This window comes from Arachis hypogaea, chromosome 18 (genome assembly GCF_003086295.3).
Source record: "Arachis hypogaea cultivar Tifrunner chromosome 18, arahy.Tifrunner.gnm2.J5K5, whole genome shotgun sequence".
In the NCBI taxonomy this organism is placed as follows: Eukaryota; Viridiplantae; Streptophyta; class Magnoliopsida; order Fabales; family Fabaceae; genus Arachis; species Arachis hypogaea.
Window position 1 is genome coordinate 93,384,058 of NC_092053.1, and position 72,089 is coordinate 93,456,146.

A 72,089-nucleotide genomic window follows, 5' to 3' on the forward strand; every position below is an offset into this window, starting at 1 on the left:
TAAACGCCCAGAAGCTGCTTCTTTCTGGCGTTTAACGCCCAGATGGCTATCTCTACTGGCGTTAAACGCCCAGTAGATGCTCCTTTTGGGCGTTTAACGCCCAATTGTGCCTCTTACTGGCGTTTTCTTGCCAGTGAGCTCCTTTTTCCTGTTTTGTGCTCTGAATCCCTCTGTAGCCCTGTAAACTTGTGCAATTGATTCTTTACCTTGTTAATATTGAACTTATATGCTTTAAAAATAAATAAAATAAAGAATAGAATAAAATAAAATAACAGAAAGAGTTTTGCTAATGGCTGGGTTGCCTCCCAGCAAGCACTTCTTTATTGTCTTTAGTTGGACCTTGCTGAGCTTTTTAATCTAGCCTCAGCTTTGAGCATTCTTGCTCAATATTGCCTTCAAGATAATGTTTGATTCTCTGTCCATTAACAATGAACTTCTTATTAGAATCAATGTCTTGAAGCTCCACATAGCCATATGGTGACACACTTGTAATCACATATGGTCCCCTCTATCGGGATTTCAGTTTCCCGGAGAATAGCCTGAGCCTAGAGTTAAATAGCAGAACCTTCTGTCCTGGTTCAAAGACTCTAGATGACAGCTTTCTGTCATGCCACCTTTTTGCTTTCTCTTTGTAAAGCTTGGCATTTTCGAAAGCAGTGAGTCTGAATTCCTCTAGCTCATTCAGCTGGAGCAATCTTTTTTCTCCAGCTAATTTGGCATCAAAGTTTAGGAATCTGGTTGCCCAGTAGGCTTTGTATTCCAGTTCCATGGGCAGATGACAGACCTTACCATACATAAGCTGGTATGGAGAGGTCCCTATAGGAGTCTTGAATGCTGTTTTGTAAGCCCACAGAGCATCATCCAAGCTTCTTGCCCAATCCTTTCTACGGGTACTTATAGTCCGTTCCAGGATTCTTTTTAGTTCTCTGTTAGAGACTTCAGCTTGCCCATTTGTTTGTGGATGATATGGAGTTGCCACTTTTTGGCTAATTCCATACCGGACCATGGCAGAGTAAAGCTGTTTGTTGCAGAAGTGAGTGCCCCCATCACTGATTAGTACTCTAGGGACACCAAACCTGCTGAAGATATTTTTCTGGAGGAACTTCAGCACTGTCTTAGTATCATTAGTGGGTGTGGCAATGGCCTCTACCCATTTAGATACATAGTCGACTGCAACCAGAATATAAGTGTTTGAGTATGATGGTGGGAAGGGCCCCATGAAGTCAATACCCCATACATCAAATAACTCTATCTCCAAGATTCCTTGTTGAATCATGGCATAACCATGAGGCAGATTACCAGCTCTCTGGCAACTATCACAGTTACGTACAAACTCTCGAGAATCTCTATAGAGGGTAGGCCAGTAGAAGCCACATTGGAGGACCTTGGTGGCTGTTCGCTCACCTCTGAAATGTCCTCCATATTGTGACCCATGGCAATGCCATAAGATCTTTTGTGCTTCTTCTCTAGGCACACACCTTCTGATTATTCCGTCTGCACACCTCTTAAAGAGATAGGGTTCATCCCACAAGTAATACTTTGCATCAGTAATTAATTTTTTCTTTTGTTGCCTGCTGTACTCCTTGGGTATGAACCTTGCAGCTTTATAGTTTGTAATGTCTGCAAACCATGGTGTTTCCTGAATGGCAAACAAATGCTCATCCGGAAAGGTTTCAGAGATTTCAATAGAGGGAAAGGGCGCCCCTTCTACTGGCTCTATCCGAGACAGATGATCAGCCACTTGGTTTTCTGTCCCTTTTCTGTCTCTTATTTCTATATCAAACTCTTGCAGAAGTAACACCCATCTTATGAGCCTGGGTTTTGAATCCTGCTTTGTAAGTAGATATTTAAGAGCAGCATGGTCAATGTACACAATCACTTTTGATCCTACTAAGTAAGATCTAAACTTGTCAATGGCATAAACCACTGCAAGCAGTTCCTTTTCTGTGGTTGTGTAATTTTTTTGGGCATCATTTAAAACACGGCTAGCATAATAAATGACATGCAGGAGCTTGTCGTGCCTCTGCCCCAATACTGCACCAATGGCTTGGTCACTGGCATCACACATTAATTCGAAAGGTAATGTCCAGTCTGGTGCGGAAATAACTGGTGCTGTGACCAGCTTAGCTTTCAGGGTTTCAAACGCCTGCAGACACTCTGTGTCAAACACAAATGGTGTGTCAGCAGCTAGCAGGTTGCTCAGAGGTTTTGCGATTTTTGAAAAATCCTTTATAAACCTCCTATAGAATCCTGCATGCCCCAGAAAGCTTCTGATTGCCTTAACATTGGCAGGTGGTGGTAATTTTTCAATTACTTCCACTTTAGCTTGATCCTCCTCTATTCCCTTGTTTGGAATTTTATGCCTAAGGACAATCCCTTCAGTCACCATAAAGTGACATTTTTCCCAGTTTAAAACCAGGTTAGTCTCTTGGCATCTTTTCAGAACTAGTGTCAGGTGATCAAGACAGGAGTTGAATGAGTCTCCATATACTGAGAAGTTATCCATGAAGACTTTCAGAAATTTTTCCACCATATCAGAGAAAATAGAGAGCATGCATCTCTGAAAGGTTGCAGGTGCATTACACAGCCCAAATGGCATCCTTCTGTAGGCAAATACTCCAGATAGACATGTAAATGCAATTTTCTCTTGATCTTGGGGATCTACTGGAATTTGGTTGTAACCTGAATAGCCATCCAAAAAGCAGTAAAAATCATGACCTACTGATGCCAAGGCATCATAGGCTAGTTTCACTAGCATTTTTCTGTTAGTTTTAGTTGTTTTATGCATTTTCTTGAGCTTAAAGTAACCAAAAATGGTTAAATGAAGAACAAAGCAATGAACCATCCAAACAATATGATTTTGATGCAAATTCCATGAGTTTTAGTTATATTACTTAAATGCTATGAATGGAAGATTTCTCATGAAATTTTGCAAGACTTTGATGCAATTGTTTGGATGATTTCAGGGAAGAAGAGGCTAAGCAAGGAAGCAACAAAATCAATAAAGGAAGCTTGAATATCACATGTGGAGTTTAAGTTCCAGTTTAAGCCTAAACTGGAGCTTAAACGCCAAAATCATGAAGGATAAGAAATGCTGGAATTGAAGTTTAACCTCCAGTTTGACCTTAAACTGGAGGTTAAACGCCAGAATGAAAAGCCTCACTAAAGAAGCATTCCACGTTTAACCTCCAGTTTGACCTAAAACTGGAGGTTAAACGCCAGAATGACAATGCCACTCAGGAAGGAGTTCCACGTTTAACCTCCAGTTTGACCTCAAACTGGAGGTTAAACGCCAGAAGTAGGAAGAGTACCAGGGAGCCATTCCACGTTTAAGCTCCAGTTTGACCTCAAACTGGAGCTTAAACGTGTTCGACAGCTTTTCTCCTCCAGGGTTGCTCTCTCCATTTCCACATTTAACCTCCAGTTTGACCTCAAACTGGAGGTTAAACGTGTTCGACACCTCCAGGGCTACCATTCTAAGCTTCCACGTTTAACCTCCAGTTTGACCTTAAACTGGAGGTTAAACGTGTTCGACCTCCAGGGCTGCCCTTCCTATTTCCACGTTTAAGCTTCAGTTTAACCTTAAACTGAAGCTTAAACGTGTTTGACTACATGACTCTCCAGGGCTACCTTCTTCCATTTCCACGTTTAAGCTTCAGTTTAACCTTAAACTGAAGCTTAAACGTGCTTCTACAAAAGGCCTCACTGGAAGTATCTGGCGTTTAAGCTGCAGTTTAAGCTTAAACTGCAACTTAAACGCCACTCTTGGAAAAAGGTTTCTGGGCCAATAATCTTGCGGTTTAAGTTACTCTTTGAGCACAAACAATAACTTAAACTTACTCTAGTATGAAACCCAATTGAATATCATGGTTTATGGGATTGGGCCTGAAGGATTGATGAGTTTGAAATCTCAATTTATTGAGTCATGTGTCATTATTTGATTAGCACTAAGTTGGCTCAATGAATGTTACAGAATTTGGATCAACAGCCTCATCAAGATTATGGATCATAAACCCAAGGCAAAAGGAAAGCAAGGAGAGGCCTCAAAGCCCAAGAAGCACAACTGAAGCTCAATATAGAAAGTGTATAAATAGGATAGAAGTTAAGTTAGAGAGGACTTTTACTTTCACTTTTAGCTAGTTTTCCTTTTCTTTGTAATTGAATTCAGAGCTATGATTCACTAAACCCCCTTTCATTGGGTTAGGGAGCTCTATTGTAATTCAATGAATCAATAATAGTTTATCTTCTTCTTCAATCTTTTCTCTTGAATTTTGTTAGAAAGCTTCTCGATCTAATTCCATTGAGTAGTTGTCTTGGGAAAGAAACTACCCATACTTGGAATCCTTCGGAACCTTGGGAAAGGAATGGAGGATTCATGCTAGAGAAGCTTTCTCACAGTGAATTGGATTGGGGTTTGGATGGATATTGTGACATGTAATCCTACCAAATTGTGGTTCATGAAACTGTGTGGTATAATCAGTGATCAAGCATCATCTCTTCTTATGAACATTTAAACCAAGGGATTGGGAATTTGTTTGTTTTTAGAGAGAATTGGTGAGCCAAGGGATTGGGATCCAATCATATAAGATTGCCAAGCAAAATTCAATGAACGCATTGCTTGAGGAAGAGATAAACGTGTTTTGATTCGGAGATCTCAATATCTCCTATAACCCAATGAATCCCCCATTTCTGATTTCCATCTTCTCTTTACATTCTGCAACTCAATTCATGCAATCACCCCCATTCCCTTTTAATTTCAGCAATTTAGTTTCTGCTCTTTAATTCATTGCAATTTAAGATTCCGCCATTTCAATTTCTTGTCATTTACTTTTCCCGCCAATTTTACATTCCGCAATTCTCATCTCAATCTTGATTCCGCTCAACTAGAACACACTTCTAATCCGAATTGCTCACTCAACCAATCCTTGTGGGATTTGACCTCACTCTATTGTGAGTTTTTACTTGACGATAACCGGTGCACTTGCCGGAAGGAATTTTGCCGATCGTGCAATTTCCTAAATCGTAGCATAACTAGTTTATGTGCATCACCTACTAGTCTCTCTAGCATCTGGTCTATAAATGGTAAAGAAAAATGATCCTTTCTGGTGGCTGTATTGAGCCTTCTATAGTCAATACACATGCGCCACCCTGTAACTGTTCTTGTAGGAACCAGTTCATTTTTTTCATTATGAACCACTGTCATGCCTCCCTTTTTGGGGACAACTTGAATAGGGCTCACCCAGGGGCTATCAGAAATAGGATAAATAATCCCAGCCTCCAGTAACTTGGTGACCTCTTTCTGCACTACTTCCTTCATGGCTGGATTTAACCGCCTCTGTGGTTGAACCACTGGCTTAGCATCATCCTCCAATAGGATCTTGTGCATGCATCTAGCTGGGCTTATGCCCTTAAGGTCACTTATGGACCACCCAAGAGCTGTCTTGTGTGTCCTTAGCACTTGAAGTAGTGCTTCCTCTTCCTGTGAATTTAAAGCAGAGCTTATGATCACTGGAAAAGTGTCACTTTCTCCCAGAAATGCATATTTCAGGGATGGTGGTAATTGTTTGAGCTCGGGTTTAGGAGGTTATTCCTCTTCCTGAGGAGTTTCCAAAGGCTTTTTCAATTCCTCTGAATCCTCCAGATCAGGCTGAACATCTTTAAAGATGTCTTCCAGCTCTGATTCGAGACTCGCAGCCATGTTGATCTCCTCTACTAAAGAGTCAATAAGATCAACTTTCATACAGTCTTTTGGTGTGTCTGGATACTGCATGGCTTTGACAGCATTCAACTTAAACTCATCCTCATTGACTCTCAGGGTTACTTCCCCCTTTTGGACATCAATGAGAGTTTGTCTAGTTGCTAGGAAAGGTCTTCCTAGAATGAGAGTAGCACTCTTGTGCTCCTCTATTTCCAGCACTACAAAGTCAGTGGGGAAGGTGAATGGCCCAACCCTGATAATCATGTCTTCAATCATGCCTGATGGGTATTTAATGGAGCCATCAGCAAGTTGGAGACATATCCGGGTTGGTTTGACTTCTTCAGTTAAACCAAGCTTTCTGATATTGGATGTAGGTATTAGATTGATACTTGCTCTAAGATCACATAAAGCTGTCTTGGTGCAATTACCCTCTAATGTGCATGGTATCATGAAGCTCCTGGGATCTTTAAGCTTTTCTGGGAAGCTTTTCAGAATGACTGCACTGCATTCTTCAGTGAGGAGAACCCTTTCAGTTTCTCTCCAATCCTTCTTATGACTCAAGATCTCTTTCATGAACTTGGCATAAGAAGGTATTTGCTCAAGTGCCTCTGCAAATAAAATCTTTATTTCAAGAGTCCTAAGATAGTCTGCAAAGCGAGCAAATTACTTATCCTGCTCCTCTTGGTGGAGTTTTTGAGGATAAGGCATTTTGGCTTTGTATTCTTCAACCTTGGTTGCTGCAGGTTTATTTCTTATAGAGGTGGTTGGAGAAGCCTTTTTAGAGGGGTTGTTATCAGTACTTGTGTGTGTCTGATCCCTCACTGACGTTTGAATGCCAGGGGTGGAAGCTGGATTGGCATTGGACACCAACTCCTTACCTGTTCCTGGCATTTGAACGCCAAAACTGAACTTCCTTTGGGCGTTTAACGCCAACTCCTTACTTGTTTGTGGTGTTTGAACGCCAGAACTGAGCATGGGTTGGGCGTTTAACACCAGCTCTCCATCCTTTTTTGGCGTTTGAGCGCCAGAATCATTCTTCTCTGGGCTCTTACTGTCCTCAGAGGGATTTTGGATGATATTTTGCTCATCCTCTGTCAGTTGTTCTTTCCTTGGCTTTTTGCTGCTCTGAAGCGAGGTATTTAATGTTTTTCCACTTCTTAATTGAACTGCCTGGCACTCTTCTGTTATCTGCTTTGATAACTGCTGTTTTGTCTGATTCAATTGTGCCTCCATATTTTTATTAGAATTTTTAGTGTCTTGTAGCATCTCCTTGAATTCTGCTAGCTGTTTTGTTAGAAAGCACAATTGTTGATTGAGTTCAGCAACTTGTTCTGGAGGACCAAGTTCAGTAGATACTGCTTTGGCTTCTTCTTTTATGGGGGACCCATTACTTATGTACAGATGCTGGTTTCTGGCAACTATATCAATAAGCTCTTGAGCCTCTTCAATAGTTTTCCTCATGTGTATAGATCCACCAGCTGAGTGGTCTAGGGACATCTGAGCTCCTTTTGTAAGCCCATAGTAGAAGATGTCTAACTGCACCCACTCTTAAAACATTTCAGAGGGGCATTTCCTTAGCATCCCTCTGTACCTTTCCCAGGCATTATAAAGGGATTCATCATCCTCTTGTTTGAAACCTTGGATATCCAGCCTTAGCTGTGTCATCCTTTTTGGAGGGAAATATTGATTCAGGAATTTGTCTGATAACTGTTTCCATGTCCTTATGCTTGCTGTGGGTTAGTTATTTAACCACCTTTTAGTTTGATCTTTTACAGCAAACAAAAATAGTAACAGTCTGTATACATCCTGATCTACCTCCTTGTCACGTACTGTGTAAGCAATTTGCAAGAATTGTGCCAGAAACTCAGTAAATTCTTCCTGTGGAAGACCGGAATACTGGCAGTTTTGCTGCACCATGACAATGAGCTGAGGATTTAGCTCAAAACTGCCTACTTTGATGGAGGGTATACAGATACTACTCCCATATGCAGCAGTAGTGGGGTTAGCATATGACCCCAGAGTCCTTCTGGATTGTTCATTTTCACTTAGATCTATGACGGAGAAAGGGAGATGATGTGAATTGCAAGTAAAATATATTTTTATTTTTTTTAATTAAAAATAACCGAAAAAATGAAATAAAATAAAGTAAAATAATTAGAAAATAAAATATAGATTTTGAAAATTAAAAGAAAAAGAAAATAAAAAGAAATTTGAATGTTGAATTGACTAATTAATTGAAAAGATTTGAAAATTTTTGAATATGATTTTTGAATAAGATTTTGAATTTGGAAAAGATTTGATTTTTAAAATAAAAATCTGAATTTTTAAAGGTAATTTTCGAAAAATCAGTTAAAATAAAGGGAAAAGATATTTTTGAATTCAATGAGGAAAGAGAAAAACAATAAAAAGACACAAAACTTAAAATTTTTAAATCCAATGCTCCTTATTTTCGAAAATTTTGGAGGGAAAACACCAAGGAACACCAAACTTAAAAATTTTAAGATCAAAATACAAAGAAGACTCAAGAACACCTTGAAGACTCACAAGAACAACAAGAACAAGATTCAAAGATTCAAGAACATAAAAGGGAACACCAAACTTAAAACTTTTAGAAAACTAAGAATAACTTTTCGAAAATTAAAGAAAAATAACAAGAGAACACCAAACTTAAAAGTTTGGCACCAGATTTAATCAAAGAAAAATTATTTTTGAAAAATTTTTAAAAGGAAAATTCCTAATTACCAGGAACATAAACACAACATTCTAGCCAATTGAGTTATAAATTTAAAGTGTTTTAATAAGGTATTTAATGTATAATTTTTTTTTTGAAAACTAATATTTTGAAAAAAGTACAAGAAAAACAAGAAAAATCACAAAACAAGAAAAACTAAAGATCAAACAAGGAAAATAAACAAGAACAACTTGAAGATTAAGAAAGAACAATGAATATAAATTCGAAAATTTAAAAGAAAATAAAAACATGCAATTGACACCAAACTTAAAATATGAAACTAAACTCAAACAGGAAAACTCAATTATTAGTTTGTAAAAATTTTCAAAAAATTTAAAGAGAAAATAAGAATTAAAAAAACATTCAACCAAAAACAATGATAGAAGACTCTAAACCAAAAAAAAAGAAAAATTTTTCCTATTCTAAGCAACAAAATAAACCGTCAGTTGTGCAAACACAAACAATCCTCGGCAACGGCACCAAAAACTTGGTGCACGAATTGTAAATCACACTTTTCACAACTCGTACCACTAACCAGCAAGTGCACTGGGTCGTCCAAGTAATACCTTACGTGAGTAAGGGTCGAATCCCACGGAGATTGTTGGCTTGAAGCAATCTATGGTTATTTTGTAATTTTTAGTCAGGATATCAATTATAATTATCAGTTTGGATTGCAAAAAATAAAAGAGCATGAATTAAATACTTGTTATACAATAATGGAGAAGATGTTGGAGTTTTGGAGATGCTTTGTCTTCTGAATCTCTGCTTTCTCCCCGCCTTCTTCTTCACGCACGCAAGGTTCCTCCTATGGCAAGCTGTATGTTGGTGGATCAGCGTTGTCAATGGCTACCATCCGTCCTCTCAGTGAAAATGGTCCAGGTGCGCTGTCACCGCACTGCTAATCATTGTCGGTTCTCACTCATGTTGGAGTAGGATCCATTGATCCTTTTTGCGTCTGTCACTACGCCCAACCTTTGTGAATTTGAAGCTTGTCATAGTCATCCAATCCCTGAATCCTACTCGGAATACCACAGACAAGGTTTAGACTTTTCGGATTCTCAAGGATGCTGCCAATGGATTCTAGCTTATACCACAAAGACTCTGATTAAGGAATCCAAGAGATACTCATTCAATCGAAGGTAGAACAGAGGTGGTTGTCAGGAATACCTTCATAGGTTGAGAATGGTGATGAGTGTCACGGATCATCACATCCATCATATTGAAGTGCGAATGAACATCTTAGATAGAAACAAGCGTGTTTGAATAGAAAACATAAATAATTGCATTAATTCATCGAGACACAGTAGAGCTCCTCACCCCCAACAATGGAGTTTAGAGACTCATGCCGTCAAAGAGTACAAAGTTCAGATCTAAATTGTCATGAGGTATAAAATAAATCTCTAAAAGTTGTTTAAATACTAAACTAGTAACCTTGGTTTACGAAAAATGAGTAAACTAAGATAGATAGTGCAGAAATCCACTTCTGGGGCCTACTTGGTGTGTGCTGGGGCTGAGACTTGAGCTTTACACGTGCCTAGGCTGTTTCCAGAGTTAAACGCCAACTTGTAACCTGTTTCTGGCGTTTAACGCCAGAATGCAACATAGAATTGGCGTTGAACGCCAGTTTACGTCGTTTATCCTTGAGCAAAGTATAGACTATTATATATTGCTGAAAAGCCCTGGATGTCGACTTTCCAACACAATTGAGAGCGCGCCATTTGGACTTCTGTAGCTCCAGAAAATCCATTTCGAGTGCAGGGAGGTCAGAATCGAACAGCATCTGCAGTCCTTTTTCAGCCTGAATCAGATTTTTGCTCAGCTTCCTCAATTTCAGCTAGAAAATACCTGAAATCACAGAAAAACACAAAAACTCATAGTAAAGTCCAGAAATATGAATTTTTCCTAGAAACTAATAAAAATATACTAAAAACTAACTAAAACATGCTAAAAACTACATGAAATTACCCCCAAAAAGCGTATAAAATATCTGCTCATCATACTTTCTTCTTAGTACCTTTGTTTTCAGTGTTTGTTAATGGTTTCCCAACACCAAACTTAGAATTGATGTTTGGGAGCTTAGTAAAGCTCTGCACTGAAAGAGATGGTTGGAATACTAAGTGTTGCACCATTGTCTCTTTCTTTTCAGAGGGAGAATTGAGATTTGACATCTTGAATAAGAAGTAGTCCTCTCCTAGTTGGAAAACCATTTCTCCCTTGGCCACATTAATCATGGCTTTTGCAGTAGCTAGGAAAGGTCTTCCGAGGATGATAGAATCATTCTCATCGTCTCCTATGTCCAAGACTATGAAGTTTGCAGGGATGTAGCAGTCTTCAACCTTCAATAAGACATCCCTCTACTAAGCCATATGGCTTCTTTATTGATTTGTCTGCCATCTCTAGTAAGATGTTTGCAGCTTGTACCTCAAAGACTCCCAGCTTTTCCATTACAGAGAGTGGAATGAGGTTATGCTTGACCCTAGGTCACATAGAGCCTTCTCAAAGGTCATGGTGCCTATGGTGCAAGGAATCAGGAAGCGTCCAAGATCTAGAAGCTTCTGAGGTAGCTTCTGCTGAACCAAAGCATTGAGTTCTTTGAAAAGCACTGGAGGTTCTTCCTCCAAAAGCTTTGTACCAAATAGCTTGGCATTCAACTTTATAAGAGCTCCTAGGTACCGAGCAATTTGCTCTTCCCTAGTATCTTCTTCCTCATCAGAGGATGAGTGTTTCTTAGAACTCATGCACTGCAGAAGTGCATTCAATGGAACCTTTACGGTCTCTATATGAGCCTTAGCTTCTTTTAGTTCTTGGATAGGGATTTATTAAGTAGGTATTGAGCACTCAGATGGTGTGCCTTTACTGGCGTTCAACGTCAGCTCTGATGGATCTTTGGGCATTGAACGCCCATGATGTATACCCTTAATAGCGTTAAACACCAGTTCCCTTACCATTTTGGGCATTGAATGCCCCGTAGGATGTCTTGGCTAGCATTCAATGCCAGCCTCCTTGCCTGTTGGGGCGTTGAACGCCCAGTGAGGGCTTCCTCACTGGCGTTCAGCGCTAGGCTTTTAGCCATTTGGGCGTTGAATGCCCAGTGAGATCTTCCTCACTGGCGTTCAATGCCTTTCCATTCTCTCCAGATTCGGCCTCAGTCTCAGTGGTGATGGCCTTGCACTCTTCTCTTGGCTTCACTTCAGTGTTACTAGGAAGAGTGTCAGGAGGAGTCTCAGGGATTCTCTTGCCCAGTTGACCAATCTGTACCTCCAAATTTCTTATGGAGGATCTTGTTTCAGTTATAAAACTATGAGTGGTCTTAGAGAGGCTGGAGACTAAAATGGCTAAGTCAGAAAGGCTCTACTTAAGAGTCTCCATATTTCCTTGAGAAGATGGGAATGGTAGCCTGCTGTTGAACCTATTCTGGTTCCTTCCACCTTGATTATTATTAAAGCCTTGTTGAGGCTTCTGTTGATCCTTCCATGAAAGGTTAGGATGACTTCTCCATGAAGGATTATAGGTATTTCTATAGGGCTTTCCCATGTAATTCACCTCCTTCATGGTGGGTTGATCATGAACATAAGCTTCTACTTCAGAAGAAACTTCCTAAGTGCTGCCAGTTACAGCTTGCATTCTAGTCAAATGCTGAGAGATCATATTGACCTGCTGGGTCAAGATCTTGTTCTGAGCTAATATGGCATTCAGAGTATCAACTTCAAGAACTCTTTCCTTCTAAGGGATCCCATTGTTTACAGGATTTCTCTTAGAGGTGTACATGAATTGGTTGTTTGTAACCATCTCAATGAGTTCTCTTGTTCTGCAGGCATTTTCTTTAAGTGGAGTGATCACCTGTAGAGCTGTCCAATGATATTTTGGACATCTCAGAAAGACCATCATAGAAGACACCTATGATTGACCATTTTGAGAGCATGTCAGGAGGACACCTCCTGATCAGTTGCTTGTATCTTTTCCAAGCTTCATAAAGGGATTCACCTTCTTTTTTTTGAAGGTTTAAACTTCCACTCTGATTTTGGTCATCCTTCGAGGAGGAAAGAATTTAGCCAAGAAAGCATTGACCAGCTTTTCCCAAGAGTTTAGGCTCTCTTTTGGTTGAGAATCCAACCATATTTTAGCTCTATCTCTTACAGTAAAGGGAAAGAGCATAAGTCTGTAAATCTCAAGATTCACTCCATTGGTCTTAACAGTATCACAGATTTGCAAGAATTCAGCTATGAACTGATGTGGATCTTCCAGTGGAAGTCCATGGAACTTGCAATTCTGTTGCAGAAGAGAGACTAGCTGAGGCTTAAGCTTAAAGTTGTTAACTCCAATCATAGGTACAGAGATACTTCTGCCATAAAAGTCAGAGGTAGGCATGGTGAAGTCACCAAGAACCTTTCTTGCCTCTCCTTCATGATTAGGCTCGACCATGTCTTCAGCTTTTTGTTCAAAATTTTCTGAGAGGTTTCTTCTGGAGTGTTGTATTTTAACTTATTGTAAGTTCCTCCTTAAAGTCCTCTCAGGTTCAGGATCAAGAATAAAGAGAGGTTCTTTATCCCTGTTCCTGGTCATAAACAAGAAAAGAAGAAACCAAGGAAAGAGGAGATTGGGAGTTCTATGTTCAAGAACAGAGGACTCCCTGTGAGATGTAAAGAAAGAAGAGAAAGAAGAATGAAGATAGAAGAAGGAGAAGAAGAATTCGAATAAAGAGAGGAGAAGAATTATAAGTAAATAAGATAAACAAGAATTAAAATATTTTTGTTTTTGTTTTATTTATTTATGTAATTCAAAAATAAAGGTTAATGAATTAAAAAGATTTGAAAATTAAATGATGAATTTTTCGAAAATAGAAGAGAGAGATAGAAGAGAATTTTCGAAAATAGGAGAGAGAAGAATTAGTTAGGAAGTTTTGAAAAAGAAGAGAGAGTAAACAAGTAACTAGTTAAAAAAGATTTGAAATTAAGATAAGATAGAAGATTAGAAAAGATTTGAATTTAAAAATAATTGAAAAATTCAACAAGATAAGATAAGAATTAAAAAGATTTGAAAAAGATTTAATTTTAAAATTTAAAAGAAGATAAGATAGAAAAGATAAGATAAGTTAAGTAAGAAAGATAGGATAAGAAAGTTAAGAGAAGATAAGTTTTTAAATTAAAAAGATTTGAGTTTTAAATTTTGAATTTTTGAATTTGAAACAAGATAAGATAAAGATTTGAAAAAGATTTGAATTTTGAAAAGGTTTAATTTTTAAAATTTGAAATTTGAAATTGAAATAAGATAAGATAAGATTTTTGAATTTTGAAGAAAGATAAAAAGATAAGATAAGATTTTGAAAAAGATATGATTTTTGAAAGGATTTGATTTTGAAATTTGAAAACTAAGATAAGATAAGATAATAATTTAAAATTAAATTCTAAATCTTTATTTTAATTTTTGAAAATTTAATTAAAAAAAGATAGAAAATATATTTTTTTATTTTTGAATTTAATGAAGAAAGAGCAAAACAACAAAATGAAACCAAACTTAAAATTTTTAGATCTAATGACACCTAGTGTGCGAAAATTAAGAAGAAAAACACAAAGAGACACTAAACTTAAAAATTTTAAGATCAAAACAAAAAGAAAAACAAGAACACTTTGAAGATCAAGAAGAACCCCAAGAACAAAACTCAAAGAATTCAAAGAACACAAGAACATATAAAAGACACCAAACTTAAAATTTTTGAAAACCAAGAACACTATTTTCAAAAATTTAAAGAAAATATACAAGAAGACATCAAACTTAAAGATTGACACAAGACTCAAACAAAAAACACTAATTTTGAAAATTTTTTTAAAAGAAACTCAAAGAATTCAAAAATTTCAACAAGAACAAAAATAAAAGACTCAAACCAAAAACAAAGATTAAAAAAAGAAAAGAAAATAATTATTTTTTAAAAAGTTTTTGATTTTTCGAAAAACAAAGAAAAATAAAATAAAAGACTCTAACAAAATTAAAGACAATACCTAATCTAAGGATCAAGATAATCCGTCAATTGTCTAAACTCGAACAATCCCCGACAACAACGCCAAAAACTTGGTGGGTAGAATCCCACACTTCCACACAACTGTACCAACAAGTGCACTAGGTCATCCAAGTAATACCTGAGCTAGTTAGGGTCAATCCCATGAGAATTTTGGTTTGAAGCAAGCTATGGTTATCTTGCAGATCTTAGTCAGGCGGATAGAAGAATTCTTAGTTTTGGTAAAAAGCATAAAAGGAATAAAAGTGTATAAAATACTTTGTGAATTCGAATGAAACCAGTGATAAGAAGATGGTTAAGGCTTGAAGATGCTTTGTCCTTCTGGATTAACTCTGGTCTTACTGTATTCTTCAATTGTGAATGATTTCTTCTATGGCAGACTGTATGTGATTGACGCTGGTTTGAGCAGCCGCCAATACTCCTCCAGATATGAACCCCAGGGTTAGTGCGGATCCATTCTGATTGAGGGTGAAGCTCCTGCAGTCCATTCTCCTTTGTGATCCTACTCAAAACGACATAGACAAGGTCGGGTCTTCCGAATCAGAGGATGTTGCGCCTTTGGATTCTAGACTCTACCACAGAGACCCTAATCTCCCCATACCTCGGCTGAACTGGTGTCTCGAGAAGTCCCCAATGAAGTCGTGGATTAGCCGTCTACGAGATGTATAATCAAGTTAGTAGTTCTTCATTGTTCGATGAAAGACTCACTCTGAACCCATGTAGAATGTGATAACCTTATGCCAGTTCAACGCATTCATATTGATGAAGAACGAAGATACATCTTAGAATAGAGAATCAAACACGAATTGAGAAAGAACAGTAGTACTTTTATTAATCCATAAAACTTAGTAGGGCTCCTCCCCTCAACCTAGGAGGTTTAGAAACTCATACTGATAGCAAATAAAATCATCAAAATGAAATATGGCAGATCTCTCCGTATGATTATGTAAAATATCCCTTAAATACTAAACTAATGACTAAGGATTACATAAGAAGGGTAAAACAATCTTTTTGTGCTAAAATCTACTTTTGGGGCCCACTTAGTGAGTGTTTGGGCTGAGCTTTGATGAGATCCACATGCTAGGAGGCCTCTAGGGCGTTGAACGCAGACTAGGGGATTCTCTTTGGGCCTTTGGACGCTGGTCTCCTCCTTTGGGTGCTGGATGCTTGGAGTGGAGCAGGAGGCTGGCGTTGGATGCCCGTTTTGGGCCTTTTATTTTGAAGCAAACTATAGATTATTAAATATTTATGGAAAGATCTGGAATTCAGCTTTCCATAGTTGTTAAAAACGCTCCATTTGGACTTTTGTAGCTCTAGAAAAGCTCTGTTGAGTGCAAGGAGGTCAGATCCGGACAACATTTGCAGTGCTTTCTCTGTCTCTGTATCAGACTTTTTCTCTAGCTCTTCAATTTCAGCCGAAAAATATCTGAAATTGCATAAAAACACACAAACTCAAAGTAGAATCCAAAAATGTGAATTTTACACTAAAACCTATGAAAACTTAATAAAAATTAAACAAAACATGCTAAAAACTATATGAAAATGATGCCAAAAAGTGTATAAAATATTCGCGCATCACCGCTCAAACTACCATCCCAAGAATCAAGGTCCTTATCAACAAGGAAATAATTATAACCAATGATGAAGGGATAACTTTAACCAAAGTTGGAACAACAACCCACACAACCAAATATACAACCCACAACCATATCGCAATCAAACACAAAACCAATAATTTCCTCAAAATTTACCATTCCAAACACCACACCAAAACCAAAGATATCAACCTCCTCACTAAAGACAATAATCTCAAATTACCCACCCCTCTTCTTCAACCTAATCACCTATGGATGATACTCTCTGATCTCTTCTTCAACATCATAAGAAGGCGAGAAGGGAACAACAAGAATCAACCAAGCGTCAAGAAACTATCTTGGCAACCTTAGCCGATGTCATATCTCGGTTGTCCATGGGATCATCCAATAACAATTCCAACTCATCCCAACCCTCAAGCTCAAGTGGGATCCCATTTCAACCACTATCAAACCCCAAGGGTGGCCTTAATGCCATTATCTTGAGGACCGCTACCACACTAGAAGAGATGGTTCCCAAGGACTCAAGTGCTATGGAGGATGCTCATAAAGAAAAAATTGTTGAGGTAGAGGATATCGATGAAGACAAAGTGATAAACCACAATTTTATGGTTTATCTTGTGTTGAATTTGGTGGATTTTATCAACTTTTTCCATATTTATTCACTAAAATAGCATGGTTTTGTGAATTCTTCTTAATTGTTCTTAATGATTAAAAACATGCTTTCTAGGCCTTAAAATTGCTAAATTTAATTCACTTTAATTCCATTCGATGCCTTGATATGTTTGTTGAGTGATTCCAGGTTTATAAGGCAAGAATTGAATTGAGAAAATGGAAGAAAAAGCATGCAGGATGGAGAATTGATGAAGAAATGAAATTTTGAAAATCTGCCATGCGAGGCGTACGCTTGACCCACGCATACGTGTGACTTCGAAAATTGCAATATGACGCATACGCATGACCGACGCATACGCGTGACAAGCAGCACATGACCTCATTAATGAAACATGCTGGGGGCGATTTCTGGGGCTGCAGAAGCCCAATCCATCTCATTTCTAAAGCTATTTGATGCAAAATTCAAGAGGAAATAAAGGGAGAGTAATTAGGAATAGATTAGTAACATGCCTTAGGTCATATTCTAGAGAGAGAAGCTCTCTCTTCTCTCTAGAATTAGGTTAGATTAGGATAGATTCCTCTTAGATTTAGGTTTAATTGCTTGTTTTGATTTAGTTCCTTTACTTTTCCTTGTTCCATTGATTTAATCTTCTTAGTCTTCTTGTTAATTTTCCTTTTATGTCACTTTTATGTTTATGAACTCTTTGTTGAATTTAATTTCCATTTATGCAATTTGATGTTTCTTTGTTTATTGTTGCTTAATCTAGTTGTTATTATTGTTTTCTTGCATTTGGTAGCCATAGATTTTATATTCTTGCAATTTTACCATGCTTTCCTTTTATGCCTTCCAAGTATTTGATAAAATGCTTGGTTGGGTTTTAGAGTAGATTTTTGTGTTCTTGGCTTGGGTTGGTGACCTGGGTAACCTTGAGTTACTAATTGATGCCAGGGCATTTTGGCCAGTTTCACTGACCTTTTCTTTACTGTTTTTAAGGTAGTTTCATGCATTTTCTTAGAAAATAAGCTAGTTTTGGGTAGATATTCACTTACATCTTGATTCAAGCATACATTGTGCACTTTACATGATTTCATGAGAATTTTGCATGAATTATATGACAAATTGGATGATGCATGACTCATGACTTGGACTAGAACTTTGATGCACTTTGTTGCTTGATTTCAGGACAAAGGAAGCAAAGAAGAACCACGTTAGCAGTCACGTTAGTCCCACTAACGTGACCTCTAACGTGGAATGGGTGCTAACTTGCAAAGTTAATGAGAAACGTAATCGCCAATAACGCCCTCGAAGCCATCATAAGCCCACATTAAGAGTCACGTTAACTAAGTTAACATGAACTCTAACATGGAAGAAGACAACAAGGCCAACGTTAGTGACACTCTCCTTTGTCACTAACGTTGGACCAAGCTCATAATTGGCCACGTTAGTTGCCACGTTAACTTATTTAACGTGGACTCTAACGTTAAGAAGCAAAAGAGAAGCCAACGTTAGTGACATTCACCTTTGTCACTAACGTTGGCCAAGCCTCCATAAGCCACGTTAACTCCCACGTTAACTTAGTTAACGTGGAAGCTAATATGGAGAGAGTAATTGATAGCCAACGTTAGTGACACTTATCTTTGTCACTAACGTTGGGGTGCACCACCAAGAGCCACCATGAGCAACGTTAACTCCCACGTTAACTTAGTTAACGTGGAAGCTAACGTGGATAAAGAGATGATGAGCCAATGTTAGTGACACTCACCTTTGTCACTAACGTTGGAGATGGCTAGCATGACTATGTTAGAAGCCACGTTAACTTAGTTAACGTGGACTCTAACGTGAGAAATAGGGGCACATTGGAACGTTAGTGACAAAGGTAAGTGTCACTAACGTTCTCGAAGGATTGGCATTACTACGTTAGAAGCCACGTTAACCTAGTTAACGTGGACTCTAACGTAGGGACAAGGGAAGACTCTCCACGTTATTGGGAAAGGTAAGTCCCAATAACGTGTGCGAAGGACTAAGAGGCAACGTTAGTGGTCACGTTAGTGCCACTAACGTTGAAGTCAACGTGATCATATTTGGATTAGGAACGTTAGTGAAAAAGGTGATTGTCACTAACGTTCTCGAACCCACTGTAACATCCCGCATTTTTGAAAATCTAATTATAAATAAATTATGATTTTATCTTATTAAGTTCAAACTTTATAATTTTAGAAATTATTTTGTTAGAAATAATTAAATAAATTTGGAGATAGTTTTATTTCGAATCAATTAATATTTTTAAGTAATCTAATTATAATGGAATATTTTGTATAATTTTAGTAATTGAAAAAAAAAAAGAATTGTATAATTTAATTTAAGTAACTATTATCCGAAAAAAAAAGTTAAGATTTATTTTATTAATTTGATATCTTATTTTATAAATTAATTAATTAATAGTAATTAAATTAGTTTTATTAATATTTGGAGTTTAAGTTGATTAATATTCTTATGTAATTTTTATAATTGGTTATTTCAAATGCTTTAGAAATAAAATTTAGTAATGAAAGTATTATATAATTTAATTTAGGTAATTTCTAATATGAATGAATTATGGTTTATTTTATTAGTTTGAACTTTTAGAGATTAATTTATTAGGAATGATTAAATGGATTTTTATAAATACTTTAAGTTTAAGTAATTTTATTATAATTAATTATTTTATAAATTGAAATTAAAGTTTCGGAGATAGAAAAATAATAGAGATTTGTATGATTTAATCTAGAAAATTGATATTTGAATTTAAATTGTACTTTACAAAATATAATTAACTTGTTCATTTTATAATGTAAATTAAAAATAATTGATTGAACTTAGCCATATGTTGATAAATAATGTTCCTAAATATTTTTGATAAAGTATATTTGATTCTAAAATTACTCTACTATTCAATTTTATCAAAATATCTATTCATATCTATCCATATTCTTTTATAAAACTCTAATTTCTAACCTTAATTCCCAAATTAAAGTCAAAAACCCTAGTTTCCCAAATTGAGAAAACCTAACCCTAATTTTTCCCCTTTCCCCAGCCTTTGAAACGCAACCCACACCCCCCTTTCATCACCTTCAACGTAAACAGCACACACACAAAATAGGGGAGGACTTCTGAGAGAGCTGAGGGAAAGAGAGGAAGCGAGGATTGTTCACCGTCACTGCCGCCGTCCTGGGACACGCCGCCGACGCCGTTGCAGAGAGAAGCGGACGAAGTACCATCGTGCTCCTTGCCGCTGCTGTCGAACAGACTCGTTCGAGAGGAGAGAGTGCCGCGAGCCAGGGACGACGCGAGGAAGAAGAGGAGTCGTCGCACCCAGCCGCTGTGTAGCTCGCCATCACCGGCATCTCACCGCCATCGCTATGGAGACCGAACGTCGTCGATCTTCCTGCCGCAACCTTGGAGTCCGCCCCGTCATTGAGGAAGACAGAGATGAGGGAGGAGCTGTGAACGCGTCGTGGTGGTTGCCGTCGCCACTGCCTAGGTTCCTGTGGTCAAAGTCGCCATTGATGGAGAAGACGCCACTGAGGAGCAGAGCCTCTATTTCGCGCCAGTCATGACGGAGCTACTACGGATGTTGCTATCTTGCTGCCACTGAAGGTCCATCGCCGCCAATCCACGCCGCTGCTGAAGATGGTAAGCCAAACTGTCGTCCTTGTTGCTGGAGAAGACCACCGGAGTTGCTGTTCTGGCTCTGGTCTATTACTTTATTTGATTCTGTTCCATTTACACACTTCCTTTGTCACTGCCATCCTTGTTAATGATTTAACTTTTTAGTACATTCCTTGTCCTGAATTTTCCAGAGTTGTGTTTGCTCTTGCTTCCTATTCGATTCAAATCCTTTGTCCTGTTGCAACCATCGTCGCTGCCTTAAGAAAATGAGACTGCTATTATTCCGGTTAATGCTCCTGCTGCCGCCGTTTCCTCATTCTGTTATTATTGTCTAATTGAGGTAAGGCATTCTGGCTCTTGCTTCAATTTGAGTTAGCATGGAATTTACAGAATTTTTACTATTATCCTATTTGAATTCACCGTTTCTGATTGCTGCCGTGACCACCTCACGATGCTGCTGGTTCTGTTTGAAAATGGCTGCTACTTCTGGAATCCCAGATCGGAGAGGAGAGGAGGCGTTTAACTTTGTCATTGTTGCTGCCATGGAAATAGATGCTGGAAACTGCTAATGGAGCAGCTGCGTTTAGTAATTTCCGTGAGTTTCGACATTGAGGTAGGGGGTTTAAAACGATTTCAATTTAAGAATGCCTACAAGGTTTATTGAATAACTGCAAATAGATTTAATAGCTGTGAGTAATTGATTGATTATGTAATTATTGAATTGTGGCTGAAATTGTGATTGGAATGGTTGAGATTGTGATTTGGAATTGTTGATTTGTGATATTGATTGATTAAGTGGATTGGGAATTGCTTGATGACTAATTGTTGAGAATTTCTGAATTTTAATGGGTTATGTTGGATTTGTTGCCGTTGAGTTGTTATTTGGTATATTGTAATGTTAATGAACTTGGTTGGTGGTTGATTTGGAATTGGTTTTGAGGGGTTTTGAAGGGTTGGATTTTGAATACTAAATAGATTGCTGAAAAACTGATTTTTGAAATTAAAAGGTGACTTTGGAAGTGAATTAGTTATTCAATGATAATCGAAATGATATAAGAGCAAAGGCTGAGTAAAGTATAATAAAAGTTGTTGTTGGGACTCAATTTTGAGAAGTTTGAATCAACTATAGAACTAGTTATGATTTTTCAAAGTTAAAATGTAAAACTTGATTTTCTGCATTATTTTTAAAGGAAGCCGGAAACTTTGAAAAACTATAACTATTTCTGTGATTATCGGAATTGCGTGGGACCAAGTCCGGATTGAGCTTGGGGATATAGGGAACTGGACTGCTGAATTTTAGACTTTTTCACTAATTTTATGATTTATGGTGAATTTTTGAATCATGGATGTCAAAACTGGTTTTTCTGCAGAACGTTTAACGCAGCAGCAACTTGATTCCTCTATTGGAAATTCTGCAGTTTGAATTTTGAAATGGAACTAATTTTAAATGAAACTTTGGTCCTAATACTTTAATTGCATAAAAATTTAGAATTGTTAGAGTTGTGGTTTTAAAGATTTGGATTTTCAAAGAAAGATGTTTTATGCAGTAAAAGTCAGGCTTTGTTTTCTAAGTCAGTAACTTTGAGGTTTTATAATTTTTAATTCTGGAGTGATATTGAGATGCAACCAATTGGAGGTGAAAGTTGAGTATATTTAGTATATATGATTCAAATTTCAGGGTTTTCTATGTTTTAATAAGTGAGTTATGGGATTTGGAAGAGGTTGTGTTCAATGATTTGTAAAACAGATTTCTGCAGAGGATTACCTAACTTCCAAGCTACGTAACTCCTTCATTAAAAATGGTATGACCTTGAAACAAATTTAGAAAGAAATTTGGATGAGTTATGTTTAACCACATTAATTTTGAAGGTGGTTAGATTTAATTTGGATTTTATATGAAATTTCAAATGTTGTATGGTGCTGCTATCTTTTGGATTTAAAATACTGCAGAACAGTCACGGTTTTGCTTATATTCCCGAAGCTAGAGACAACAAAAAATTATGATTTTTGATTTAATAGAAAGTTTAATCCGAGACGGTCGCATGAATTTAAAGTTTGCATAATTCCGAATTCATTTGATATTTTAAAAACAAAATGGAAATCAGGCTGCCAAGTTGTGTTGGTAATTATTTTGGATATGGAATTTAAGAAATAGATTTTCTATTATCAAATGTTTTTGAGAATATATTGCTGTGGCAAATGCTGAAAGAGGCTGATGAATTGTTGAGAAAGAAGGAACCCGTAAGGGTGGATAAGTCCTATTTTTAAAGGAGATTATGTCCAAATTTTATAAAAAAATATAAGGACTTGATCAAAATAAATATTTAAGGCTTATTTAATGATAATAACTTCAATGCTTCTTTGAGAAAAGAATATTTGGTTTATGAGATTGTTGGTAGGGGCGTGGGTCTAGTCCCGCTTGCTCAGTGCGTAAACCATTATGCAGGGATGGTGGTTTTGTCCCGCCTGCAGTGAGGACGGTGGTTTTATCCTGCTCACGTATTGATAAATTGTTCAGCAAGGACGGTGGTGTGATCCCGCTTGCATATTATTTTATGTACCCAGTAAGGATGGTGGTTTAATCCCGCTTACTGTGGAGGCAAGGACGGTGGTTTAATCCCGCTTGCGTGTTCCGGGCAAGGATGGTGGTTTAATTCCCGCTTGTCTATGGAACCTACGGATAAGGATGGTGGTCTAATCCCGCTTATCCGAGTCGGGTCTAGCAACATAATCGACGCGTGAGCTCATGGCCAGTAGGACAGGCATGCATCATATGCATCTATGTGACATTGTTTGGGTTTGTATATTATAATTGGTTTGCCTATGTGAATAATTATGTTTAACTGCTAATTGCTATACTTGATGTAATTGCTCTTGATTGTGTTTGAATCTCTTTACTTGTGGTTGTATCTGATTGGCTGGGTTGTAGTGAATTGGGTGTTGATTGAATTGCTTGGGCCTAAGGCCGTGATTGGTTTGTGTTTGAGGTTTAGTAAAGTATGAAAGATTGAGCTGGTTCAGCATAGACTTAATGAACCTATGCTTGGAACAAATTAGTCATTCATACAGTCTAGGAAAACTTTTAAAACGTATATAAAGTAAAATATGGGTATTTGATTTTGGATAATTAATTGATGCTTCTAAAGAAGGTTTTAAATTTTTGAAAGTTAAGCCATTGGTTTTCAAAAGAAGTTTATATAAGGCGAGCGATGAATACTGCGAATGAAAGTAGTTTTCTTTTCAATGTCTGTAAATGAAATTAACTATTTGCGCTTTATTCTTTACTTTCACGACATTCTCGACCTCTACTGAGAACATGTGGTTTGGTTCTCACCCCTAAATTTTCCACCCTTTTAGCGACAGGTTTGAAGACGCAATTTGAAGCTGCGAGCGATCAGTAGGCTTTCTTTATGGTTTTAATTGCTTTCATAGAATTCCCTCGCCCTTACTGCTTAAGGTTTTTATTTTATGCAGAGGGATAGGAGTTGTACCTGAATTTTATTTAAATTCTTTTGTATAATATTACTATTATTAATAAATATGTGATTATTATTACTTGGTGATGTTTGCTATATGATTTTAATTAATAAAAACAAAAATTTCTGGTATTTTTACTAAAATTGAATCGCGATATCAAACTAAAGGCTTAATAGTAAATAGTTAATAAGGAAAACAGGTCAGTAACGCCTTACTTTTGGTATGATCATGACGTATTGGAAGTTTGGTCGTTACACCCACACTTTCACTTAACGTTGACACCACTAACGTCTTGAGTCAAAGTCCCTGCATACTTCACCTTTTCTCTCTGCAAGCAAAGCTAAGCCCAATGAAAAGGATAACTGCTTCAAACTCAAGATTCAGAGGCCCATACCCAAGACTTGAAGAGCCAACTAGAAGATGAGAAGAGTAGTATATATAGGAGTAGCTTTGAATTAGTTTGGGGAGTTGGAAACTTTAGGGAGCCTTTGGCATAGAACTACTCTCTGTATTTTACTTTCTCTGCACTTCTAGTTTTACTTTCATCATGTATTCTCCATCTTTGTTTTCATTTTCCAGAGCTATGAACAACTAAACTCTTTTCATTGGGTTAGGGAGCTCTGTTGTAATTTGATGGATCAATATTAGTTTTCATTTTCCTTCTTCTATCTTTTCTCTTGATTTTACTAGAAAGCTTTCGATCTTCATCCAATTGGGTAGTTATCTTGGAAAAGAAGCTATTCATACTTGGATCTCTTCTGAACCTTGAAAGAGGAATGAAGAGATCATGCTAGAAATGCTTTCTCATGCTGGACCAAATTGGGTTTGGATGGATATGTGACCATAATCCTACCAACACTTGATTTGGGAAATGCATGTGGTATAATCAGTGACCATACTTCATCTCTTCTCATGAGCAATTGACCAAGGAATTGGCTATTGATCAAAATTTGAGAGATTGAATTACCAAGAAATTGGAATTCAATCACTTAAGATTGCCAAGGAGATCAATGAATGCGTTGATTGAGGAAGAGATGAAAATGAACTTGATACGGAGAATGCAACATCTCCTGAGCCCAATGAACTCCCCATTTCTAATCTTACCCATTCTCTTTAATTTCTGCCATTTACTTTTATGAGCAATTACCCTATTCCCGTTTAAGATTCTGTAATTTATTTTCCGCCATTTACATTCAGCTCTTACTTCTAGCATTTACTGTTTCTGCTATTTACTTTCCCGCCATTTAATTTTCTGCAAATCTCAAATCAAATTCTGGTTCGCTCAACTAGAACATTCCTCTAATTAAAGTTTCTTGATCAATCAATCTCTGTGGGATTCGACCTCACTCTATTGTGAGTTTTTACTTGACGACAAATTCGGTACACTTGCCGAAGAAAATTTGTTGAGAGAAGTTTTCCGCGTATCACTAATGTCCAAGTGATTGATAATTTGTTTCCATTGACTCTAGTTGTCACTAAATTAATTAATGAGTGGCTAGGACTTATGGACTAGGATAAATTAAGCTCACTTGACTTTCCTCTAATTTTGGGGATGACAAAGTGGGAATGATCCTTTTAATTATCATGTTGTGGTGAGTAACAAGGATAGTGAACATTAACCATTAACCCTTGCCGAGACTTTTTTACCATTTGAGTTTCCTTTATTTTCTTGTTATTTATATTTCTTGTCTATCAAACCTAAAAAACCCCAAAATATACCCCATAACCAATAATATACACACTTCCCTGCAATTCCTTGAGAGACGACCCGAGGTTTAAATACTCTCGGTTTTTATTGGATTTGCTTAAGTGACAAACAAATTAAACTTTGATTGAGGGTTGTTTGTTCGGTTTGGAACTATACTTGCAACACGATTCTATTGAGAAATTCTTAACCGACATTTATCCTCCATCATGAAGTGAAAGAGGTTTTTCAGGAGGAGGAAGAGCAAGCAAAGACCAAGAAGCCCAAGAGAAAGAATGTCATGGAAGAACCCATTCCCATTTCTTTTCCAACTATGGTCAAGAAGGCTAAAAAGCATGTGGAGTTGGACCCTAACATGGTGAAATCATCAAAAAAGTCGATGTAATAATCCTTCTTTTTGATGTCATCCGACAAGTTTCAAAATATGAAAAATTTCTTAAGAATTTGTACATTCACAAAGATAGTTTAATGACCTTGAGATTATTTCGTTGGGTAGTTCTATTTCCTCTTTGATGGAAACTATTCCTGAAAAATGTGGCGATCTGGGCCCTTGTTTAGTATCTTGTACGATTGGTGGTATGCAATTTGTAGATTGTATATATAATTTGGGAGCTTGCGTGAGCATCATGCTGCTTTCAGTCTTTGATAGGTTGAACCTTTCTCCGTTGAAGAGGTCAGCTGCTCGGTTTGTGTTAGCCGACAAGAGCATAATTTCTGTTTTGGGTATGGCTGAGGATGTATTGGTAAGTATCAAGGATTTGATCTTCCCAGTAGACTTCTATATCCTTGAAATGCTGCCGAATGATTCAAGATGGCCATCTTCCATCTTGTTAGGGAAACCATTCTTAAAGACCTCAAGATTCAAGCTCGATGCATTTTCTGGTGCATACTCTTTCGAAATTGATGGAAGGATAGTGAGGTTTAATTTTGAAGAAGCCATGAGACACCCCCAGAAGAGCATTTCATTCTCCGGTGTGACATCATTGATAAGGTTGTGGCCAAGGTCCAGCATGAAACTTTTGAAAAGATGACCTTGGACAAAAGTTTAAGTGTGAAAAAATGTGATGAATATGATGAAGATTTCCTACCACCTCTATTGTATCAAGAGGATAAATTACCACATCAAGATTTAAGTGAGGAGCTAAAACCTCTTCCTCCTCACTTGAAATATGCATTCAGAGAAGAAGATAACAAACTCCTAGTGATTATTGCAAGGGAGCTTTCTTCCCAAGAGGAGGGAAAGGTGCTTGAGGTGTTACAGAAGTACAAGAAAGCGATAAGGTGGAACTTGAATGATATTGTGAGAATAAGCCCATAGACATGCCTACATGGCGTTTTCTTAGAAGACGGTGCCATGCCAGTTTGACAACCTCAGCGGCATTTAAACCTAATAATCCTTGACGTGGTAAAAAAAGGAGGTTACTAGACTCGTGAATATAGACATTATCTATCCTATTTTTGACAGTAAATGGGTAAGTCCGGTCCAAGTAGTGCCTAAGAAATTTGGGGTGACCATGGTAAAGACAGATATTGGAGAACTAGTAGCAACTAAAGTCCAGAATGCATGGAGTGTGTATATTGATTACCGAAGGCATAATCTAGCCACAAGAAAGGATCATTATTCTTTGTCCTTTATTCATTAGATGTTGGATTGTTTGTTAGGTAAATCTCACTACTATTTTTTGGATGGGTAAACCGGGTATTTTCATATTCATATTGCTCCTGGGGATCAGGAGAAAACCGTATTCATATGTCCCTTTGGAACTTATGCTTATAAGAGAATACCGTTTGGCTTGTGCAATGCACATGCAACTTTCCTAAGGTGTATGACAAGTGTTTTTTATGATCTTTGGTGCACGAAATTGTGATCTCTGAAACGGCGCCAAAAACTTGGTACGCACGATTGTAATCTCAACTCCTTTTCACAACTCCACACAACTAACCAGCAAGTGCACTGGGTCGTCAAATAATAAACCTTACGTGAATAAGGGTCGATCCCATGGAGATTGTTGGCTTGAAGCAAGCTATGGTCATCTTGTAAATATCAGTCAGGCAGATTCAAATGGTTATGAGGTTTTGCTAATTTAAAAGATAAATAAAACATAAAATAAGATAGAGATACTTATGTAATTTGGTGAGAATTTCAGATAAGTGTATGGAGGTGCTTTTTTCCTCCTGGATCTCTGCCTTCCTACTGCCTTCATTCAATCATTCATATTCCTTTCCATGGCAAGCTGTATGTTGGGGATCACCGTTGTCAATGGCTACCGTCTGTCCTCTCAGTGAAAATGGTCCAAATGCGCTGTCACCGCACGGCTAATCATCTGTCGGTTCTCACTCATGTTGGAATAGGATCCATTGATCCTTTTGCGTCTGTCACTATGCCTAACACTTGCGAGTTTGAAGCTCGTCACAGTCATCCCATCCCAGATCCTACTCGGAATACCACAGACAAGGTTTAGACTTTTCGGATCTCAAGAATGGCTGCCAATAATTCTAGCTTATACCATGAAGACTTTAATCGTGAACCAGGAGGCTAAGAGATATGCATTCAAGCTTGTTTTCATGTAGAACGGAAGTGGTTGTCAGGCACGCATTCATAGGTGAGAATGGTGATGAGTGTCACATAATCATCACATTCATCATGTTCTTGGGTGCGAATGAATATCTTAGAATAAGAATAAGCTTGAATTGAATAGAAAAATAATAGTACTTTGCATTAATTCATGAGGAACAGCAGAGCTCCACACCTTAATCTATGAGGTGTAGAAACTCCACCGTTGAAAATACATAAGTGATGAAGGTCCAGGTATGGCCGTGAGGCCAGCCTCCAAAATGTGTACAATGGTAAAGTCTAAAGACTAAACGTCCAAAGATGATGATGATTATGATGATGACTATGATATAAAATAAATCACTAAAAGTAGTTTTTATACTAAACTAGTAGCTAGGGTTACAGAAAATGAGTAACTAAGTGCAGATAGTGTAGAAATCTACTTCCGGGACCCACTTGGTGTGTGCTTGGGTTGAGCATTAAAGCTTTCACGTGTAGAGACTCTTCTTGGAGTTAAACGCCAGCTTTGGTGCCAGTTTGGGCGTTTAACTCCAACTTGTAACTCAGTTCTGGCATTTAACGCCAGAATAGGACAGGAAGTTGGCGTTTAAATGCCAGTTTGCATCGTCAAAACTCGGGCAAAGTATGAACTATTATATATTGCTGGAAAGCCCATGATGTCTACTTTCCAAACGCAATTGACAGCGTGCCAATTGGGCTTCTGTAGCTCCAGAAAATCCATTTCGAGTGCAGGGAGGTCAGAATCCAACAGTATCTGCAGTCCTTTTTCAGCCTCTGAATCAGATATTTGCTCAGGTCCCTCAATTTCAGCCAGAAAATACCTGTAATCACAGAAAAACACACAAACTCATAGTAAAGTCCAGACATGTGAATTTTTCTTGAAAAATAATAAAAATATACTAAAAAGTAGCTAGATCCTACTAAAAACTACCTAAAAACAATGCCAAAAAGCGTATAACTTATCCGCTCATCACAACAACAAACTTAAATTGTTGCTTGTCCCCAAGCAACTGAAAATCAAATAGGATAAAAAGAAGAGAATATACTATAAATTCCAAAATATCAATGAAACTTAGCTCCAATTAGATGAGCGGGACTAGTAGCTTTTTGCCTCTGAACAGTTTTGGCATCTCACTTTATCCCTTGAAGTTCAGAATGATTGGCATCTATAGGAACTTAGAATTTATATAGTGTTATTGATTCTCCTAGTTCAGTATGTTGATTCTTGAACACAGCTACTTTATGAGTCTTGGCCGTGGCCCTAAGCACTTTGTTTTCCAGTATTACCACCGGATACATAAATGCCACAGACACATAACTGGGTGAACGTTTTCAGATTGTGACTCAGCTTTGCTAGAGTCCCCAATTAGAGGTGTCCAGGTTTCTTAAGCACACTCTTTTTGCTTTGGATCACGACTTTAACCGCTCAGTCTCAAGCTTTTCACTTGACACCTTCACGCCACAAGCACATGGTTAGGGACAACTTGGTTTAGCCGCTTAGGCCATGATTTTATTCTTTTGGGCCCTCCTATCCATTAATGCTCAAAGCCTTGGATACTGTTTTTTCCTTGCCTTTTGGTTTAAAGGGTTATTGGCTTTTTGCTCTTGCCTTTTGTTTTAAAGAGCTCTTGGCTTTTTCTGCTTGCTTTTTCTTTTTCTTTCTTTTATTTTTGCCATTTTTTTTCGCAAGCCTTGTTTTTCACTGCTTTTTCTTGCTTCAAGAATCAATTTTGTGATTTTTCAGATTATCAATAACATTTCTCCTTTTTCATTATTCTTTCAAGAGCCAACAATTTTAACATTCATAAACTTCACTATAAAAAATATGCACTGTTCAAGCATTCATTCAGAAAGCAGAAAGTATTGTCACCACATCAAAATCATTAAACTAATCTCAAGGATGAATTCGAAATTCATGTACTTCTTGTTCTTTTGCTTTTAGAACATTTTTCATTTAAGAAAGGTGAAGGATTCATGGAATTATTCATAGCTTTAAGACATAGACACTAGACACTAATGATCATGTAGTAAAAACACAAACATAGATAAACATAAAGCATAGAGAACGAAAACAGAAAAAAAATAAATAGACAAGGAGATTAAGGAATGGGTCCACCTTAGTGAGGGTGGCATCTTCTTCCTCTTGAAGAACCAATGGTGCTCTTGAGCTCCTCTATGTCTCTTCCTTGTCTTTGTTGCTCCTCCCTTAGTTGTCCCATTTTGGAACTTAATTCTCCTAGGGAGGTGTTAATTTGCTCCCAATAGTTTTGTGGAGGAAAGTGCATCCCTTGAGGTATCTCAGGGATTTCACGATGAGGAATTTTCTCATGCTCTTGTTGAGGTCCATGAGTGGGCTCTGTTATTTGCTCCATCCTTTTCTTAGTGATGGGCTTGTGAGATGAATCTCTCCATCTCTCGTGACTCGGATGTGGAAGCAATTGTCTTCCATTTCCTCTTTCTAGAGGTTTCTCCGGCCTTAGGTGCCATAAATGGTTATGGAAAAACAAAAAGCAATGCTTTTACCACACTAAACTTAAAAGGTTTGCTCGTCCTCAAGCAAAGAAGATAGAATGAAGGAGAAGAAGAAGAAAATGGAGGAGATGGAGGGAAAGGGTGAATTCGGCCAAGGGGGTATAAGGTGTTTGTGATGTGTGAAATTGAAGGAGTGATGAGGGGATATATATAAAAGTGGAGGGGGGGTTAGGTTCGTGTATTTGGGGTTGGGTTTGGGAGGGAAAAAGAGTTTTGAATTTGAAGGTAGGTGGTGTTTTAGGGAAAAGTGAATGAGGTGATTGGTGAAGGGTATTTGGGGGAAGAGTGTTATGAAAAGGTGTGAAGAAGAGAGAGTGAGTTGAGGTTGGTGGGGATCCTGTGGGGTCCACAGATCCTGAGGGGTCAAGGACTTAGCATCCCTGCTCCATTTAGGCATGGAGAACACCCTTAGAGTGCAATTCTGGCGTTAAACGCCAGTCTGGTGCCTATTTCTGGCGTTAAATGCCAGTTTGGTGCCCATTTCTGGCGTTAAACACCCAGAATGGTGCTAGACTGGGCGTTTAACGCCCATTCTGCTACTCTTACTGGCGTTTAAATGCCAGTAAGCTCTTCCTCCAGGGTGAGCTATTTTTAATGCTGTTTTTCATTCTGTTTTTGATTTTCAGTTGTTTTTGTGACTCTACATGATCATCAACCTAAAGAAAACATAAAATAACAATGGAAAATAAATAGATATAATTAAATAACATTGGGTTGCCTCCCAATAAGCGCTTCTTTAATGTCAATAGCTTGATAGTGAGCTTTCATGGAGCCTCACAGATAATCAGAGCAGGGTTGGGGCCTTTCAACACCAAACTTAGAGTTTAGTTGTGGCCTCCCAACACCAAACTTAGAGTTTGAATGTGGGGGTTTTGTTTGACTCTGTATTGAGAGAAGCTTTTCATGCTTCCTCTCCATGGTTACAGAAGGAGAACCTTGAGTCTTGAATACAAGGTAGTCCTCATTCAACTGAAGGACCAACTCTCCTCTGTCAACATCAATCACAGCTTTTGCTGTGGCTAGGAAAGGTCTGCCAAGGATGATGGATTCATCCTCATCCTTCTCAGTGTCCAGGATTATGAAATCAGCAGGGATGTAAAGGCCTTCAACCTTTACTAGTACGTCTTCTACTAGTCCATAAGCCTGTTTCATTGATTTGTCTGCCATCTCTAATGAGATTCTTGTAGCTTGTACCTCAAAGATTCCCAGTTTCTCTATTACAGAAAGTGGCATGAGGTTTATCCCTGACCCCAGGTCACACAGAGCCTTCTCAAAGGTCATGGTACCTATGGTACAAGGTATGAAGAATTTTTTGGGATCCGGTTTCTTCTGAGGTAATGTCTGCCTCATTAATGCATTCAGTTCATTGGTGAACAAGGGGGGTTCGTCCTCCCAAGTCTTAGTACCAATTAACTTGGCATTCAGCTTCATGATTGCTCCTAGATATTTAGCAACTTTCTCTTCAGGGGATGTCTTCATCCTCTTCAGAGGAAGAATATTCATCAGAGCTCATGAATGGCAGAAGAAAGTTCAATGGAATCTCTATGGTCTCTGTATGAGCCTCAGATTCCTTTGGTTCCTCAAAAGAAAACTCCTTTCTGTCCAGAGGACGTCCCATGAGGCTTTTCTCATTGGGACTCATGTTCTCCTCACTCTCTCCAGGTTCGGCCATGTTGGTCATGGTTATGGCCTTGCACTCTCTCTTGGGATTTTCTTCTGTATTGCTTGGGAAAGTACTGGGAGGAGTTTCAGTAATCTTCTTACTCAGCTGACCCACCTGTGCCTCTAAATTTCTAATGGAGGACCTTGTTTCATTCATGAAACTTAGTGTGATCTTAGATAGATCAGAGACTATGGTTGCCAGGCCAGAATGGCTCTGTTCAGAATTCTCTGTCTGCTGCTGAGAAGATGATGGAAAAGGCTTGCTATTGCTAAACCTATTTCTTCCACCATTATTATTGAAGCCTTGTTGAGGCTTCTGTCGGTCCTTCCATGAGAAATTTGGATGATTTCTCCATGAAGGATTATAGGTGTTTTTATAGGGTTCTCCCATGTAATTCACCTCTGCCATTGCAGGGTTCTCAGGATTATAAGCTTCTTCTTCAGAAGATGCTTCTTTAGTACTGTTAGATGTAGCTTGTAATCCATTCAGACTCTGAGAAATCATATTGACTTGCTGAGTCAATATTTTGTTCTGAGCCAATATGGCATTCAGAGTATCAATTTCAAGAACTCCCTTCTTCTGAGGCGTCCCATTGTTCACAGGACTCCTCTCAGAGGTGTACATAAACTGGTTATTTACAACCATTTCAATGAGTTCCTGAGCTTCTGCAGGGGTTTTTAGATGAAGAGATCCTCCTGCAGAATGGTCCAATGACATTTTTAACAACTCAGATAGACCATCATAGAATATATATATGATGCTCCATTATGGAAGCATGTCAGTAGGACACCTTTTGATCAATTGCTTATATCTTTCCCAAGCTTCATAGAGGGACTCACCTTTCTTCTGTCTGAAGGTTTGGATTTCCACTCTAAACTTACTCATCTTTTGAGGTGGAAAGAATTTGGCCAGGAAAGCACTGACCAGCTTTTCCCAAGAGTTCAGGCTTTCTTTGGGTTGTGAGTCCAACCATGTCCTAGCTCTGTCTCTTACAGCAAAAGGGAAAAGCATAAGTCTATAGACCTCGGGATCAACTCTATTGGTCTTGCCAGTCTCACAGATTTGCAAGAATTCAGCTAAGAACTAATGAGGATCTTCCAATGGAAGTCCATGAAACTTGTAATTCTGTTGCATTAGAGAAACTAATTGAGGCTTAAGCTCAAAGTTGTTTGCTCCAATAGCAGGAATTGAGATGCTTCTTCCATAGAAGTTAGAAGAGGGTGGAATAAAGTCACTAAGCATCTTCCTTGCATCTCCACCATTGTTATTGGGTTCGGCCATGTCTCCTTCTTTTTCAAAAATTTCTGTCAGGTCTTCTCCAGAGGGTTGTGCTTTAGCTTCTCTTAGTTTCCTCTTAAGAGTCCTTTCAGGTTCAAGATTAGCTTCAATAAGAATGTCTTTATCCCTGTTCCTGCTCATATGAAAAAGAAGAGAACAAAAAACAAGAGGAATCCTCTATGTCACAGTATAGAGATTCCTTTATGTGAGTAGAGGAAGAGAAGAGTAGAAGAATGAGAGGAGAAAAATTCGAACACAGAGAGAGGGAGAGGGTTCAAATTTTTAAGAAGCAGAGAGGTGTTAGTAAATAAATAAATAAATAGAAAGAGATGAGAGAGAGAGAATTTGAATTTAAATTAAATAAAAGGAAAATATTTTTGTTTTTATTTTAATTATTGGTTAGTATTCAAAAATTAAAAGGAGAATTAAAATTAAAATTAAAATTTAAAATAATTAGTTAATTAAGAAGAATTTTGAAAAAGTGGTGAGGAATTTTCAAAAATTAGAGAGAGAAAAGTAGTTAATTGAAAAAGATTTGAAAATCAATTTTGAAAAGATAAGAAGTTATAAAAGATTTTGAAATTAAGTTTTGAAAAAGATATGATTGAAATTTATTTTGAAAAAGATTTGAAAAAGAAATTTAAAAAGATTTTATTTTTGAAATTAAAGTTGATTACTTGACTAACAAGAAACAAAAAGATTTGATTTTAAAATTTAAAGATTGAAAATTAATAACTTAAAATTTAGAATCAATCACATTAATTGTTAGTAAAGATTTTGGAAAATATGAAATAAAAATAAGAAAAAAATTTTGAAAATCAATTTTTAAAATTTTTGAAAAAAAATTGAAAGAAAAATAAAAAAGATTTGATTTTTGGAAAGGTTTTGAAAAGATAGGATTTTTAAATTAAAAATTTGACTTGACTCATAAGAAACAACTAGATTTTTAAAACTTTTGACTTAATCAATCCAAATTTTTGAAATTTATGAGAAGAATAAGGGAAAAATATTTTTTTGATTTTTGAATTTTTAAAGAGGAGAGAGAAAAACATCAAAATGACTCAAAACATGAAAATTCAAGATCAAAACACATGATGCATGCAGAAACACTTTGAATGTCAAGATGAACACCAAGAACACTTTGAATGTCAAGATGAACACCAAGAACTTATTTTTGAAAATTTTTAGGAAAAGACACACATGCAAGACACCAAACTTAGAAATTTTCAATGTTTAGACACTCACAAATTGAAAATGCATATGAAAAACAAGAAAAGACACAAAACATGAAAATGCAAAGATCAAACAAAGAAGATCATCAAGAACAACTTGAAGATTATGAAGAACACCATGCATGAGTTTTCAAAAATTTTAAGAAAAATAAAAAAGATGCAATTGACACCAAACTTAAAAATTGACATTAGACTCAAACAAGAAACACAAATTTTTTTTGGTTTTTTAATGATTTTATTAATTTTTTTTGTATTTTTCAAAAATTATTTAGAAAAATAAAAATAAGGATTTCAGAATTTTTAATAAGAATTCTAGGAATTATGCAATGTTAGCTTAAAACTCCAGTTCAGGAATTAGACATGGCTTACTAGCTAGCCAAGCTCTCAGTGAAAGCTCCGGTCCAAAACACTAGACATGGCTAATGGCCAGCCAAGCTTCAGCATACAAATCAGACATACAACAGCTGATCTGATGGGAGTCCGAGGGCTCTTGCCATGATAAGTGGAAGTCTCAGTCCAAAAAAATTAGACATGTCTTAACAGCCAGCCAGACTTCAACAGATCATCATGAAACTCTAGAATTCATTCTTAAAATTTTGAAGACATAGAATAATTTATTTTAAATTTTTTTTGAAAATAAAAAGCTTAAAAATAAAATAAAATTACCTAATCTGAGCAACAAGATGAACCGTCAGTTGTCCAAACTCAAACAATCCCCGGCAACGGCGCCAAAAACTTGGTGCACGAAATTGTGATATCTGAAACGGCGCCAAAAACTTGGAACGCACGATTGTAATCTCAACTCCTTTTCACAACTCCGCACAACTAACCAGCAAGTGCACTGGGTTGTCCAAGTAATAAACCTTACGTGAGTAAGGGTCGATTTCACAGAGATTGTTGGCTTGAAGCAAGCTGTGGCCATCTTGTAAATCTCAGTCAGGCATATTCAAATGGTTATGAGGTTTTGCTAATTTAAAAGATAAATAAAACATAAAATAAGATAGAGATACTTATGTAATTCATTGATGAGAATTTTAGATAAGCGTATGGAGGTGCTTTGTTCCTTCTGGATCTCTGCCTTCCTACTGCCTTCATTCAATCATTCATACTCCTTTCCATGGCAAGCTGTATGTTGGGGGATCACCATTGTCAATGGCTACCGTCTGTCCTCTCAGTGAAAATGGTCCAAATGCACTGTCACCACACGGCTAATCATCTGTCGGTTCTCACTCATGTTGGAATAGGATCCATTGATCTTTTTGCGTTTGTCACTACGCCCAACACTCGCGAGTTTGAAGCTCGTCACAGTCATCCCATCCCAAATCCTACTCGAAATACCACAGATAAGGTTTAGACTTTCCAGATCTCAAGAATGGCCGCCAATAATTCTAGCTTATACCACGAAGACTCTAATCGTGAACCAGGAGGCTAAGAGATATGCATTCAAGCTTGTTTTCATGTAGAACAGAAGTGGTTGTCAGGAATGCGTTCATAGGTGAGAATGGTGATGAGTGTCACATAATCATCACATTCATCATGTTCTTGGGTGCGAATGAATATCTTAGAATAAGAATAAGCTTGAATTGAATAGAAAAACAATAGTACTTTGCATTAATTCATGAGGAACAGCAGAGCTCCACACCTTAATCTATGAGGTGTAGAAACTCCACCGTTGAAAATACATAAGTGATGAAGGTCCAGGCATGGCCGTGAGACCAGCCTCCAAAACGTGTACAATGGTAAAGTCTAAGGACTAAACGTCCAAAGATGATGATGATGATGATGATGATGATATAAAATAAATCATTAAAAGTAGTTTTTATACTAAACTAGTAGTTAAGGTTACAGAAAATGAGTAACTAAGTGCAGATAGTGCAGAAATCCACTTCCGGGACCCACTTGATGTGTGCTTGGGCTGAGCATTGAAGCTTTCACGTGTAGAGACTCTTCTTGGAGTTTAACTCCAGCTTGTAACTCAGTTCTGGCATTTAATGCCAGAATAGGGCAGGAAGTTGGCGTTTAAATGCCAGTTTGCATCGTCAAAACTCGAGCAAAGTATGGACTATTATATATTTCTAGAAAGCCCAAGATGTCTAATTTCCAACACAATTGAGAGCGCGCCAATTGGGCTTCTGTAGCTCCAAAAAATCCATTTCGAGTGTAGGGAGGTCAGAATCCAACAGCATCTGCAGTTCTTTTTCAGCCTCTGAATCAGATTTTTGCTCAGGTCCCTCAATTTCAGCCAGAAAATACCTGAAATCATAGAAAAACACACAAATTCATAGTAAAGTCCAGAAATGTGAATTTTTCTTGAAAACTAATAAAAATATACTAAAAAGTAGCTAGATCCTACTAAAAACTACCTAAAAACAATGCCAAAAAGCGTATAAATTATCCGCTCATCAATCTTATAAAGAAATGCATGGAGGTCTTTATGGATGATTTTAGTGTTTATGGTAATTCCTTTGATGTGTGCTTAGATAAATTAGCTAAGGTGCTAGAGAGATGTGTCAATACTAACCTTGTGTTGAATTTCAAAAAGTGTCATTTCATGGTGAAACAAGGCATAGTATTGGGACATATTGTCTCTAATGATAGAATTTCCATCGACCTGGCTAAGATTGAGATCATTTCTAGCTTGCCTTATCCCTCATCGGTGAGGAAGATCCATTCTTTCTTTGGCCATGCAGGATTTTACTGGAGGTTTATTAAGGTCTTTAGCAAAATTGCTTTACAACTTTCTAGATTGCTTCAAAAGGTTGTGAATTTTGACTTTGATGATGCTTGCAAGAAAACTTTTGATAGGCTAAAGGGAGCTTTGGCCATAGCTCCAATAATACGAGGCCCGAATTGGACCCTTCCATTCGAGATCATGTGTGTTGCCTCCAACTATGTTGTGGGTGCCGTGCTTGCTGGTGCAGGAAATTGAATTTCCCACAGCTTAATCGGCAAGTGCACCGGGACATCCAAGTAATACTTCAGATGAGTGAGGGTCGATCCCACGAGGATTGTCGGACTAAGCAAGCAATGGTTATCCTGTTGGACTTAGTCAGACAAATTAAAAAAGAGGTTTGGTGGGTTGTAAATTCATAAACAATAGCAAGGGAAATGAAGAAAGCAATAAACAGTTTCGTGTGAAAACAATGTGAGAAAACTGTTAAGGTTTCGAAGGTGTTTACTTTTTCCAGATTAAAATATCTTACCAACTATTTTAACAATGAATGATTCATTTTATGGAAAAGCATAAGTTTCTAAACCCTAATCTCTTAGCGATTTAGCCTCCTTTAACCTTCATCAACTGCCACTCTCGTGGTCACTTAGCTCAGATTAAAGGGTAAAGTTCAGAAAAACTAGTTTATACCACGAAGGCACTAATCACCTCAAACTGGCTGAATAGATGTTGCTTATCTCCATCAGTTTGTGTAATTATCCATCTAAGAGGAATGTTTTCAAGCTGTAGCTCAAGCGAGATAACTCTCTCGAGAATCACAAGAACTCATGTAGAAAAAGGTCATACTCTCGTTCTACACAGTTCATAAGATTAAAAACAAAAAAATCCTTAGAATTGAATCAATGATACACGAAAACATGTCTCTCAACAAATTTCCACCGGCAAGTGCACCATATTGTCGTCAAGCAAAAATTCACTATAGAGTGAGGTCGAATCCCACAGGGATTAATAGATTAAGCAATCAATGGTTAATTGATTTTCCTAGTTAGACAAGCAGATTGGAGTGATAAGCAGCAAGAAGTGTAAATAACAGAAAAGGAAAGTGCAACAATAAAGTGCAGAGAAGTAAAATGACAAGAAAAGTAAAGTGCTGGAATATAAAAGAGCAATAAAATACAGGAATGCAAGAAAGAAAAGTAACAGAAAGTAAATAACTAAAAAGAAAGAAAGAAAAGCATTAGGATCAAGATATATTGCATTCTTCGAATCAAGTTCATTCTTATCTCTTCCTCAATCAATGCATTCATTGATCTCCTTGCCAATCTTAAGTGATTGGATCCCAATTCCTTGGCAATCCAATCTCTCTAAGCATGAACAATTGCCCAATTCCTTGATCTAAGAGCTCATGGGAAGAGATGAAGTTTGGTCACTGATTATACCACACACATTCATAGATCAAAGTATTGGGAGGATTAAATGTCATAATATCCATCTAACCCCCAACCTAATCCAATGTGAGAAAGCATTTCTAGCATGGTTTATGTGATTTCTCTTCCAAGCCTATCACAAAAACCCAAGTACATTCAATTTCTCTTCAAAGATAATTGAATGCTTGAATAAAGACCGAAAGCTTTCTAGCAAAATCAAGATAAAAGATAGAGGAAGAAGAATAAAAACTACAATTGATCCATTAAATACAATAGAGCTCTCTAACCCAATGAAAAGAGTTAGTTGTTCATTGCTCTACTCAAACAGAAAAGAAAGAAAGTGCAGAAGAATAAAGAAGAAGATTGAAACTGGAATTGAAACTTTAAAGTTCATAATGGAAAGTTCAAATTAAAATGAAACTGCTACTAAGGAAAGAGAAGCAAAGGAAAGAAAGAAAAGTGTATGAAGGGTGTGTGTCAGGGGATGTGTATGCATGATTCTGGACTCCCCTCCAATCCAGAATGATTCCTCCAATCCAGCTACTACCTATATATAGGCTTACAAACTAAAATGAAAGAGCAAATTACAATTGAATTAAAATTCCTAATCTAGATGCTTCTTGTGCCTTAGATTGAGTGATGTTGATGGGCTCAGCTTGCTTGCATGATCCAGGGGTGTAATTGGGGCCTTTAGTGATGTTGCAGCGTTAAAAATTGCTCCCAGACCCTTCCTCAGCATTTTTGTCAACGTTGGCATGCAAACGTTGCTCCCAACGTTTTCCTGGTCACGCGTACGCGTGGCCCACGTGTATGCATGACCCTTGGTTGTTAACGTTTGAAATGAGCATTGGAGACAACATTGCTGGGCCAACGTTCTTCCCACGCGTGCGCGTGGGCGACGCGCACGCGTGGATTGTCAATTCTTCGCTTCTCATGCGTACATGTGGGTGACGCATACGCGTGGCTTGTCAATTTTTCCCTTCTGACGCGTACGCGTGGCCTCTGATTTTGCACTTCTCATGCGTACGCGTGGGCGACGCGTACGCGTGGCTATCGATTTTTCCAGGCTTCTTGTCGAGCACGTTGGGGGTAACGTTGGATCACCAACGTTCCCTCTAACGTTGCTTCTTCATTTTTTTCATACAGCGTTAGTTCATTTCCAACGTTTACTCCAACGTTGCCACCAACGTTGGCTCTCCATCTTTTTTTTCCTCTGCTTCTCTGCTTCTATTTTGCCTATCATCAAACAAATAAGTGTATCAAAGTAACATACAAGATAATCTTTACTATACTAAGTGTGCTAATAATGCTCAAAATCATAACTTCACTTAGGGTGATCTATTTCATCTTATTTACCCTGTATATTAACTAAAAATTCACCTATGCTTGAGATTTTGTTTTATGCAGAGATTTTTCATGCTTTGGCTCCTTTATCAACAAAATTTGTATAAAAACGAACTAAAATCTAGTGAAAAAGCATAGAAAAATAGGCCATGATGCCCTGGAATCAATCAAACATAAATTAAAATAGAAGAATAATAATCTTAATCCATAGAAATAAACAGAGCTCTTCACCTTAACCAAGAGATTTAGTTGCTCATAACTTACAGAGAAAATAGGATTCTGAAAACGTGCGGAAGAAAGAAGATCCTAAACCTAGGTGATCTTTTCTTTTAAATACTAACCTAGTTTGAAACGAAAATAAAATAAAATAATAAATTCTAAAACCTAAAAGATATTGATTGTAATTAAAAATTACAAAAAGAAAATAAAAATAAGCTAAGAGGTGCAAAATCTAATTGAGAAGCCCAAAGAGGTGTGAAATGGACTGCTGCTGGCATTTAACTCCAGAGATGGACATTAACCACCAAGGGGGGAGTACAAAGTTGTTGGCCTGTGTCCCCTGCTGGCGTGAAATGTCGGGTGGGCATTCAGCGCCCAGGGGGGATGCTAACAGCATTTTTCTTTTCAGCTCTAAACTCCGCCAAATTGCTCCGAATTTCACCTAAAATCATAAAAATTCAAGAAAAACTCAAAGTAATGTCCAAAGGTGATTTTTTTCACTAAAATCAAGTAAAAATAAATGAAATCTAATGAAAAACAATATAAAAAACCTAGAAAAAGGGTATAAGATGCTCACGCATCACAACAGCAAACTTAAACTATTGCTTGTCCTCAAGCAACCAATAACAATATAGAACCAAGAAGAGAAAATACACAAGACTTGATTGTCATTTATGCTCAGATCTAGTTACTGAGTAGGGCTAATGACATTCTATTTCTGAATAGCTTTGGCATTTCACTATCCTTTGAAGCTCAGAAATACTGATATCCTTCAGAACTAGGACTCGGATCATATTATTGATTCTCTTCTTTAGGCTCTAATTGATTCTTGAACACAACATTTCCTTTCTTTGGTACTTTGCACCTTGAGCCTAGCCGTGACTCTAAGTGTTTTATCTTCAAGCTTAACTTGAAATAGGAACACCACAAGCACTTAACTGGGGAACTCCTTGGGTTCGAATTTTTCTTTCTTTTTTTCCCAAACAGTAGTGCTCAGAGCCTTAGGCATACTCTGTAACAGAAATTGGTCATGACTTTAAGTGTCCAATCTCAAGGGTTACTTGACACTTTCACACCACAAGCATATGGTTAGGGACAACCACTCTTTTGAGCTTTAGATCAGTTTTGACCCTCCTAACCATTGATGCTCAAAGCCTTGGACCTTTTCTTTTGATTTCTCTTTTATTTTCAATTCTTTCTGCTGTTTATTTTGCCTTAAGAACCAATCTTTTTCTTGTTTCAAAGACTCAATAATACTTCTCTAAGTTCCTATTCCTCAAGAATCAAATGTTCTTAACCCCAAAATCAAATATGCACAGCTAATTCATACATTCAGAAACAGAAATAGTGTCACCACTTTAAAGTAACTAGAACACGCAATATATAACTCAGAACCTCATGCATTTCACGACTTCTTTTTCTTTAAACTTTAGTTTAAGCTCAGTGTACAATACATGAGACAATTTTTGAAAATAAACATAAAATACTGAAATAAATAACTAAACTAAAAGGCAAGGAAATTCCAATAGTAATCATGCAAACTCAGACAAGAAAACAGAAAATAGAATAAAACACTCAAAACAGACATAGGATAAAGGAAGGGGAGAATGAAACTAAACCACCTCAGTGATGGTGGCTGCTGCTCCCTCCGAAGAATCCTCTAGAGCGCTTAAGCTCAATTATGTCACACCCCTACCTCCTCTGCTCTTCCATCATCTGATGGAGGAGTGCAATGTGATCCTGATGCTCTAGCCTCAACTGATCAACTAATGATGTCGACTCCCCTAAAGATGTAGACAACTGGTCACAATAGTCATGGGGAGGAAAGTACATCTCCTAAGGCATCTCTGGAATATCTTGTGGAGGCGGTGGGACTGGCTCCTGCTGCTGTCCATGCCCGAACTCTTTAATCTTCTCCATGCCCCTCTTTGTGATTGGTCTCTCAATGCCAATCGAGGTATCTCCCTCAGTGTGAGCTCCAGCTGCTGCACATAGGCGGTAGATGAGATGAGGAAAAGCCAGTCTCATAGTGGTAGAGGACTTTTTAGCTACTCTATAAAACTCCTGAGGGATTACCTCATGTACCTCCACCTCGTTGCCAAGCATAATACAGTGAATAATCATTGCTCACTCGATTGTAATCTCAAAACGGTTACTTGTAGGGATGATAGAATATTGGATGAACTCTAACCATCTTCTAGCTATTGGCTTGAGGTCATGCCTACCTAGCTGGTATGGCTTGCCTCTAGAATCCCTCCTCCACCGAGCTTCGAGGAGGCAAATGTCAGCAAGAACTTGATCCAACTGCTGGTCAGTATTGACCCTTCGAGTGTATGAGTGAGGGTCCTCTCTGAATAGTGGTAACTATAGTGCCACCCTCACACTCTCCGAGCTGAAATCCAAGATGTGCCCTCTAACCATAGTGCGCCAATTATTTGGCTTCGGGGTTCACACCTCTTGCATGCTTTTATGTCACCCAAGCATTGGCATAGAATTCTCGTACCATCAACACTCCAACCTCAGTCACCAGGTTAGCCAAAACTTCCCAACGCCGTCTCAGAGTCTGCTGTAGGATCTCTGGGTACTCATCATCCTTCATATCGAAGGGGACCTCGGGAATCACCTTCTTCTTGTGCACTACCTCATAAAAGTGTGCCTCATGTGTCAGAGAGGAGAACCTAGTGAAATCCCAAGGATCGGATGCAGGGGCCTTCTCTTTCCTCTTCTTTGATGAGGATTCTTCTTTCTTGGGTGTCATGGAAGAAAAAGTGGAGAAGCAAAAAGTGGTGCGCACAACACTAAACTTAAAAACTTTGCTCGTCTTTGAGTAAAATAAAAATAAAAAATAAGAAAAAGAAAAGAAAATAGAAGAAAGAGATAGAAGAGAGTGGGGAGGGCTTTGGGCTTTGTGTGGGAAAAAGGGAAAAGTTGAATGAAAGTGGGTATGTGAAATGAAAGTAAGAAGGAAAGAGTAGTGTGAGATGTGGTGAAAATGGATGAAGTGAGGGGTATTTATAGGTAGGGGGTGAGGAGGTTTCCGTTATGGGGGGGTAGGGTGGGGGAATTGAATTTGAAAGTGGGTTGTTAGGAGGAGGGATTGAAGGGAAAGATGAGAGTGGATTAGGTAGGGTGGGAGGTTGGTTGAAGGAATATAAGGATTTAATGGAAGATAAGATGGATGAATGTGGATAGAAGAGTGGGAAGGGAGGAGAGAGAAAAAGGTGTTTGAATTGGTCAAAAGGTGGTTGGGGGTTGTAATTAACCAATGGCCAAAGAAGCTTCTTGAAATTTGAATCTGCCCACTTCTCGCCCCCTGGTTGTTTAACCCTGGGCTGGCGTTTAATGCCACCAGTGGGTCATCCATTTTTTTATTTCTCCTAGTGTTTAATGTCAGAAGTGGGCATGAAACTCCCTAGGGGGACCAAAACTTTGGTTTTGAAATGCTCCCTTTTGGACGTTAAACATCCAATGCCACTGCTCACCCCTGGGCGCTAAACATCGGGCTAGCGTTTGGCACCACCAAGGGGTCTCCTCCAGGGTGTGCTGTTTTCCTCCTACGTCTTCTTGTTCCTATTCGAAGTGCTATACATGATCACAAATGTTAAAAAATAAGGAAAACTATGAAAATCAATATAGAATAAAATAATGTGCAATCAAACTCAAATAAACTAAAATAGAACAAAAGAAAGTAAAAGGAACTAAAGGATACGTATGGTTGGGTTGCCTCCCAACAAGCGCTTCTTTACCGTCATTAGCTTGATGGACAACTCCTTTACGAAGGGTTATATGGGCTCAAATCTTCACCCCTCATTGTGAACTTCCTCCTTGTGCTCTCATGAATTAGTTTAACATGCTCCAGAGACAGGATTCTGTTCACAGTGTGTGGTATGACTGAACTTCTTGTGAAGACTACTCTCATCCCAGGAGAGAAGTCCTCAGTACGTAGGAATCTTTTTCTTCCTCAAGTCTTTGGGTACTTTCTTCTTGGGGCCTCCTCCATCATTAGTGGTCAGTGAATGCCCAACACCAAAATTAGGTTTGATGTCAGGGGTTACTGTATGGCTTTTCACCGAGTGAGAAGGTTTGACCACTGAGCTCTGCATGCTAGTACCACCTTTGTCTGAGAAAGGTTAAGGTTTTAAAATTTTGAACAGTAAATATTCCTCATGCATCCTCAGGTATAACTCTCCTCTCTCAACGTCAATTAGTGCTCTTGCTATGGCTAGAAATGGCTTTCCTAGGATGATGGAATTGTCTGTGTCCTCTCTCGTATCAAGTATCACAGTCTGCAAGGAGGTAAAGGCCTTTAACCTTTACTAAGACATTCTCCACCACTCCATATGCCCTTTCCAGGGACTTGTCCGCCATCTCCAGTGAGACTCTTGTAGGCTGCGCCTCTTGTATCCCCAGCTTCATCATCATAGAAAGAGGCATCAGATTTATGCTTGATCCAAGGTCGCACAATACCTTCTCAAATGTGTTGGTCCCTATGGTACAGAGAATCAGGAAGCTTCCGGGGTCCAGCAGTTTCAGAGGCAGCTTCTTCTGCACTAATACACTGCACTCCTCAGTCAGAACCACAGTTTCATTTCCCTTTAAGGCTGTCTTTTCAGAGAGTATGCTTTTTAAGCAGGCCATGTAGGGAGTCATCTTCTCCAATACCTCAATAAAGGAATATTGATATGCAAATTTTTAAAGTCTTTCAAGAATTGAGTTAGCTGCTCATCCTTGGTCTCCTCTTGCAGTGTCTGAGGGTGTTGTACTTTAGGCTCCTTCGCCACCACTGGGGCGTGCAATACTGTACTTCCAGTCTCCTCTTCCACCTTTTTCTCCTTTAATTTCTCATTAGCATGCATCTCTCTAGGTTCGGCCTCCTTGCTCATAATCAGGGTCTTTCACCCTTCTCTTGGATTTACCTCTGTATTACTTAGAAGAGTATTAGGAGGTTTCTCAGGTGTCCTCTTGCTCAACTGACCCACTTGTACTTTCAGGTTTCTAATTGAAGCTCTTGTCTCTTGCATAAAGCTGTGAGTGGTCTTGGAAAGTTCGGAGACTATTGTGGCCAAGTCAGAATTGTCTTAAGAGGGTCTTTGTTGTTGCTGAAAGGGGAGGAACTGCCTATTGTTAGACCTATTATGATTGGTTCCACCCTGATTATTGTGCAAGCCTTGCTGGGGTCTTTGTAGATGCTCCCTCCATGAAAAGTTAGGGTGATTCCTCCATCCCTGATTGAAAGTATTAGCATAGGGATCATTGTTGGGGTTTCTAGAGGAATTTTCCATGTAATTAATGATGAGCGGATATTTTATACGCTTTTTGGCATTATTTTCATATCATTTTAGTTATGTTTTGTTCAAGTTTTATTATGTTTTCATAGGTTTTAGTACAAAATTCATAGGTTTTAGTGCAAAATTGATAAAATTCATATGTTTTCAAGTTTTATGATGATTTCACGTAAATTCTGACTGAAATTGAGGAGTTTTGGAAAAGTCTTATTCAGAGATAGAGAAAGGACTGCAAATGCTGTCAGATACTGACCACTATGCACTCAAAGGAAAATTTCTAGAGCTACGGAAGTCCAAATGATGCACTCTCAACGGAATTAGAAAGATAATATCTAGGGCTTTCCAACAATATATAATAGTTCATAGTTATTTCTGGAATCGAAGGTCCAAAACTGGCGTTCAACGCTACCTACCAACCCCAATCCTGGCATTGGATGCCCAAAAGGGAGTAGCTAGCATCCAACGCCCAAAAAGGGAAGCAGAGTGGGCGTCCAATACCCAAAAGGGAGTACCAACTCATGGAATCATCCCAAGTTCAGCCTAAACACTCACCAAGTGGGCCCAAGAAGTGGATTTTTGCACTATCAACCTAGTCTACCTCATTTCTGTAATCTTTAGTCATTAGATTAGTATTTAAGGAAGAGATCACCCATGTTTAAAGAATCCTTCCTCCCCAATTCGAACATTACTCTATTTTTTTGTAAAAGCATGAGCAACTAAACCTCCTAAGTTAGGGTTAGGAGCTCTACCGATTCTCATGGATTAATAATATTAATGTTCTATTTCAATATGCGTGTGATTTCATTCTCTTGTGCATTTTTATTCTTCACCTCATGAATTAAGGATGATCCGTGACAATCATCCTTGTTCTACATGGGTTCCGTGTGAGTCCTGCCCGAATAGCTTTGAACCACAAGCTAGAGAATGCACTGCGGATTCTAAGAGCGTGCCTTGGCGACTTTGGATATGTGACATATAATCTCGTTGACCGTGGATTACTAAGGTTTTTGTGGCGTCAAGGCTAGAGTATGAGAAGCAGGATTCCTTGATCCGAAAGATTAGACCTTGTCTGTGGCGTTTTGAGTAGGATTGCGAAGGGGAGTAGATTGCTTAGGTCTTTACCTTGGATTGCTTAGATCTTAACTTGATAAGGATGCTACATGAGTTGCTCGGATATGGTGGAATGCTATGATTCAGAAGAGACTAACTTGATGAGGATGCTACATGAGTTAGTCAATTATAACTACCATTGAATAAATTGTTCGTTGTTAAAGTAGACAGTAAGAAAAGTTAATCCGAAAAGAATACGCATCTCCGAAGCCTTAACTATTATCCATCATTGCTTTTACATTAATTCAATATTTCGTTCTCTATTATTTCGTTTATGCTTTCAAATAAAAAACCATCTTTTCTAATCGTCTGACTAAGATCTACAAGATAGCCATTGCTTGCCCAATCTGACAATCTCCATGGGATTGACCCTCACTCACCTAAGGTATTACTTGGATGATCCAGTGCACTGGTCGGTTAAGTTGTTGCTTTGATTAGGTACTTTTTAAGGTTTATTTGCTCTTTTGTTTGTGTCTTTTGTTTTCTTTCTTCAAAAATTTTTCAAAACCCTTTCTTTTCTTTAGTAATCTTTTTCTTCGTTTAAGTCTTGTGTCAGTTTTTAAGTTTGGTGTCCATTTTTGTGTTTTTCTTTCCTCTAATTTTTCGAAAATTTTCTTGGTGTTCTTTCTTGAGTTCGAATTGTTCTTGGTGTTTTTCTTTGTTTGATTCTAAAATTTTAAGTTTGGTGTCTCTTAGTTGTTTTTTCTTTAATTTTCAAAAATTAGTGTCGCTTGATTCTAAAATTCTAAGTTTGGTGTCCTTTAGTTGTTTTTCTTTTTCCTTATATTTTGAAAATCCAAAAATTTTTTTCTTTTATCTTTCTTTAAAATTTTGAAAATCTTAACTATCTTTTCTTATCTTGATTTAAAAAAAAATTAAGTTTGGTGTTTTCTTGTTTGTAAAGTTTAAATTTTGAATTTCAAATCTTATATTTTCATATCTTTTTCAATTCTTTTCTTTTATCTTTATCTAAATTTCAAAAATCCTATCTTATCTTTAAATTCAAATTTTAAGAATTCAATTTTAAAATTTAAAATTTAAAATTTAATTTTCAAAATCAAATCTTTTTCAAAAATCAAATTTCAAATCTTATCTTTGCAAATCTTTTTCAAATCTTTATCATATCTTCTAACTTTAAGTCCTTCTTATCTTACCTTTTTAAATTTAAAACTTTTAAATTCCAAATTTTTACTTTCTTTTAAAATTAAATTTTAAAATCAAATCTTTGATCTCCAATTCTTGTTTATTAGTTAGTTACTTGTTTTGTTTTATTCTCTTTCTATTTCCTTTCTATTTCTTTTTTTTTTCAAAACCTTCTAACTACTTTCTCTTTATTTTTTTTCAAAAACTACAATTAATTTTAAAATCTGCTTAGTTAATTAGTTATCTTAGCTTCTAATTTCTTTCCTTCTTTCGAATTTATTTAAATAAATAAAATAAAGACAAAAATGTTTAAATTCTAGTTTCCCATTTTACTTCTAATTTTTGGATTCCATCTCTTTCTACCTCCATTCTTCTTGTCCTTCCAAGGACATTTCACTAGAGGTGCTCTATACCCTGACATAGAGACACCCACCTTCCTATTTCCTTGTTTCTTGCCTGAGTGTACAAGAACAGGAAGAGTTCACCATGGACCCAAATGGGAATGAATAGTTCAAAAGAACATTGGGATCCTATACGGCCCCTACTCCTGACTTCTACAGAAGAAGTATTAGTATACCCCCTATTAGAGCCAGCAATTTTGAGCTAAACCCTCAGTTAATCACTCTGGTGCAGTAAAACTGCTAGTGTTCTGGACTTCCACAGGAAGAACCCACTAAATTCCTGGCAAATTTCTTATAGATTGTTGACACAGTACACACTAAAGGAGTGGATCAGGATGTCTACAGATTGCTGCTCTGTCCCTTTGCTGTAAGAGGCCAAGCAAAGAGATGGTTGGATAACTAGCCCAAATCTAGTTTGAAAACTTAGAAGCAACTAGTAGACAAGTTTTTGAATCAATACTTCCCTCCAAAGAAGTTAACCCAGCTAAGGCTGGACATCCAAGGCTTCATACGAAAGAAAAATGAATCTCTTCATGACGCCTGAGGGAGGTACAGAATGATGTTATGAAAATACCGCACTGAAATATTTTTAGAATGGGTGCAATTAGACATCTTCTATTATGGACTCACAGACGTAGCTAGAATGTCTTTAGACCACTCTGTTGGTGGTTTTATACACATGAGGAAAATAATTGAAGAGGCTCACGAACTCATTGAGACAGTTGCCACCAACAGCATCTGTACTCAGTTTGTGAGACTTCTATAAAAGGAGAGGTAAAAGTAGTATCTACTGAATCTAACCCTCCAGAATAAAATGGCCCATTGACTCAGCAACTACAGGCCCTTGCACAACAGTTGTTAGAATTGCAAGAGGCTTTGCAAGAAATTCAGGCTTCCAATAGGAATATAGAGACACAGCTGAGTCAAATGAGGCATCAATTATCTAAATAGATAAAAGAAGAGTGTCATGCTATCCAACTAAGGAGTGGAAAAACCTTAAACACCCAGCCTCAGAATAACAAAAGACAAGGAGAGGAAAGGCTGACAGAAGATAACTCTGAGGGCGTTAAACGCCCAGGGAGGAGTGCCATTTCCGTTCAACGCCTAGAAGGGGCTAATACTCTTGGCATTCAACTCTAAGAAGGGAGCAGTACTTCTGGCGTTCAATGCTAGGAAGGGGGCAGCAAGGGTGTTGAATGCCCAAATATGGGTGATCAGACACAAACAAGTGTTGACAACACCCCTCCTAAGCAAGCCAATAACCCCTTTTCCAGTACTGTAGGCACTCAACCTACATCAACTAAGGTTGATGAATACATGACCAAGATGCCATTTCCCCAAAAGCTCTGTCAAGCAAAAAAAGATAAACAGTTTGTCCGCTTTGCAGACTACCTCAAAATGTTAGAAATCAAGATCCCTTTTACAGAGGCTCTAGAACAGATACCTTCTTATGCTAAGTTTATGAAAGACATATTAAGTCAGAAAAAAGATTGGAGAGAGGTAGAAATAGTCCTCCTCACTAAAGAATGTAGTGCAGAAATCTAGAAGAACTTACCAGAAAAACTTCAGGATCCTGGGAGCTTCATGATACCCAAACCCTAGGGGACGCCTGCATAAGAACGGCCCTATGTAATCTTGGAGCAAGCATTAATATAATGCCTGCATCATTAATAAAACAGCTCTGCTTAACTCAAGAAGTCAAGCCAACCCCTATATGCCATCAGTTGGCTGATGGCTCTATCAAGTTTCCACTAGGCATGGTGGAAGACATGATTTTCAAGGTTGGACCCTTTGCTTTCCCTACAGACTTCGTGGTGCTAGAGATGGATGAGCACAAAAGTGCATCCCTCATTTTAGGAAGACCCTTCCTAGCCATGGGACAGACCTTCATTGACGTTCAAAAAGGGGGAAGTAACCCTAAAAGTCAATGAAGATGAATTCATGCTGAATGCTGTTAAAGCTATGCAGCATCCAGAAACCCAGAGAAATGCATGAGCATTCATATCATTGATGCGCTAGTGGAAGAAGTAAATACAATCAAAGGATTCAAAGAAAGACTGAAGGACCTCCTTTATGATGCCGAGCTTAATTTAGAGGTGCCAAAAGAAAGGAAGGAGACCTTAAAGGCTCCTAAAGAAGAAGGTGAGCCTCCCAAACTCGAGCTCAAGCCATTACCATCATCCTTGAAATATGCATTTCTAGGAGATGGGGACACTTATCTTGTGATTATAAGCTTTGCTTTAGAACCACAGGAAGAAGAAGCGCTGATCCAAGTGCTAAAGGTACACAGGACAGCTCTTGGGTGGACCATAAGTAGCCTTAAAGGCATTAGTCCAACCCAATACATGCATAAAATCCGGCTGGAAGATGACGCCAAACATGTGGTGCAACCACAAAGGCGACTGAATCCAGCTCTGAAGAAAGTAGTGCGAAATGAAGTTACAAAACTCTGGGAGGCTGGGATTATTTTTTTTATTTCGGACAGCCCTTGGGTGAGCCCTGTCCAAGTTGTACCCAAGAAGGGCGGAATGACAGTGGTTCACAATGAAAAGAATGAACTGATTTCCACAAGAACAGTTACAGGGTGGCGTATGTGTATTGATTACAGGAGACTCAATAACGCCACAAGGAAGGATCATTTTCCTTTACCATTCATAGATCAGATGCTAGAGAGGCTAGCAGGGCATACGTTCTATTATTTCCTGAATGGTTATTCTGGTTACAATCAAATTGTTGTGGATCCACAGGATCAAGAAAAGAAATCATTCACATGCCCATATAGAGTGTTTGCTTACAGAAGAATGCCATTTGACTTATGTAATGCTCCTGCCACCTTTTAGAAGTGTATGCTCTCCATTTTTTCTAATATGGTGGAAAATTTCCTTGAAGTGTTCATGGATGACTTCTTTATCTTTGGAGATTCATTTGAATCCTGCCTTGACAATCTAGCCCTAGTTCTGAAACATTGCCAAGAAACAAACCTGGTTTTAAATTGGGAAAAATGCCACTTCATGGTAACTGAAGAAATTGTTCTTGGACATCGAATTTCAAACAAAGGGTAGAGGTGGATCAAGCTAAGGTGGAGGTAATTGAACGATTACCACCACCCAATAATGTAAAGGCAATCAGAAGCTTCCTAGGACATGCAGGATTTTTCAGGAGGTTCATAAAGGATTTTTCGAAAATTGCAAAGCCCATGTGTAACCTGTTGACCACTGACACTCCATTTGTCTTTGATAGGGAGTGTCTGCATGCCTTTGAAACTCTAAAGGCCAAGTTTATCACTACACCCATTATTCCTGCACTCAACTAGGACTTGCTATTTAAACTGATGTGTGATACTAGTGACTATGTGATAAACTCATATTTTATGATATATATTGTGCTCAATTCAAGAGATTTATTCAATCTCTCACCCACTTATTCATGTAAATTGCATGGTTTTACTTTCCCTTCCTTATTATGTGATATATGTGAAAAACATGTTTCCTATGTTTCAGAAATTATTTATTTTAATTACCTTTTATTACCATTCGATGTCGTGATTTGTGTGTTAAGTAGTTTCAGATCTTCTAAGGCAGGAATGACTTAAAGAATAGAAAGGAAACATAAAAAAATGGAAGGAAAGCACAAAATGGAGTTTTGAAGAAACTGGCAGCAACGCGAACGCATGGACGATCGGCCGCATGCCCAGCGCGAAAAGGCAGCGACGCGAACGCGTGACTGACGCAGACGCGAACGCGTGACTGACGCAGACGCGCGCCATGAGTAGAACACAGATGACGCGGACGCATGACCGAAGCGAACGCATGACAAGGAAAACTCCAGATGACGCAACCGCGTGACCCATGCAGACGCGTGACAGACGCCACGCACCCGAAATTACAGAAAATGCTCCCAACAATTTCTGAAGTCCTTTTTGGCCCAGATCCAAGTCCAGAAGGCACAGATTAGAGGTTATGAAGTAGAGGAATGCATCCAGATTGAGGGAGATCTCCAATTATTCACTTTTCATAGTTTAGATGTAGTTTTTAGAGAGAGAGGTTCTCTCCTCTCTCTTAGGTTTTAGGATTAGGATTTATTATTATTTCAAGTTAGTATTCTAGCTCTTTATCAGGTTCAATGTTTCCTTTTTAATTACTTTGTCAATTTAATTTATGAACTATTCCATGCTACATATGGTTTTCTTAATTAATATTATTTGAGGTATTTCAGTTTATGATTGTTTTATCCTATTTATGAATGCTTTTAATTTAATTTAGACATTTTCTTCCTTTTGGCTTTGGTTAAGTAATTGGTAACACTTGAGTTGTCAAACTCAGCAGTGGTTGAAATTGGCAGATTCCTAATTAATCTAGATCGCTCTAAAGCTAGTCGTTCCACAGGGATTGACTAGGACTTGAGGATCAATCTAATTAGTCCACTTGACTTAACTAAGTGGGATTAAAATCCAATTCTCATCACACCTGATAAGGATAACTAGGATAAAAATTCCAAACTCTCATACCTTGCCAAGAGTTTATTTTACAGTTATTTATTTATTTTATTTGTCATTTAAATTACTTGTTCCTTACTTTCAAAGCCCCAATTTACAAAACTCATAACCAATAATAAGAACATACCTCCCTGCAGTTCCTTGAGAAGACGACCCGAGGTTTAAATACTTCAGTTATCAATTTATTTAGGGGTTTGTTACTTGTGACAACCAAAACATTTGTAAGAAAGGATTTTTGTTGGTTTAGAAGCTGTACTTGCAACGGGAATTTATTCTAAATTCTAGACCACGCAAAAGTTCCTCTCTTCAAAATGGCGCCGTTGCCGGGGATCTGCAATCGTGTGCCTTATTATTGGTTATTGTAAATATTTTTCTTTTATTTGTTTAATTGTTTTTGTTTTTCCCTTTTTATTTTTTTAGCCACTATGAATTCTCACCCCTCTCGCTTTGAGTTTGGTTCTAATATTGTTGAAAGGAGTGAAAGCTATAACAGGAATATGCATTAAGGTCTAAGCAATCAAAGATGGATGGAGCCGAGAGGATTTGATCAACACTTTAGGCAACAACACCCTCCAAGATATCATGGACAAAGACCATTATACAATGCAAACCAAGCTAATAGATATGGTGGACAGCCTTGTAACTACCAACAAGCCCCACCCTGTGCCTATAGACTATCCTCTCAACATAACTTTGGACCACCACACTCACAAGCTCCTTTTCACCATTCACCACCATACGATCCTTATCTACCCCAATTCCAATCCAATTACTCCCAAACACCACCACTTCCCTATGTACCGTGTCCAAATCCATCACATCGAGAATGACAGGCTCTTCTCAAGGAAACAGTAGATCAACTTCATACAACCCTTCATCAGCTGGAGCAAGCAATACATCAATTATCTTCCAGATGTTTAAACCCTCAAGGAACTCCAATAGCTTTATGTGGAGAATCTAATGACGAACGTAGCATGAAGGAGACACTAGAAACCCTAGAGGGCAGTAATAAGCATAACTTTGTTCCGGAACAATTGGAGGAAGCTCAAATTACCCAAGAAGAAGAAGTACTGATTGAAGATTTAGGAGATGATGAACCTCCATGGGAACCCAGAGTTGCGAAGAATTCTGTCAAGGACGTTACAATTGATGCTCAGGAGGATAGTGCACAAACCCCAAGGCAGCTATTTTATGAAGAACTAGATGGAATGACCCAAGACGCCAGTTTCCTTGATAATGACAATCTCAAGTCAAGTTCTCCTAGTAATGAACTTGCATCCGCAAGTGAATTCTTCGAGATTGAAGAATCTTCTCCAAGTGAATACGAAGATGATGCGGAGGTAGATTTCTCTCAGCCTCCAGCTTATGACTTGAGTGATGAGGAAGACATAGAAGACTTTAATCAGGACGATGTTGCATTTGAAGAATTTTGCAAGGAAGTGGAGAAATTCACAGAAGATTACAAGGGAGTAGAACTTACAGAACCACTGGAAACACCTATTCCAAGGCCATTACCACCCAATACAAGCTTCAAATGGGTACAATCCTTAACCTTTAACTTTATTTTTCCACTTGAATATGGTTTGCTTGAAACAGATGGCCAGCTTAGAGCTCTTTGCGGCTTTAAGAGTAAGAGGGAAATGGCTCGTACTCAGAGCTGGTGCACAAGGTTCAATAAGGTTCCTCGCTTCAACTCGAAGTGCACGGATTGGTCTCATGTTCAATCGAATGGATCTCGGAAAATGTTTGGTCATCTTGGTGAGAATCTAATTTCTAAACTGCTCGGATGGAAAAATATAGATCAAGACGAAGGCGGATTTAACAGCAAGGTTTAGGATCCTAGAATCTATTCTGACATTCGTCACCCCGGGAGCCTGAGGACCTGTTTGAAGCTACTCAAAAGCTTCACATGCCTAGTTTGGGATCCCGGAGGCTGTTGGCATTCCAAACATTGGTGAAGATTTCTGGATGAATTTAAGCACAAGCTGCCATAACAGGAAGCTCATCCAATGTCCAACTTAAGGACTTTAACTAAAAGTGCTAGGTGGGAGACAACCCACCATGGTATGGTCGTTTCTTTTTTAATTTTTATTTCGTACTGTTTGATTTTATGTTATAGTATTTTTATTGAACCTGGATGCTATTCATAATATTTGCATTTAGCATTGCATACTGCATAATTGCATACCTGCATAAAAAAAAAGAAGGTGTGCGATGCGATCGCATCACTAAAGCATTCGCGTCAGTTGCGAAAAACACCTCCCACGCGTCCGCGTCATTCACACAGCCGCGTGATCTGGAAATCGGCGTAAAAATCCAACGCCCAGAAATCTGGGCTGGAATCGTGCGACTGTCGTGCATTTAGCACACGGCCCACGCGTTCGCGTCCATCACGCGAACGCGTCACTTGCACAAAACCCATCCCACGCGAAAGCGTGAGCGACGCGTTCGCGTCGCGTGGATTGCACAACACCCCAAAGGAGACAGAGAGTTGCGCTGAAACGACGCTGGAATTGTCATTCATCCTTTTACCCATTCCATGCGATCGCATCACCCATGCGATCGCGTCAACCTCCCCGTCCATCAAAGCCACGCGACCGCATGCCCCACGCATTCGCGTGGATTCAAATTAACTAACCCCCAGTGACGCGAAACCCTACCCCGTCGCGCCCCCCATTCTCCTTCTTCTCCTTTTCTTCTCTGCAACCCACCCCTGCGCCCATCACCACCACCCCAACCACCTCCACCGGCCGCACCACCGTCGACCACCCAGCCACGACCGCGACGCCACCCCCCTTTCTTCCTTCCCTCTCTTTCTTCTCTTTCTCTTCTCTTCTTCCCTCCACCACCGCTGCCCCCTCTGCGACCACCACCACCACCGCGCCATTACCGCCGTGCCTCCCACCACCATCACCCTCACCCCTTCCTTTCTCCCTCCTGCACCCCTCTCCACCATTACCCCCACCCGAAACCCCCTGTCACCAAACAGCCACCAATCGCCGCAACCGCGCAGCCCTGTTCCGATGCCGCGCCACCGTGCCCCTCCCAGCACCACCGCTACCGCACCCCCGCCATCTCTCAGTTCCTTAGCTTAGTTCATACGCCTACCAGGTTCCGCCGAACGCCACCTTTCTTTCATTCATAGTTATTTGCATATTTTTTTCAGTTTATGTTTAAATTTAGGCTAGTTAGAGATGTATGTTGTAGTGGATTCTAGGTGGTTAGGTAGCTAGGATGTGGTTAGTGGATTTAGGCCTGATTAATTGCGCTGTTCTTGCTACTTGTTTTATAATTTTTGCAATTCTGCTGTTGCTGTGATCTAAGTATTGTTCATATGATGTTCTTACTGTTCATGCTGGTATTGCGACTGCTCTTTCATGTTCATATTATTTATATCTATTTGCAGTTTATTTTAATTTATATGAACTATTCTGCTTGCTGTTTATTTTTCAGGATCATCCAATTTTAGCCGGAATGCTGCCCAATTTTCTGTAAATCATTTTGATTCTCATTCATGTATTGGTTTTGACATTTTCAATTTTGCTTTCCTTAGCTTTCACCAAACCAATTCCTGAATGCACGGGCCAACATTCTTATTCCTTTTGTTTCCCCGGTTAATAAATCACATTATTGACGATTTGATTTCAAATTTTTGTTATTGGTATATCTATATGAATCATCAACAACTTGATTTCCTTGCTTGAATATGAGTTGTCTGTTGCTTCAAATTGTGAAATTCTTGTTACTTAGAAACCAATCATCATGCCACTTACTCTGACTTTCTTTTTACTAACTCACTGATTTTTGCTTCCTAACCTCTTTTTCAATTTAAAACCACTTTTAACTTTCTAACAACCCCCTCTGCTTTTTTACTAACTCCTTACTTCTACTTTTTAACTCAAGGCATGATTATGGTTTTCCCTAATTAACATGAATTCTATTTATATTACATTTTGGATTAAAATTTCTCATCTCAGCTTTTTAACTCCGAAACAATCCAAAATGCATAATTATTCAACTCATTTCATTATTCTATTACTCCTTTGCCACTTTGTGCTTATCTTGTTATTTGCCTACTTGTATTTCTGCTATTATATCCTAGATTTCTATTTTTTTCAGGATGTCTGACCCTCAAAGAAAGGGAAAAGGAAAGGCAACAACTGGCAAATGGAAAAGAGGTGAATCCTCTATGTCTCTCCTGGAGCTTATGCATGATGACTCCTGGCGGGAAAAGCATTTTACCCCGCAGGAGAAGGCTGACCAGCTCCTCCCTGCCAATGATCCAATTAAGTTTGCAAATCGATACTGTGAGCTGAAGTATCCAGTATTTGCTACCTCCAGAAATCTGTACCTGGAGAGCACTTTGAAAATTCTAGAAGAACTACAGCAGTATACCTCCAATCAGATCAAATAAAGAGGCTGGTTCTTCTTAGAGAGAAATTTGACTGAGGTCAATGCTTCCTGGGTAAGAGAGTTTTACTGCAATTATTTCAAGACTTCCCTGGATGCAGTGCACCTCAGAGGAAAATAGATACTGGTCACTGAAGAGGCCATTGAGGATATTCTGCGCCTTCAGCCTAAGTCAGATCAACCTGACGGTTACCAAAAGGCTGAAGAGGATATGAGGTTTTTGAGATTCGACTGGAATGCTGTCAAGGAGAGGATAGCCCTTGACCCTACTGTCCCATGGGTCATGGGTAAGAACACCACCATGCCTAAAGAAATCAAGCGGATATACTTGAATGATAAGGCTCAGCTCTGGCACCAGATCCTGAGTAACTTTATTAGGCTGAGCACTCATGAGACGGAGCTGCCTGCTGCTATGATTACCTTCCTCTGGTGTGTGATGGAGGGTAAGGACTTGTATCTGCCACGTTTCATTCGGCACTATATGGCCAGGGTCCATGTCAGAGGCACCCTCCCTTTCCCTTACCTGGTCACCCAGCTAGGCCGTCGAGCTGACGTGACTTGGGAGGATGTTGATGAGAAGCCACCTGCTGCGGACTGCAAGAAGATCATTCCTCACAGCAGGAACTTTCTGGCTTTAGGCTACATACCTTCATTCCTTACTGCTTCTGATGAGACAGCCACACCTTCAGCTGCCCCCTCTTCTTCCACGGCTGCACCACCCCCACCCACTACACCTCCAGCTACTCCTGAGCCTATTTACCATTTGGTGCATCGCCTCTTCACCCGCTTGGACCGTATGGAGCGTCGCAACAAGCAACGCTATGAGCACGTCAAGTTGATGATCCGTTCCGGCAGCGACATCCCCTCCGAGCCTGACACCCCTTCTGATACATCTGAGGTGGAGGAGGACGATCACGAGGAGGAGACACCTACCCTGGCTGCATAGGCTGGACCGGAGCAGGCTGCGTCACAGCAGGAGGAGCCACAGCAGATTCAGGCCGCCGATACAGGGATTCCTATCCAGTCAGAGCCTCCACTACAGTAGACAGATCCTCCTATGCTCATCCAGTCTGCAGATCCTCAGGCCACCACCGAGACTCCAGCAGCCCATCCTTCCAGTGATGACACTCCTTCACACCCAGCTTGAGTGAGCATCGAGGACGATGCTTTATTTTAAGTGTGGGGAGGTCGCCATCTCTGGCGTATTTTTTGGTGAACCACTACAGACTCTTTTATTTTATTTTGGTTATTTTTCTGTATTTTTATCTTTATCTTTATTTTTATTTTTATCTTTCAGTACTTATACATTGTTCTTTTCATGTTTTTTTACTCTATTTTCTGCATTTTGTACCTTAGTTCATATTTTAGCCAGTTAGTTTAGTTGCAATTCTAACTTATTAGTTATAGAATATGTGGATTAATTAGTATAGTTTACCCTTTTAGCATATGATAGTTTGGTTTAAATTGAAAATAAAAAGGAAGTAAACTAGAGACTTTAATAGAATGAAAACAATCCACACACCTTGTATATAGAACATAACATGTTAGTTAGTTAACAACATTTCATCAAGGAGGAACACTAAAACTTTAAAGCCACCCAAAAAAAAATTTTAAAGCCACCCAAAGAAAACGCTCCCAGCGATTTCTGAAGCCCTTTTTGGCCCAGATCCAAGTCCAGAAGGCACAGATTAGAGGTTATGAAGTGGAGGAATGCATCCAGATTGAGGGAGATCTCCAATTATTCACTTTTCATAGTTTAGATGTAGCTTTTAGAGAGAGAGGTTCTCTCTCTCTCTTAGGTTTTAGGATTAGGATTTCTTATTATTTCAAGTTAGTATTCCAGCTCTTTATCAGGTTCAATGTTCCCTTTTTAATTACTTTGTCAATTTAATTTATGAACTATTCCATGCTACATATGGTTTTCTTAATTAATATTATTTGAGGTATTTTAGTTTATGATTGTTTTATCCTATTTATGAATGCTTTTAATTTAATTTAGATATTTTCTTCCTTTTGGCTTTGGTTAAGTAATTGGTAACACTTGAGTTGTCAAACTCAGCAGTGGTTGAAATTGGCAGATTCCTAATTAATCTAGATCGCTCTAAAGCTAGTCGTTCCACAGGGATTGACTAGGACTTGAGGATCAATCTAATTAGTCCACTTGACTTAACTAAGTGGGATTAAAATCCAATTCTCATCACACCTGATAAGGATAACTAGGATAAAAATTCCAAACTCTCATACCTTGCCAAGAGTTTATTTTACAGTTATTTATTTATTTTATTTGTCATTTAAATTACTTGTTCCTTACTTTCAAAACCCCAATTTACAAAACTCATAACCAATAATAAGAACATACCTCCCTGCAGTTCCTTGAGAAGACGACCCGAGGTTTAAATACTTCGGTTATCAATTTATTTAGGGGTTTGTTACTTGTGACAACCAAAACATTTGTAAGAAAGGATTTTTGTTGGTTTAGAAGCTGTACTTGCAACGGAAATTTATTCTGAATTCTAGACCACGCAAAAGTTCCTCTCTTCACTATGCAATTGGCGCAGTCTTGGGGCAAAGACATGATAAGCTTCTACAGGTCATTTATTACGCCAGTCGTGTTCTAAATGATGCACAGAAGAATTGTACTACCACAGAAAAAGAGCTACTTGCAGTGGTTTATGCCATTGACAAGTTTAGATCCTATTTAATAGGGTCTAAGGTCATTGTATACATTGACCATGCTACTCTCAAGTATCTTCTCACCAAGAAGAATTCAAATCCAAGGCTGATAAGATGGGTACTACTCCTACAAGAGTTTGATATAGAAATCAGAGACAGAAAGGGGTTAGAGAACCAAGTGGCAGACCACTTATCTCAGATTGAGCCAGTAGCAGGAACTGCGCTTCCCTCTACTGAGGTATCCAAAACATTTCTTGATGAGCAACTCTTTGCGATTCGGATAGCCCCTTGGTTTGTAGACATTGTAAACTATAAAGCCATAAGGTTCATCCCCAAGGAATACAGTAGACAGCAAGCTCGAAAACTCATGCATGACGCAAAGTACTACTTATGGGATGAACCATACCTCTTCAAAAGATGCTCGGATGGTATAATCTGCCGGTGTATGTCTGAAGTGAAAACACAGAAGATCCTATGGCATTTCCATAGCTCAGAATATGGAAGACACTTTGGAGGTGAGCGAACAGCCACCAAGGTCCTCCAAAGTGGCTTTTACTGGCCCACAATCTTTAAGGACGCCCGAGAGTTTCTCCGTAACTGTGACAGTTGTCAAAGGATTGGCAATCTTTCTCACAGTCATGACATGCCTCAGCAAGGGATCCTGGAGGTTGAGCTATTTGATGTGTGGGGAATAAATTTTATGGGACCTTTTTCACCCTCATTTTTGAACACCTATATTCTTGTAGCAGTAGACTACGTGTCTAAATGGGTTGAGGCAGTCGCTTCACCCACCAATGATGCAACAGAAGTGATGAAGTTCCTCTGAAAGTAGATCTTCAGTAGATTCGGCATCCCAAGGACACTGATCAATGATGGAGGCACTCACTTCTATAATAGACAGCTTGACTCTCTTCTGTACCATTATGGCGTTCACCATAGAGTGGCAATACCATATCATCTGTGGACAAATTGGCAAACTAAGGTCTCCAACAGAAAGCTAAAGAGAATCCTGGAAAGAATTGTAAGCACCTTTAGAAAGAATTGGTCAACAAAACTGGATGATGCTCTTTGGGCATACAGGACAGCTTTCAAAACCCCTATAGGGACATCACCATATCAATTGGTGTATAGGAAGGCATGTCATTTACCAGTGGAACTAGAACACAAAGTCTACTGGGCAACCAGATTCCTCAACCTTGATGTTAAGGTAGCAGGAGAAAAGAGATTACTCTAACTAAATGAGTTGGATGAATTCCGACTTGCTGCATTCGAGAATGCAAAAATCTATAAGGAGAAAACTAAAAGATGGCATGACAGGAAGATATCCTCCAGAGTCTTTGAATTAAACCAGGCCAGAATGTCCTGCTCTTCAACTCTAGACTCAAGTCCCTTCGTGGTCACTAATGTGTCACCCTATGGACAAATAGAACTCCAAGGTAAACACCGCGACAAAAGGCTCACTCTTAATGGACAGAGAGTCAAGCATTACCTTGGAGACAATATGGAGCAAGAAAGATCTACACTTATACTACGTTAAGTACAATAAAGTCCAGCTAATGACAGTAAAGAAGCGTTTGTTGGGAGGCAACCCAATTATTAATAGCATTTTATTGTGTCATTTATTCTCATTTGATTTAATTTTCCTTCAATTTCAATTAACTTTAATTGTTACTTTGCTTTATGGTGTCTGTGATCATGTTTACTTCTTAGAACAGAGACAAAAGTGTTCAGAACTGAAAACAAAGCACCCTGAGGAAGCCCCTTGCTGGCGTTGAACGCTAGACAAAGGGAAAGATGGGTGTTCAACGCCCTGAAGGGATGCCAAGTCGGTGTTGAACGCCATCCAGGGAGCACTTACTGGGTGTTCAACGCCCTGAAGAGAAAGCAAAGCTGGCGTTAAACGCCAGCCAGGGGGCACTGGCTGGGCGTTTAACACCCCAAAAGGAGAGGCAAGCTGGCATTGAATGCTAGCCAAGGAGTAATGGCTGGGCGTTCAACGCCCATGAGAAGCAGGATCCTGGCATTGAATGCCATAATAGGTATACTCTGTGTGTTCAACGCCCAAATGAGGGAATGAGGTTTGATTTTCTTGAACCATATCTTTTACAAATCTTATCTTTTTAATCATATCTTCTAAAACAAGAATCTTTGACCATCACCTTTTAATTTCAAATTCTTTTCAATTTTAAAACCTTTTCATATCTTTTTTGCATTCCTTTTCAAATCTTTTTCAAAATTTCATATCTTTTTCAATTTTTTTCAAATTTTTTATTAAAATTTCAAATCTTTTTCATCTCTTCAATAACTTTTATCTTATCTTTCTTTATCTTTTCCATATCTTTAATACTCTAACAATTTTCAAATTTATCTTTCTTATCTTTTTCCAAAATTTGAATCATATCTTTATTATCTTTTATCTAATTTTTGAAAACCCACCCTATCCCTCCCTCTATATATACAATCCAAACCTCACCCTTTGCTCCTCCATCCTCCATTCGAATTCTTCTTCTCCTCTTCGCCTTCTTTCTCCTCTCTTTTTTGTTTGCTCAGGGATGAGCAAAACTTTTAAGTTTAGTGTGGAAAGAGCCTTGCTCTCTCATTCATTCGAACTCCATGGCTCCAAAAAGTGGCAGATACACTTCAAGAAGCAAGAAAAAAGACGACCTACCAACACCAATAGCTGTTTTCAAACCCTTCATATTCTACACCAAGCTGCATGAGGAATACTATTACAAAATAATGAGCAAGAGGATAGTGATCTCGGTGGCCAGATTCAAATTAAAGAAAAATGAGTACCCGGAGATCCAAGAGCAGATTCGAAAGAGAGGTTGGGAAACTCTGGCAAACCCTGTGACCAATATTGGAATAGTAATGATCCATGAATTCTATACAAATTTGTGGATGACAGATAAGTAAAAGAAAGATGGACAAGGGTTCCATACTTTTCAGACCATGATCTGAGGAAAGACTCTCTATTTTCACCTTGACAAGGTGAGAGAGATCTTTAAATTACCCCCATAAAAGGATGATCCAGAATCCTTTAATAGGACGGTACAAGCCAATCCAAAGCTAGATCAAGTCCTAGAGGACATATGTCTTCCTGGAGCTCAATGGATCAATGACACAAAAGGCAAACCAAACCAATTGAGAAGAGTGGACCTCAAACCATTTGTTAGGTGCTGGCTGGACTTCATTGGGTGCTCCATTCTCTCCACTAGCAATCGGTCTGAAGTCACTCTTAAAAGAGCTTTGATGATTCACTGCATCATGATGGGGAACAAGATGTCAACTCAAGCCAAATTGGCCTTTCCAAACCTTATCTCTCACTTGTGTAATAAGGCTGGAGTCCTAATTAACAGGGATTCATGTATCCCAGCAAACAACCCAATTACTAAAGTAGTGATAAAAAGTGCCAGAATATCGAAAGAGCATCCCAAAAGGAAGACACCTAAACCTCAATAAGAATAGAATAATCCTCCAATTGAATATTGGACTAAGCTAGAAGAATATGTTGCACAATTGCAATCCACTCTGGATCAATTGAGAGAGGAGCAAAAGGACCAAACTAGCATGCTTTGCAAACTAGTTAAGGAACAAGAGAAGCAGGGGCGTGAACTATAAGAGCTAAAGCGTCCGAAGTTATCCCCTAAAAAGAATAATGACCACCATGACTAAGGTGGTTGAGTTCCATCCTATCTAAGTCTTATTTTAGTATTTTAATTTCTCTGTCTTTTAATTTAAGAATTGCATGATCACTCTTAGGATTTTATTTTATTTTACTTCTGTCAATTAGATATAAAATATTCCTCTTATCATTCTATTGAACTTGAATAAAATTTCATTTTTTAAGAAGCAAGATGCATGAACTCGACTTATATAATAAGAATAGTCCAATTAATTGATGTGGTAGCATTACTTTTACTTTCTGAATGCATGAATAAACAATGCATATTTGATGTTGGAGTAATGAATGTTGATTCTTGAAAAATGATAGAAAAGGTGAAGTATTATTGGTAATCTAAAAAATCCAATTATTGATTCTTGAAGCAAGAGAAAGCAGCAAAAGCAAAGAGAAAGAGAAAAAAAAAACGAAAAAAAGAGAGAAAAAGAAAAAGCCAATAGCTCTTTAGACCAAAAGGCAACAGCAGGGGTCCAAGGCTTTGAGCATCAATGGTTAGGAGGGTCTAAAGAAAAAAAATCTTGGCCTAAAAAGTTCAAATGAGCTCCTTCCCCTAACTATATCCTTGTGGTATGAAGGTGTCAAGTGTCTGTGGACACCACTGGCTGGGGATTCTAGCAAAGCTGAATCACAATCCAAAAGGCTACACCCAGTTAAGTGTCTGTGGCGTTTATGTATCCGATGGTAATACTAGAAAACAAAGCACTTAGGGTTACAGCTAGGCTTTAAAAGAAGCTGTGTTCAAGAATAAAAAAGAACTGAATTAAGAAAGTCAATAATATCATCCGGATTCTAAATTCCTAAAGACATCAAAACTTTTGAGCTTCAAAGGATAGTGAGATGCCAAAACTGTTCAGAAGTGAATAGTTACAACCCCTGCTCATCAATTTGAACTGAGCTTCATTGAAAAACTCTGAGATTTATTGCATCCTTCTCTTCTTTCCGATCCTACTTTGTTTTTTGTTGCTTGGGGACAAGCAATAGTTTAAGTTTAGTGTTCTGATAAACGGATATTTTATACGCATTTTGGCATCATTTTCATATCATTTTAGTTATGTTTTGTTCAAGTTTTATTATGTTTTCATAGGTTTTAGTGAAAAATTCACATTTTTTGGATTCTACTTTGAGTTTTTGTGTTTTATGACGATTTCAGGTAAATTCTGACTGAAATTGAGGAGTTTTGGAAAAGTCTGATTCAGAGACAGAGAAAGGACTGCAAATGCTGTTAGATTCTGACCTCCATGCACTCGAAGGAGCATTTCTGGAGCCTCAGAAGTCCAAATGGTGCACTCTCAACGGAATTGGAAAGCTATCATCCAGGGCTTTCCAGAAATATATAATATTTCATATTTATTTCTAGAATCTAAGGTCCAAACTTAGCGTTCAACTCCAGCTACCAACCCCATTCCTGGCGTTGGATGCCCAAAAGGGAGCAGCTGGTGGCCAACGCCCAAAAAGAGAAGCAGAGTGGGTGTCCAACGCCCAAAATCGAGTACCAACTCGGGGAGTCACCCCAAGATCAGCCCAAACACTCACCAGGTGGGCCCAAGAAGTGGATTTTTGCACTATCAACCTAGTCTACCTTATTTTTGTAATCCTTAGTCATTAGATTCGTATTTAAGGAAGAGATCACCCATGTTTAAAGAGTTCTTCCTCCCCCATTTGAACATTACACTATTTTTCTGTAAAAACATGAGCAACTAAACCTCCTAAGTTAGGGTTAGGAGCTCTGCTGATTCTCATGAATTAATAATATTACTGTTCTATTTCAATATGCCTGTAATTCCATTCTCTTGTGCATTTTTGTTCTTCACCTCATGAATTGAAGATGACTCGTGACAATCATCCTTGTTCTACATGGGTTCTGTGTGAGTCCTGCCCGGATAGCATTGAACAACAAGCTAGAGAATGCGCTGCAGACTCCAAGAGCATGCCTGGACGACTTTGGATATGTGACATATAATCTCGTTGACCGTGGGCTACTGAGGTTTCTGTGGCATCAAGGCTAGAGTATGAGAAGTAGCTTTCCTTGATCCGGAAGATCCGACCTTGTCTGTGGCATTTTGAGTAGAATCGCGAGGGGGAGTGGATTGCTTAGGTCTTCAACTTCGACTATGGTGGGAAGCCATGAGTTAACTTGATGAGGATGCTACATAAGTTGCTCAGATATAGTGGACTGCTATGGTTCAGAAGAGACTAACTTGATGAGGATGCTACATGAGTTAGTCAATTACGGCTGCCATTGAATGAATCATTTGTTGTTGAAGTAGACAGTAAGAAAAGTTAATCCGGAAAGAATACGCATCTCCGATGCCTTAACTAATTATCCATCATTGCTTTTACATTCATCCGGTATTTTGTTCTCTATTATTTCATTTATGCTTTCAAACAAACAACCATCTTTTCTAATCGTCTAACTAAGATCTATAAGATAGCCATTGCTTGCTCAATCTGACAATCTCCATGGGATCGACCCTCACTCACTTGAGGTATTACTTGGATGACCCGGTGCACTTGCCAGATAAGTTGTGTGGAGTTCAATTCTGTGCACCAATTAACTTGCTCAGTAATGGGTTGAGCATAGCCACCAGCGTCCCCTTGGATATAGCTTCTAGTTATATCATAGGATGCATCTTGATGGTTGACTGTTAAAACTTGCATGCCAGTCAAGTGTTGAGAGATCATGCTAATCTGCTGGGACAGGATCTTGTTTTTAGCCAAGATGGCATCTAGTGTATCCGCCTCCATGACTCCTCTCTTTTGAGTAGTCCCAGTGTTCATAGGGTTACTCTCAGAAGTGTACAGGTACTGGTTGTTGGCAATTATCTCAATAAGCTCATCTACCTCTTCAGGTGTCTTTTTCATGTGTAGAGACCACCTGCAAAGTGATCTAATGACATCTTGGCCATCTCCGAGAGGTCATCATAAAATATTTACAACCTAGTCCAATCTGAAATGATGTTAGGAGGCCATCTCCTAATCATCTGCTTGTATCTTACCCATGCTTCCTAGAGGGACTCACCATCTTTCTGTATGAAGGTCTGGACATCCACCCTAAGCTTAGTCAGCTTCTGGGGTAGAAAGAATTTGGTCAGAAATCCAGTGACCATCTTCTCCCATGTGTCCAAGCTCTCCTTAGGCTTAAAATCAAGCCATTGCTTTGCTATGTCCTTTATAGCAAAGGGAAGAGCATGAGCTTGTAAAACTCAGGGTTCACTTTATTCGTCTTAACAGTGTCACAGATCTGCAGGAAGACAGATATGAATTTGTTGGGATCCTCCTGCGGGAGTCCATGAAACTGATAGTTCTGCTGCACCAGAGTGACCAATTGAGGCTTAAGATTGAAATTTTTGGCACCAATGGTATGTACGGCTATATTGCGCCCATAGAAGTCAGGTGTGGGTGCAGTGTATGAGCCAAGCACCTTCCTTGCTTGCTCTTCAGCGTTCAGATTCCCTCCATTAGCTGTCATGGGGGGTTCTTCAACTTCCTTCTCAAAATTTTCCTTGAGATTCCCTCCGATTTTGTAACCTTTAGCTTCTTGCAAACGCCGCCTTAAGGTTCTTTCAGGTTCAGAATTAAACTCGAGAATGAGGTTCTTTGTCCCTATTCCTGCTCATAAACAACAAGAAACAAAGAAAGAGTGGGAGTCACTATATCAAAGTATAGAGAGCTCTCAGTGAGATATCCTATGTAAAAACAAAAAAGAAGAAATTAAGTAAAACAAAGTAAACAATTAACCAAAAGAATTCGAAACAACTAGTGAGAAAATACCTTAAAAAATTTCAAAAACTAAAAGGACAATAGCCCTAAAATTTTCAAAAATAAAAATAAAAGAAAAACCTTAACAGGACACCAAACTTAAAATTAAAAATTATATGAAGATTAATAAGATAAAATTCAAAAATCAAGAAAAATAAGCAAAATAGAAAATCGAAAACTAAGAATAAATTAAATAAACAAAAACTAATAAAAATACCTAATCTAAGCAAGAAGACAATTGGTAGTTGTCAGTCACAAATAATTCTTGGACGTCACTCCTATTGATGATTCATTTCCTTTGGATGTGATGAGCGGATATTTTATACGCTTTTTGGCATCATTTTCATATAGTTTTTAGCATGTTTTGTTCAATTTTTATTAAATTTTCATAGGTTTTAGTGTAAAATTCACATTTTTGGATTCTACTTTTAGTTTGTGTGTTTTTATGCAATTTCAGGTATTTTCTGGCTGAAATTGAGGAGATGGAGCAAAAGTCTGATTCAAAGACAGAGAAAGCACTGCAGATGCTGTTCGGATTTGACCTCCTTGCACTTGAAAGATCTTTTCTGGAGCTACAGAAGTCCAAATGGAGCGTTCTTAACGGTTATGGAAAGCTAACTTCCAGAGATTTCCAACAATGTATTATAGTCTATACTTTGTCTCAGAATTGAAGACCCAAAACTGGCGTCCAATGCCAGCCATCTACCCCAGTCCAGGCATCTAGCGCCCAAAGGAGGAGACTAGCCTCCAAACGCCCAAAGAGGACCCTGTAGCCAACGTTCAATGCCCTAGAGGCCTCCGAGCACATAGATCTCATCAAAACTCAGCCTAAACACTCACCAAGTGGGTCCCAGAAGTGGATTTTAGCACTAAAAGACTGTTTTACCCTTTCTTATGTAATCATTAATCATTAGCTTAGTATTTAAAGAACTTTTACATTATCTTCAAGGGGAGATCTACCATATTTCATTTTCACATTGTATTTTCTATCAGGATGAATTTCTAAACCTCCTAGGTTGAGGGGAGGATCCCTGCTGAGTTTTATAAATTAATAAAAGTATTACTGTTTCTCTTCAATCCATGTTTGATTCAATTCTAAGATGTATCTTTGTTCTTCAACTTGATGAATGGGATGACCCGTGACAATCATCTTTGTTCTTCATTATAAGACCGCATGCCTGACAACCACCCGTATTCTTCTTGGGTTCGTGTGAATACGTAACTGGAAAGCAATGAACCACTAGCTTGATTATACATCTCTTAGACGGCTAATCCACGACTTCGTTGGGGTCTTCTCGAGATACCACTTCAGCCGAGGTATGGGGAGATTAGTGTCTCTATGGTAGAGGCTAGAACCCAAAGGCACAGCATTCTCTGATCCGGAAGATCTGATCTTGTCTGTGGCGTTTTGAGTAGGATCATTAAGGAGAATGGACTGTAGGAGCTTCACCCTCAATCAGAATGGATCCACACTAACCCTGGAGTTCAGATCTGGAGGAGCATTGTCAACCTCTCAACCAGCGACAATCACATACAGCCTGCCATAGAAGAAATCATTCACAATTGAAGAAGACAGTATGACCAGAGTTAATCTAGAAGGACAAAGCATCTCCAAGCCTTAACCATCTTCTTATCATTATAAACAGGTCAACCTAGTTCAAATCTCATTATTCCTTTTATGCAATTAAACAAAAGGCCAACAACTCCTACACACCTGACTAAGATCTGCAAGATAACCATAGCTTGCTTCAAATCCTCGTGGGATCGACCCTGACTCGCTCAGGTATTAGTTGGACGACCCAGTGCACTTGCTGGTTCAGTTGTACGAAGTGTGGGGATTCGTACGGCTACCAAGTTTTTGGCGCCGTTGCTGGGGATTGTTCGAGTTTGGACAACTGACGAATTATCTTGTTCCTTAGATTAGGTATTGTCTTTAATTTTGTTAGAGTCTTTCATTTTATTTTTCTTTTTTTTCGAAAAATCAAAAACTTTTTCAAAAAAAAAAAATTCTCTTTTCTTTACCTTTCTTTTTTGTTTGAGTCTTTTGTTTGTGTTCTTGGTTGAATTTTCGAATTCTTTGAGTCTTTTTTCAAAAGAAATTCAAAATTGGTGTCTTTTGTTTGAGTCTTGTGTCAATCTTTAAGTTTGGTGTCTTCTTGTGTATTTTCTTTAATTTTTCGAAAATTTTGCCTTTGGTTTTCAAAATTTTTAAATTTGGTGTCTTTTTCATGTTCTTGTGTTCTTTGAATTCTTTAAGTTTTGTTCTTGGTGTTCTTCCTGATCTTCAAAAGTGTTCTTGTTTTTCTTTTTGTTTTGATCTTAAAATTTTTAAGTTTAGTGTCTCTTTGTGTTTTTCTTCTTAATTTTTCATAGTAGGTGTCTTAGATCTAAAAATTTGAAGTTTGGTGTCTTTTTGTTGTTTTTCTCTTTCTTCATTAAATTCAAAAATCAAAAAAATAAAATATCTTTTCTTATCTTTTATTGCAATTTTCAAAAATTACAACAAATTTTTCAAATTTTAATTTCAAAATCATTATCTTATCTTATCTTTGTTTTAAATTTCAAAATTCAAATCTTTTCAAAATCAAATCTTTTTAAAAATCATACCTTTTTCAAAATCTTATCTTATTTTTTTATCTTTCTTTAAAAATTTAAAAATCTTATCTTATCTTATTTCAAATTCAAATTTTAAAAATTAAACCTTTTCAAAATTCAAATCTTTATCTTATCTTGTTTCAAATTCAAAAATTTAAAATTTAAATTTCAAATCTTTTTAATTTAAAAATTTATCTTCTCTTAACTTCCTTATCTTTTCTTTCTTACCTAACTTATCTTATCTTTTCTATCTTAACTTCTTTTAAATTTTAAAAATTAAATCTTTTTCAAATCTTTTTAATTCTTATCTTATCTTGTTGACTTTTTTAATTATTTTTAAATTCAAATCTTTTCTAATCTTCTATCTTATCTTAATTTCAAATCTTTCTTAATTAGTTGTTTACTCTCTTCTTTTTCAAAAGTTTCTAACTAGTTCTTCTCTCTCCTATTTTCGAAAATTCTCTTCTATCTCTCTCTTCTATTTTTGAAAATTCATCATTTAATTTTCAAATATTTTTAATTCATTAACCTTTGTTTTCGAATTACATAAATAAATAAAACAAAAATAAAAAAAAATTTTGATTTTTGTTTATCTTTTCTACTTCTAATTCTTCTCCTCTCTTTATTCAAATTCTTCTTCTCCTTCTTCTATCTTCATTCTTCTTTCTCTTCTTTCTTCACATCTCACAGGGAGTCCTCTGTTCTTGAACATAGAGCTCCCATTCTCCTCTTTTCTTGGTTTCTTCTTTTCTTGTTTATGACCAGGAACAGGGATAAAGAACCTCTCTTTAATCTTGATCTTGAACCTGAGAGGACTTTAAAGAGGAGCTTACAACAAGTTAAAGCACAACACTCCAGAAGAAACCTCTCAGAAAATTTCAAACAGGAAGCTAAAGACATGGCCGAGCCTAATCATGAAGGAGAGGCAAGAAAGGTTCTTGGTGACTTCACCATGTCTACCTCTTATTTTTGTGGTAGAAGTATCTCTATACCTGCCATTGGAGCTAACAACTTTGAGCTTAAGCCTCAGTTAGTCCCTCTTCTGCAACAGAATTGCAAGTTTTATGGACTTTCACTAGAAGATCCACATCAATTCCTATCTGAAATCTTGCAAATCTGTGACACTGTTATGACCAATGGAGTAAATCCTGAGGTCTACATACTTATGCTCTTAACCTTTGCTGTAAAAGACAGAGCTAAGATATGGTTGAATTCTCAACCAAAAGAGAGCCTAGACTCTTGGGGAAAGCCGGTTAATGCTTTCTTGGCTATATTCTTTCCTCCTCAAAAGATGAGCAAAATCAGATTGGAAGTTCAAACCTTCAGACAAAGAGAAGGTGAATCCCTCTATGAAGCTTGGGAAAGATACAAGCAACTGAGTAGGAAGTATCCTCCTAACATGCTCTCAGAATGGTCTATCATAGGAATTTTCTATGATGGTCTGTCTAAGATGTCCAAAATATCATTGGACAGCTCTGCAGGTGGATCACTCCACTTGAAGAAAACGCCTGCAGAAGTAAGAGAACTCATTGAGATGGTTGTAAACAACCAGTTTATGTACACTTCTAAAAGAAATCTTGTGAACAATGGAGTCTCTCAGAAGAAAGGAGATCTTGAAGTTGATACTCTGAATGTCATATTGGCTCAGAATAAGATCTTGACCCAGCAGGTCAATATGATCTCTCTACATCTGACTGGAATGCAAGCTGCAGCTGGCAGCACTCAGGAAGCTTCTTCTGAAGTAGAAGCTTATGATCCTGATAAACCCACCATGGAGGAGGTGAATTACATGGGAGAACCCTATGGAAACACCTACAACCCTTCATGGAGGAATCATCCTAACCTTTCATGGAAGGAACAACAGAAGCCTCAGTAAGGCTTCAACAATAATCAAGGTGGAAAAAACCAGAATAGGTTCAACAACAGGCCACTGACGGAGGAAAAATGTCAGTAAAGATTTTCACAAAAATATTGTGTTGCAAGTATAGTTCTAAACCGACAATTAAACCTCAATCAATGTATAGATTGTTTGTCACAAATACAAACCCAATAAAATTAACCGAAGTATTCAAACCTCGGGTCGTCTCTCAAGAAATTGCAAGGAAGTATGTTTAT

At 38.2% G+C, this 72,089-nt stretch overlaps 1 protein-coding gene, 1 long non-coding RNA gene and 1 other non-coding gene across 3 annotated transcripts; all 3 read left to right on the forward strand.

Annotated features, from left to right (window-relative positions):
• Nucleotides 1–19,654: 19,654 nt before the first annotated feature.
• Nucleotides 19,655–23,853, forward strand: LOC112772073 (uncharacterized). The gene is made up of 4 exons (XR_003187352.3): nt 19,655–20,322; nt 20,490–20,638; nt 20,797–20,911; nt 23,656–23,853. It is a non-coding gene; the product is annotated as an uncharacterized lncRNA (long non-coding RNA).
• Nucleotides 23,854–33,025: 9,172 nt separating this feature from the next.
• On the forward strand, nt 33,026–33,129 carry LOC112774119 (small nucleolar RNA R71). Its single transcript, XR_003188622.1, has one exon. It is a non-coding gene; the product is annotated as a small nucleolar RNA R71 (small nucleolar RNA).
• Nucleotides 33,130–37,311: 4,182 nt separating this feature from the next.
• On the forward strand, nt 37,312–37,689 carry LOC140181400 (uncharacterized mitochondrial protein AtMg00860-like). The gene has a single exon (XM_072224955.1). It carries the CDS (start codon nt 37,312–37,314, stop codon nt 37,687–37,689), a length of 378 nt encoding a protein of 125 aa, XP_072081056.1.
• The last annotated feature ends 34,400 nt before the right edge of the window (nt 37,690–72,089 follow it).

What these genes read in the sequence shown, in the direction of transcription:
- LOC140181400 (XM_072224955.1), top strand. Translation starts at nt 37,312, where the DNA reads ATGGTGAAACAAGGCATAGTATTGGGACATATTGTCTCTAATGATAGA.